This window comes from Talpa europaea, assembly GCF_964194135.1.
Source record: "Talpa europaea genome assembly, chromosome: 8".
Classification (NCBI taxonomy): Eukaryota; Metazoa; Chordata; class Mammalia; order Eulipotyphla; family Talpidae; genus Talpa; species Talpa europaea.
Genome location: NC_140075.1, coordinates 17,969,495 through 18,041,583, shown reverse-complemented (window position 1 = coordinate 18,041,583; position 72,089 = coordinate 17,969,495). Strand labels below are relative to the sequence as shown.

At 47.4% G+C, this 72,089-nt stretch overlaps 1 protein-coding gene across 1 annotated transcript; it reads left to right on the top strand.

Annotated features, from left to right (window-relative positions):
• Window positions 1–35,230: 35,230 nt before the first annotated feature.
• On the top strand, window positions 35,231–36,157 carry LOC311175186 (olfactory receptor 2T27-like; the record flags this gene model as incomplete). The annotated part of the gene is made up of 1 exon (XM_084240101.1): window positions 35,231–36,157. One exon carries the CDS (start codon window positions 35,231–35,233, stop codon window positions 36,155–36,157), a length of 927 nt encoding a protein of 308 aa, XP_084096227.1.
• Between the last annotated feature and the right edge of the window lie 35,932 nt (window positions 36,158–72,089).

Genomic DNA, 72,089 nt, shown 5'->3' with positions numbered 1-72,089 from the left:
GTCTATTCCCCGACCCAGGACATGCACTTTACATAACAGGGCTCTGAGGTGCAAGTGCCAGGACTGACTTGCAGTGAGAGGCGGGCCCTGGTGACAAAGGGCTGATTGGACCATGGAGCACCAATCAGCTCACAGCTCGCACCTGATTGGGCCCCTCCCGAGCCCGGAAGTGCCTGTTCCTTACCAGTCTCTGAGGCGCAAGGGCCGCACAAGCTGGTGGGGGCGCCACACACACGGTGAAAACGCTCTGCCAGGCCGCACCTCCACTGAGTGGGGGGTCCGCCGCCTGCTGCGGAACGAGGGTCCCCAGGAGCCGAGCAGTGGAGGCCCTGACTGGTTGGAAATCATGGCCGGGATATGGGCGGTGACCTCTATCTCAACGCCAAGTTGCCCCGCAGTGAGAGGCCTGCGGGGGACGCCCGAACCCGGAGACCACAGAGAGCAGCACGTTCCCCGCCTCGCCCGCCTTTCCCGGGGTCCTCCGGCCCCACAGCTGCCACTGCACTGGCTCCAGGAGCAAGGGCCGGGCCTGGCTCCTCAGCAGTGTCCTGCCCGGGGCAGCCTGAGCCGCAGCTCCCGCTCGCCAGTGTGTTGTCACCGCAGTACCCTGGACACTCCTCGAGCCAGAGGCACCCCCGGGAGGGACACCCCCTTTTCTCCTGCTCAGCAGGGGGTGCGGCTGCAGGGGCCAGGGCAGGGTCATCACCTCTGGGGAGAGTCTTTCATGGCTCAGGGGAGATCATGAGGCCAAGGGGCAGCTGTGGTGCTGCTCGAGGTGGATGTGGTGGACACGGTGCCCTCACCTCAAGAATCACATCCATAGGTTAATAACACTCATATTTAAGAGATTTTCATGGGCCTCGTGTGTTATAAGCAGTCAGAAGAGCGTGCAGACAAGTGATGGCTCCCAGAGTAAACACTGGAGAGGAGAACCTCACCCACAGCTCATGGTCTCAGGGTGGAGACACAGCCTTGAGGCCCCAGGATCTATAGCACAGAAGCTGCTGGAGATGAAACTTTTAAAATATTGCCGTGCTTAATTTTTATGTAATATACCTTACATAGTGTAAAAAATAACATAGTTCCAAAGTAGAAGAAGAGGATGTAAATATTACAGGAAAGTTGACAAGAAGTCCAGGCGTGAGACATCAAAATACAATTTTGACAGCTAAGGGAGCCTAAACACACAGACAAACCAATGTCTCCGAGCTAAACACTTTCACTGTACATACACAGTTTCAGTAAGAATTCATGGATATTTTGCTTTTATTATAGTACATCAAAGAGAGTAGTCCTGTTAGAAACAAATCCGACATCTGGATTAATATTCACGTCAACTGTCAGTTTCAGTCACAGATTCCTTTCCCAAGAATGCGTTGATACTTCCATCTCTGGCAGATTCAGGAGTAGATGCTCCTTGCCCTTTGAACAGAAATATGAATTTGTCTTAGAGGGAGGTGACCCATTACATTTGTGAAGGTGAGGGATCCACTCAATGGTGCCCCCCTTCCCCCCACTAGCAAGGGGGATCCTCAGTGGAGACACACACAGGAAAGAAGGAACTGAGAGCCCAGAACTGCAGTCTGGTGACCCAAAGTCTCCCAAGGAGCGATCCCTTTTACCAGAGCGTCACTCTACATAACTGTTGGTAATGTGTGAGTTCTAGAACATTCGTTCTACACCAAATACATAGTTAAACAATGAGTGAGAATTCAGTTTATTTGAACGTCACACAGTTATAGGTTTGGTAAATGTTTGCAGTATTTTTTAGGAAACTACAGTTAATGGAAGAATATGAGAATATAACTTTCTGGAAAAGGAGAATTTCTAATGCAAGAGTCTATACTATATAAATGATGACATGTAAGAGTTAGAGCGGAAAAAACAGAATGAATGAGAAGTTTCTTCTAGCTTGTTATATCTCACTTGTTGGTGTATTGCCCATTTATCAGTCTCCCCACAACCATTTTCAAGGCTTGGTTCCTCAGACTGTATACGGTGGGATTAAAGGTGGGGGGCACCATCGTGTAGAACATAGAAATGACCAGATCAGAAAGGGACTGGGTCACTGAGGTTGGCTTCAGATAAGCAAAGCATCCAGTGAAGAGAAACAGCACCACAACCAGCAGGTGGGGAAGGCAGGTGAAATAGACTTTGGATTGACATTCTGTGAATGGGATCTTCCTGACAGCAGAGAAGATGTGGACATAGGAAATGACGATGAGAATAAAGTAGCAGATACTCAACACCACAGTTATGAGAATGGGTGCAAGTTTGTTCATTACATTTCCTGAGCAGGAAATAGCCAATAATTGGGGGATGTCACAGAAGAACTGGTGGACCACGTTGGACCCACAGTAGGACAAGGAGAAGGTACCAGCTATTAGCATGACAGAGATGATGCCCACACCCAACCAGGACACAGCTTTCAGCTGCACACACCTGTCTCTGCTCATGATGACCTCATAATGCAGTGGGTAGCAGATGGCAGCATAGCGGTCAAGGCTCATCACTGTTAGCAGGTGCAAGTCTGTACCTACTGAAAGAATCAGCACAAACACCTGGACAACACAGCCCGGGAAGGAGAGGGAGCTGCTGTGCATCAGAGAGTTGGCAATGGACTTGGGGACTGTGGTTGTGATGAGGCAGAGATCTGTGAAGGACAGACTCCTCAGGAAGAAGTACATGGGGGTGTGGAGGTGCCAGTCCAGGGTGGTGATGAGGATGATGAGCCCATTCCCCAGCAGGGCATACAGGTAGACCAGGGAGAAGAGCAGCAGGTGCAGGAAGCCCATATTCCTCTGGGTGGGGAAACCCAGGTGGATGAATTTTGTCATGATTGTGCGATTGGTCACTCCCGGAGCTATCATCTGTGTAAAAGAAAAAAGTGGGGAAAGCCTCAATCTTCCAATATTGAAAATATAAGGGGTTATCAGTATAAGTTAAAAATTCAATGTATTTTCTACATACTTATTCCTTCTAGGTGCATCTCTGTATACAGTTTTATTCAACCCATTTATTTCCTTCTAATGTGAAAGTGCCATTATTATATTCTCCAAATATGTCCGCCAGATTGGTGAGAGACTCAAATTTCAACTGTCCCCTACAAAACTTGAACACATTAGAATCCCTTATATGTCAACAAACCTCCCCAGCGTCTCCGCCCAGCACACCTCCCAGAGGTTGTCCAGGGCACAGCCCCAGAGGACACGTGACCATGCCCAGCCCCTCCACACCCTGGAAAGCCTGTCCCTGCTCTTAAAGCACAGCCCTGGTCTGGGAAGGCCCCACAGGGACTGTTATGCAGGGAGATGGGGTGTGCGGGTCTCTGTTTTCCTGCCCCCAGGATGCTACACTGTCCTGGAACTGATGATCTGGGCTCGGCGTCCCCGTGTGGCGTGTCCTGATGCCTCCTCTGTCAGATTCCTGCCCCTGTGGCCTCACTGCTGCCTCCTAGTCCGTCCCCTCGTCTCCTCATCTCCCTACCCCTGACTCCCCACATCTGAGGACCCAGAGACCACGTTTCCTGCAGAGTCTCCTCCTGGGTCACACCCACAGGTCCCTCCTGCAGGATGGGCTCATACACCCCGGGTCCCTGCCTGGCCCCTCTGTCCCCCTCAGACTCATGCACATCTGTGCAGGGAGGAGGCTGCTCCGGAGCTGAGACAGACGGTCTGTACGTGTGGCTTTCCCTGCCGGTCCCAGGGCCCTGGGTCCCCCGGGTGCGGGTTTGTTCCTCCCCCCAGGCCCATGCGTGAGTGGGCACATCTGGACACGGGGCAGCCCTGCCCTCTCTCCCGCCCCCAATCTCACCCTCTCCCCACTCTGTGGGGTGACGGAGGGGCAGGCCCTGGTGATGACAGGATTTTTGAGGAGAATACAGGAAATAACTTTGTGGATGTACATTAGTGTAAACAATCCAATATCATTTAATTACAAAATAAATTAGGATACAATTTGGTCTAGTTGTAGAAATCATTTGATTATTTTAAATGTAATGATGAAATGTTTTGCATAGATCTCTTCCTGACTTTAAAAAAAAAAATGTTACTCTTCCTTTTACAATGTCACTAATAATCAGCGAGTGACAGAGTTGGAGAAAAACCCCAAGTCCAGGTCCATAAATAGTCAGATGTCCCTGCCACCCGCACTTCATTGTCAGAGCCGTGAAAATCTCCCCAAAGTTGCTGTAAAAAGTTATTGAATCTCTACTTGACATATAGGTCATAATATTTAAGGACAAAATGACATAAATTTCTGATTTTTAACAATAAGTATTATTTTTAATTTTATATTAAGTTTAACATCCCTCTCATTAATCACATCAAATGTTTTGATTGTATTTGACACTGAACACACATGGACACACTGTGCTGAGTGCCCTACCACAGAGATGACGTGATGTTAGATGTATCGTAAGTCATGATCTAATTTATGATGATGTTATAAAACGTCATAGTACTTGGAACAGTTAAAATAAAAAAGTTATTTTCTCCCATTGATATTCATCCCTGAAGAATATGGAATTGTGAAATCCAGCAACTTGTGCATCTTAAGAATTTATTAGTTTCATTATTTATAAAATAAGATTTTAACTGCTATGCTCTCTCCAATGTAAAAATAAGCTTGAAATCTAAAATCTTTCAAGTGTAAGTGGATTCTCCTCTGCAAATAGCTGGGGGCAGATACCTGACGTCTGGGGGGGAATGTTCCCGTTGCCGTGTCCTGTCTCTCTCCTGAGATTGTGGCCATGGCATGGACAAAGTGTGTCCCAACCACCTACTCCATGGTCTGGGCTCTTAGGGATGCCTCTGAGCACTCACAGGATGTTCCACCCCATCCTGCACTGCCTCGTGGACAGAGCAGGGCCTCAGGGCTGGGCTATTTGAGCTCTGGAGCTGGTGTCTGAGTGTTGGACACTGTCCAGATTCCAGCCCTCAGGGACCCTCCTCTAGAGGGACAAGCGCCCTTTTTCAGGTCACTGTCTTAATTGGGGTCGTCCTGTAGCACATTCAGTGGGTAATTGGTGCACTGAGTGTGCCAGAGGCAGTTTTGTTAGTGGTTTACACCTCAGTGGAAAGGAATGTAATTCATCCCCTTTCAGGCTCCACCACCATCGACTGAGCCTATTATGGGACACCCGGGTGTGGCCACGTCGTCAAAGCCATAGATGAGCCCACTTCACAGGAAGCTGGAAAGTCTCTGCCTCCACCTGTGCACTATCCTGGGGCATGGCAGGTGGGAGGGTGGACGAGGGCCTTGTAGGGGCAGGAGGTGGAGGGAGGTGGAAAACCAGGATGAAATCCCCCAGGAGCGAGAAGGGGAAGCACCTAGATCTTCTAACACGAGAATTTGTTTGTTTGACTCAGAATTTGTTTATTTAAAAATGGCATTTACTCTCAGCACCTATAACTCTGTCATCACATTTGAACTGTTGTCGTGTGTGAGGGAAGCTTGTGTTTATCTTCCACTGGGGGTCAGTCCCAACGTAGAGCTGTCCAGCGTGTCCATGGGGTGGTTTGTGTCTGGGGATCTGACACAGCAGAGTGGGGGACCCTCTGGCAGCTGTGGGTCTCCCCCAGAGTCCTCATAGGGCCCACCAGGTCAGGCACAGACAACGGGGCGGGGGGTACTGACTGAGGAGACAGGGGATGACAGTCCCGGGCCAAAACGCTGTCCTGCCCGTGTCCACAGCTTCCATCAGGCCCATCCCCCAGCTGCTCAGCAAGATGGCGCCTCCCTGAGGGAGGTAGAGCTAGAGACCCAGGATGGACGAGGTTGGGGGTGCATCCAGGCTTGGGTTGTGTGTGGGTGCTGACTCCAGGCCCTGTGGCAGCCCTGGCTCATGGACCCCTGACGGCCGGTCCACCCCCTTCCGGGCCACCCACTCTGAGGCCACGTGCCACCCAGCGGTTCCTGAGGGGTGTGTGCCTGCGCCTGTGGGGGTCATGTGGTTGGGCTGGCCCCACAGACCAGGGTGGGATGCAGCGTCCACCCAGCCCTGTGCCCACTGCAGGCAGCGGGCAGCTCTGCTGTGTCTGTGAACCGAGGCTGGACCCGCCCACCCACAACACAGACCTACCCAGGCCTTCCTCTCCTTTCCCTGAAACCCCAACTGCTGGTGCCAGAGTCCCCAGGACCAGTTCCCAGGGGATGGACTGGGCTGCTCAGCTGGGCCGTGAGCCACTGGGGAACCTGTTGGGGAAGACGTGCCCAGGCCGCCATCACATCTCCAGGTCTGATGATGCCCCCGGGTTTGGGCAAAGGACAGTTAGTGCTTGGCCGGCAAAGGACAGAGAGGACACCTGCTTCCCGGCCTAGCGTCTCCCCCTGAGGGACCCTGAGTCTATGCGGTAACAAGCTGCCCCACTGCTGACCAGAGACAGGCATTTTGGTACAAGGACACACCCCTCATCCGGGACAAAAGCCATGTCACAGGGGCCCACAGGCACTAGAGGGTGTGGAGAAAGGGCCCCGTTGCATGGCTGGGGGGACAGAGAAACTACACAGAGCAACTACCTTGGCTTAAAACTCCAGGATGGATCAAGCAGCGGGTCACACGTGGGCATGGGCAGCAGGACTCTCTCACAGCTCTGCCAACATCACTGCGGCGTCATCCCCAGCAGGCCCATTCGACCCACGGACAAAGGGCCAGATGGTGGCACATCCACACCCGGGTAGGCATGGACAGGGTGAAGGCAGGGCCATGCAAAAGGAGGGAGTTTTAGAAATACACCCAGCAAAGCAAGTCATACATGGACACACAATCTGGGGTTGGCAGAAAACAGGCATTTGGGCAGGGAAACACTTGAAAAGTCTTGGGGAACAACCCCTTGAGGCTCTTAGAGGGAGGGGAGGGCACAGGGACAAAGGAGTGGCTGGTGTCCCTGTGACACAACCACCTGTGAGGGTGGCTGGAGGACCCGGGCATGCACTTGTAGACAGTCTCTGTGACGGAGGGAAAGAAGGGCTAGCTTTACTTGCTGGTGTAACGGCCCTTCATCAGTCTCGCCACAGCCGATTTCATGGCTTCATTCCTCAGACTGTATATGACGGGATTAAAGGTGGGGGGCACCGTTGTGTAGAACATAGAAATGACCAGGTCAGACATGGACGGGGTCTCTGAGGTCGGCTTCAGATAAGCAAAGAGCCCAGTGGAGACAAATAGCAACACAACCAGCAGATGGGGAAGGCAGGTGGAGTAGACTTTGGCCTTCCCTTCTGTAGATGGGATCTTCCTGACAGCAGAGAAGATGTGGACATAGGAAATGATGATGAAAATGAAGCAGGACATATCCAATGTCATACAAATAAAAAGCGGGACAAGTTCACTCATCACATTTTCTGAGGAGGAAATAGCCAATAACTGGGGGACATCACAGAAGAACTGGTGGACCACATTAGAACCACAGTAGGACAAGGAGAAGGTTCCAGCTGTGAGCATCACAGAGATGAAACATCCACCCAGCCAGGACACAGCTGTCAGCTGCACACACCTATCCCGGCTCATGAGGACCTCATAGTGCAGGGGGTGGTAGATGGCAGCATAGCGGTCAACGCTCATCACCGTGAGCAGGTGAAGCCCTGCAGCTGCTGAAATAACCATCATGAAGACCTGGAGGACACAGCCCGGGAAGGAGATGGAGCTGCTGTGCCTCAGAGAGTTGACAATGGACTTGGGGACTGTGGCTGAGATGAGGCAGAGGTCCGAGAAGGACAGACCCCTCAGGAAGAAGTACATGGGGGTGTGGAGGTGCCGGTCCAGGGTGGTGATGAGGACGATGAGCCCGTTCCCCAGCAGGGCACACAGGTAGACCAGGGAGAAGAGCAGCGGGTGCAAGAAGCCCATGGTCCCTGGGTGGGGAACCCCAGGAGGACGAATTCTGTCACGGTCGTGAGATTGTCCACGGTCACTCCTGGAGTCATTTTCTGTATTTTGAAAAAAATAAAGAACAAGAAAATATTTTCATATCTTCAATGTTGTCATAAAATGATTTATCAGCATAAGATAATGATTCAGTTTACTCACCGGTAATTACTCCTTATTGGTCCTACAGAGTCTAGTACCCTCATGTGTGCTGAGGGTGCTGCTGTGTTCAAACTTTAATTTCTATCTCATGTGAGGGGACATGATCACACTGTCCAAACATGTCCTGAAAATTGTTGAAGGCTTGAAGATTTCCACTGACCCAACAGAACTTTAAGAATTACAATCTCAAACCTCTCAACAATCCTGACTGACTTTCCCTCCCAAGTACCCCAGTCCTGCTGCTCCCCCTCCAGCCCAGGCCCCAGCGTCTCCGCCCAGCACACCTCCCAGAGGTTGTCCAGGGCACAGCCCCAGAGGACACGTGACCATGTCCAGCCCCTACCCACCCTGGAGAGCCTGTCCCTCCTCCTCTAGCACAGCCCTGGTCTGGGGAGACCCCACAGGGATGGGTGTGCAGGGAGATGGGGTGTGCGGGTCCCTGTTTTCATGCTCCCCAGGACCCGTCACTGTCCTGTAATTGAATTATCTGGGCTCCGCGTCCCCATGCGGCGTGTCCTGACGCCTCCTCTGTCAGATTCCTGCCCTTGTGGCCTCACTGCAGCCTCTTGGTCTGTCCCCTTGTCTCCTCATCTCCCTGCCCCTGACTCCCCACATCTGAGGACCCAGAGACCACGTTTCCTGCAGAGTCTCCTCCTGGTCACACCCACACGTCCCTCCTGCAGGAATGGCTCGTCCACCCCGGGGCCCTCCCTGGCCCCTCTGTCCCCCTCAGACTCATGCACGTCTGTGCAGGGAGGAGGCTGCTTCAGGGCTGAGCCAGTCAGTCTGTGCGTGTGGCTGTCCCTGCTGGTCCCAGGGCCCAGGTACCCCGTGTGCAGGTTTGTTCCTCCCCCCAGGCCCGAACATGAGTGGGGACGTCTGGACACGGGGCAGCCCTGCCCACTCTCCTCCTCCTCAATCTCATCCTCTCCCCCCTCTGTGGGTGACAGAGGGGCAGGCCCTGGGGAGGGAAATACAGTGGTGGACAGAAATTTAAAAAATCAGTAGAAACTAGAATATAAATGAAAATACCAGGTGGTCATAGGTGGAGACATCTCTTGAATGGTTTAGAATAATATTTGTAATGATGAAATCATTTTTTCCAGTTAAGGTAGGATTTTTAGGAGAATGTGGTGATATGAATGTTTTGTAAGAGATTAGAGAAGCAATTCTAGCTATTATAATGAAAACAAGAAAATATAAGTTTTGAACCTGTTGTATCCTATTAAAAACTTATTCAGTGATTTATAATACATATTTATATTCATGTTGTATAAAATTAGATTTTCTATTTTTCTGTTGCTGTTGAGTTAAAAAAAAATATCACGTCCATAATAGACTGATTTCCAGATGTTCTATCATTATATTGTGCAGGAAATAGAAAGATCAACATAGATCCCGGGAAAAGGTCATGAATTTCTGTCTGACTCACCTACTTTTCATAATAGTTTAGGGATGAACGTGTGTAGCTTTCCCTTCTTATTCTTTTTTTTTTTTTTTTAGTTTATAAAGCATAACATGAAAACAATACACAGACACATACAAATTCTTCCATGGTCTTTATCTGCTCTAACATTCTCAGCCCTGCAGCTGCTGCTTGGCAGATCACAGGCACAAGAGAAACAGGTGGTCACGCTCACGTTTCAAGCTCCAGCTGGTGGACTCAAGACTTTTACTCCTGAAGTTGGGTTTAGCAAAGGGGGTTCCTCAAAGAATTTCTCATTAGTCAAGAAACACTGATATCTCTGCAGTTACAACCTTACCTAGGAGAAGCAGATACTGTAGCTATTAAGTGTTCATCACCTTGAGGAAATGGCCATTGCTCCTCTGTATTATAAGGGTTGGAAAATCTTGGAAATACAGGCAGGTGCAAAGCGACTGAGGAATAGGGTGTGCGGTCTCAGCTCTCAGTGTCGGAAGGCTGTCTGGGGGCATTAGAGACAGATGTTTACAGGAGCTTCCGTGCCCCTGGGACCACATTCCCTGCGAGCCTTATTACAGACAGGTAACAGTAATTTTCCTTCCTGATTCCTGGTCCCTCTGGACCCAACACTGATGACAAACTATATCCTCTTACTTTCGGATCAGAATTGGAGATAAAGCCATCTGGGTGGAGACACAATTCCGGAGAAAATTCCCTGAGACTTCAAATGGCATCACTTTTCTGATTTGGGCTTATATTTATGGATTTAAAAATTCAGTTATTAAAATATTTTTGTTATAGTCATAGCTCATAAACCAGGGTTAATACAATTTTACCTGACTCTCATACCAGGTCACTCACTGTGTCAAGACAGTGAGGCCAGTGTAGAGAGGGACGCTGGGATGGGTGGCATGAGAGTGAAGCACTAGGTATAAAGGATAAGCAGTTTGCCACTGGGGGAGAGATGGATCAGGGAGAGCAGAGCAGGCCATGATTGAGAAACTCCAGACTCCCAGAGCAGACTTCTTTGGGGCTGTCTTCCCAGGTGACAGTGGCTCCCCTTTTATGAAGAACGGTCTCCTCCTCCAGAGAGTCACAGGAGTATGATCTCCAGCAGCCTCAAACTGTTCTCCACCACTTGCTTGCCAGTGCGGATTCACGGTGGGATTAAGGAACCTGACAGGCTAAGGATGTGAGGGTCATTCTCAGCATGACTTCACCCAAAACACAAGTCTAGACGTGGGCTCCCCCGACTGCCTCACCGATGGAGAAGTGACAGTCCACAGAGAAAGGCAACGCGCGGCCCGGAGGCAAGCAGAGCTGGGCTGGAGAAGGGCCGGTGGCCGTTGTCTTCAGTTTTACGACCTTTTCTGATCATCGCTTACATCCTGGCCTCACTCAGTTTTTAGTTGCAAATATGAAGTCTTGGTAGGTTAAGCAGAAAAGCATTTTTTTAAATAAAAACCTTTCAGAAACATGGGGGCGACGCTTCGAAGGTCCCGCTGTGGCAAGACCACCCAGATGGTGCCACCGCGTCAGCCTGCGGAGGGCGTGGTGCAACCGGGCCCCGGCTATCCCGCAGGAGGCACATTCTCTGGCTGACTCCGCCTCGTCCCCCTCCTGCCGGACCCACTGCTGCGTGCTGGAAAACCCTCCTTTCCGCGTCCGACTCCCGCCGCGAGGCCGCCGGCATTCTGTGCCTTCGAATCCCGCTGAGTGCGGGCCGGTGTCCACGTGTGAGAAGCCGGCGCCGGCGGGAGGGAAGGGATCGCGGGGAATAAAGGCCTCTATTTTTGGGCATTTGGGCTGTTTCCAAAGCTTAGCTATTGTAAACAGTGCTGCTATAAACATAGGGGTGCAGGTGTTCTTTGGAATTGATGTTTCTGTGTTCTTTGGGTAAATACCTAGGAGTGGAATTGCTGGATCCTGTGGAAGCTCTATGTTTAGTAGGTCCAGAAATCTCCACACAGCTCTCCATAGTGGTTGGACCAGTTTGCACTCCCACCGGTACATATATACCATGGAATATTACTCAGCATTCAAAAAAGATAAACACATGCAATTTGCAGCAACATGGATGACGCTGGAAGGGATCATGCTCAGTGAAATAAGCCAAAAAGAAAAAGAAAAATACCGGATGGTCTCACTCATAGCAGGGATCTAGAAAACTTAAATAAGGGACCAGGAAAATGAATAACTATAAGAAAGTGAAAATCAGAATCAACAAAAACTATGAACCAGAGACACTTTTTTGGGGGGTGGGGGGCGGGAGGGGAGGGATTGGGGTCAGAATGGGGGGATTGCAATTGTATGGGGAATATAAAAATAAAATTTATTAATTAAAATAAATAAATAAATAAATAAAGGCCTCTGCTGAGACGCGGCTTCTCGAGCACGCAGGGGCTGCCTCGATGGCCTCGCCGTGGGCCCTGGGGCTAGGCCCACTCTGGCTCTCCTCACCGCCCGCCCGGCCGACTCTGCTGCGGCGGCGCGACGGTTTGTTCACAGCTGCCACGTAACCCAAACCCCGAGTCTTGGGACTTGACCCCCTCGGGGCCCTGCCCACGCGCTGCCCGGCTCCCACTGCAGTCCCTGCGCCCTAGGACCTCCCGCCCAGCCCAACCCACCCCGACCCCGCCCCCCCCCGCGCCCAACCGCCCGCCACCCCGTGCCCGACCCCCCCTGTGCCCGACCCCTCCCTCGCCCGACTCCCCACCCTGCCCCAGGGCGGGAAGACGGTTCCTGCCATGGTCAGTCAGACCAGGACTGACGCTCCTTGTCCGGCAGGTCGGGCAGCAGAGAGGGGCCCGGCCCGCGCCGCTGGGTTGAGGCACCGTTACCCCTGGGGAGAAGCCCCGACTCCCCGCAGAACCCCGGCGACCTCAGCCCCCGGGCGTCCGCGCCCCGGCCGGGCCACTGGGGATGCCCCCCGCGCCCGACACCCACCGCCCCAGCGGCCTGCTGTTTCCAGGGAAGCCACTCTGTGGGCCAATCGGCTGTTTTCTCTTGGCCGAGCTCAAGCAATCGGAGGTGAGGCCGCCCGGGGTCTGGGGGGCCCGGGGCCCGCGTTTCTGCCACCCCGGCCACCCACGCCCCAGCCCCCCCACCCCCGCAACGCGTCTCCGCAGTGTCGGCGCCTCGACGCACCCGTGCCGGGCCACTGCCCACCAGAAGGACCCCGGCCCAGGGACCCGAGGGCGCGCCCGGGGCCGAGCAGGGCCCTGGGGGGGCCGCCAGGTCTGGACGCCCCAAGCCAGAGCGTCTCCTCAGCCACTCACCATGAGAGCTGGCTCCGCGTGGGGCCCCCGACCCCCGACCTCTGACCCCCGACACCGATCTCAGCTTTCCCTTTTTAAATAATTAGTATTATTTAAAATTTCCTCTGGAGTCTCTACTACTTCTTAAATAATTCCATTAAATGTGATTTAAAAATCAATTTAATTTTGCTTACAAGAGCTGGGGTGCAGGCCAGAGGTGTGGGGGGTGATAGGACTCACCAGAGACAGAGCGGGGAGCAGAGCAGGCAGACTGACTGAAACCCACTGCTGAGGGGAGGGCAAGGAGACAGGAGAGGTCTGCTGCGCCCTGTGGGTAGCTCCCTGTCAGAGCATCGAACTCTTGCTGCAGAGGCTGCGGATAGTTTCACAGAGCTGAGACTTAATCCCTTGCACCACCAGGGAGGCCCCCATCAAATGTGATTTTATCAAACACTTAAACACTTTCAACCCAGAGTTCTAAATGCTGAAATATCATAGCTTTTTTACAAATCTCAAATACAGCACCTGAAAATAAAAAAAAAAAATGTATTTTCTCTCTTAGAAACTCTCCCAGAACGACATGGCACTCTGGAACAGAACTATGTGTACACCTGAGAATTTATTAACTGTAATTTATAAGATGAATATTTCAACTGCTGTTATTCTGAAATACAGAATGCATTGGGAAGTGACACCGGGTTGTAAAACATGTTACCTCAAAAGAGAACAAATAAAATTCCCTCTGGTAGGACGACAAGAATAGGTTCCGCTGTTCCCAGGGAAAGGCTGACGCTGAGACGCAGCTCAGGGGAACATACATGACCCTCAGCAGAGAACATGGATCACCCGAGAGCGCCCCCGCCTTACCCGACCCGCACGTCCAGGCTGGGGCGTCCGCGGCCAGCAGCGGCACCCACGAAGCTTGCCCTCTGGAGCCGGGAGGAGACGCGAACCCAGGACGGCCGGTCCGGCTGCCCCTGCGGTGCTGCCTCCGCTGTCTGGTCCGGCCTCAGCTCCAGACCCACGTGGGCAGGGCACGCTGTCCCCTCCAAGGCCCCGGGGCCCTGACATGTCCACGCCCTCCGGATTTAAAAATTCAGTTATTGTCCTTGTCCCCGGGGGCTTCTCAGCGGCGCCCGGTAATGAGCCTCCCGGGTCAGCGGCGCCGTCTGGGGTCCTTGGGGACCCCTTGAGCAGGACCTGGTCCCCCCTCAGCCCCGTCAGTGACCCATAACCGCCGCGAGGCCGGTGTGGCCCCCCCAGAGCCACAGATGAGCCCCGTCCACAGGGGGCTGGAAAGTCCCCGCCACCCCCGTGCGTCCCCCTGGGGTCCTGGGGCAGGAGGAAGGAACGGACCAGAGGAGGGAGCACGGGAGGAATGGGGAGAGACAGGAGGGCAGCAGAACCTGAGGGCAGCGGGAAGGAGCTGGGCCAGACCAGGGATGTTCCTGTCCCTGCAGAACCCCGTGTCCCCCGTGCAGAGCCGAGCTGTGCTTGGGTGTGGCTCCCCTTGGCCAGGCGGCCTACGTGCGCCCCTGGGTGGCCGTGGCAGGGCTCTCCTGGGCTGGTGTCACATTGGGGCTGCAGGCATCTGGACGGGGCTTCCTTGTGGCCCCACGGGGGGGTGTGCAGAGGAGCTGTCCGGACTCCGGAGACACTTGCTGGCCTGGTGGGGACAGGCCCCGGGTGGGGTCGTGGCCATCGGTACCGCATCCTTCATGGTCGCCTAGGGACAGCGGACGTAAGAGAGGACCTTGTCGGGGTGGCTCCTGAACCCCAGTTAGCCCTGAGCCACAGTGACCCCTGCAGCCCCAACCTCTGAACCCCAGTGACCCCTGCACTCCAATGACCCATGGATTCCGGTGACCCGTGGACCCCAGTGGCCCCAGACAGCCCAATCAGGCCCTTCTCTCCCCTCCCCCATATCCCCCCCCTCCCGCAGGCTCCTCACCAAGGTCCTCTTGCCAGGTTGAGGTGAAAGGATCAAGGCGGGTCAACAGCAGAACCGGGCCCAGTGCTCTGAGCACAGAGCCTGCACACCAGCCCTGCCCCATCACCCCCTTCTCCAGACTTGTCCTCCGGGATGCCCCTGGGGGGCACCGCAGTGACACAGTTGAGGGTGGCCCCACACCCAGCAAACTGGTGGGAGTTATTTCTCCACATCCTTGCCGACATTTGTTGTTGCTAGTTTCTTTTTAATATGTGCCATTCTCACTGGTGTCAGATGGCCTCTCATGGTAGTTCTGATTTGCATTTCCCTGGTTACAAGTGATTTTGAACATTTTTTCATATGCCTGTTGGCCATTTGCATTTCCTCTTCAGAGAAGTTTCTTTTTAGCTCTTCTGCCCATTTTTTAACTGGATTATTTTCTTTATTTTAGTTGAGTCTCATCAGCTCTTTGCAGATTTTTGTGATCAGTCCTTTGTCATTAGTGTTTTGTGCAAAAATGTTCTCCCAGTGGATGGGGTTTCTCTTTGTTTTGGTTATTGTCTCTTTTGCTGTGCCGAAGCTCTTTAATTTGATGTAGTCCCAGCTGTTTATCTTTGCCTTCACTATCACTGCTTTGGGTGATGAGTCCTTAAAGATTTTGCTGATGTGCATGTCATGTAGTGTTTTGCCTATATCTCCTTCTATGCATTTTATGGTTTCAGGTCTTATGTCTAGTTCTTTAATCCATTTTGAGTTGGTTTTTGTACATGGTGTGATATAGTAGTCAAGCTTCATTCTTTTGCATGGAATGACCCAGTTGTCCCAGCACCATTTATTGAACAAATTTTCTTTGCTCCAGTGCATATTCTTTGCTTCTTTGTCAAATATTTGTTGACCATACATCTGGGTTTTCTATTCAGTTCCATTGATCCATGTGTCTGTTCTGGTTCCAATACCATGCAGCTTTGATTATTATGGCTTTGTAGTATAGTTTGAAATCTGGGCAATTTATGCATCCATTCCCTTTTTATTTTATTTTATAAAGAGAGCTTTTTCTCTTTTTTTTTTCAGGAGAGCTTTAGCTACTCAGGTTTTTTGGTGGTGCCATATGAATTTCATCAGTTTTTTTTTTTATTTCTTTGAAGAATGACATTGAAATTTTTATTGGAATAGCACTGAATCTGGACGGGAACAAACACCTCTGTGCGGGGGTCAGGAAGTGCCAGCAAGTTCAGAGCAGGGTCTGGACCAGAATCCACCTGCCCGCGACTCTGCTGGCACCGGGCAACCTCCTTAGAGACTGTCCGCCTAGGCCTTGGCCCATGTCTCGACTGGGGTGCTGCTCCCTGTTGTGGTGGGGACACACTTGTGTGATGGACACTCGCCCTTGCCAGGGTTGTGGGGTGCACATGGCTTCTCCCTGCACAGGGCCTGTGCACACAGCAGTTTCTGAGGCCCAGGAGCGATCTAGTGTGGCAGGGCCACTTGTTCCTATGTGCTCTTGTTCCCTTCTCCTTAGACTTGTGTCCCTGTAAACTTTCTGGGGTCTGTGTCCACTAGGACATCACCCCATGTTTTCTTTCGGCTATTTTATGGTTTTGGGTCCTATCGTGATTTCAATCCATACAATAATTTTCAACAGCACTAAGGGTGAGAGAACACAAGTTAAAGTGCAGTGATTTGTCACTCTCCCTTGCAAGCAGGGACCAGTCAAGAGACTGTACACAACAGGAGGTGAGGGAGGGAGAGAAAGGGCCTCTCACCTCTTTTGGGAAAATGGCTTGGAGATTTCTTCAGACAACAAAAATGGAACAATCATAGGATGGAGCAATCTCTGCTAGGTATTTGTCCCAGATGCCCAGACACTACAAGGCAGACTACATACACCTGTGTTCACAGGCACGCCTTCCACTGTTGCTGTTCATGGCCCCGACACAAGTGCTGTGCACAGAGGAAGGAATAAATAATGTGGGTCCACACTCAATGGAATACTTTACAGCTATTAAAAACTCATGTATATGGGTCAACATGGATGGACCTTGTGGTGATTTTATAAAGTGAAATAACAGACAGCAAGAGACAGATAGTGGATGCCTCACTCATCTGGGAATAGAAAATACAGAAATCCTATAGTACCAAATGCGGCAAAAGCAAATCTTGGACTAGGGAAAACATGTAGTTACCAGAGGTAACAGGGAGTAGAGGATGGGCATGGAAGTGGATAAGGTAGTAATTGGTGTTTTGTGGAGTGCAGGGGCCCTGTGAACACAGAGTGGGAAACTAACCCCCAAATGAAAGCCACCAAAACCCGTGAATAAAGCGTTTATTTGATGGTGGCAAGTTATAACTTCACATGACTTCATATTATGTCACTCATGAACTCAAATCCCCATCTCAAAAGACAAAGGTTTTGTCCAAGCGAAGAACTGAAAATATTTTAAAAAAACAGAGGAGACTGAAATAAGGATCCCAAGGGGATAGATCTTTGCTCAAGTACATTCATTGAAATGAATGCTTATTTGAGTGATTTCTAGCACATGTTAGTGCTAGAAATCTGAAATCTGAATGGACTTGGTCTGGTGGTTCCCATATATATTTTTAAAAGAAATGCTTTCTGGCCTGAGTATGTAATGATCAGTCAGAAGAGTGTGGAGACACAGTGACCTGCTCCCTGAAAATACTCGAGGGAAGAACATCAACCCAGCTCATGGTCTCAGAAGAAGGAAGACAATAATGAGAAGCTGAGTATTTAGGGTACAAATGATGTACAAGAATAAATATTTACATATAGTGTCATGCGGAACTTTATAAGGGAAGTGAATGTCATCTACTAGAGTCAACAAGAAGTCCTGGCGTAAGACTCAAAATACAATTTCAAAAACTAAGGGGACCCAAAAATAAACCCTTTATTTGATGTGTATAAAAAATGATGTGTATAAAAAAACATATATTTGAAAAGTAAAAATGTAGTTCCTCAATAAATATCATACACTTTTTACGTTTATTGTAGTACCTAAACAGTGTAGTCCTGTTACAATAGAATCAGGCATCATAGAAATTAATATTCACATGACTTGTAGGGTTAAGCATAGACTCCAATTCCCCAAGGATGCTTCCATCCTTCCATTTCTGGCAGAGTCAACTGTGGGTTCCATTTGTCTTTTGAACAGAAACATGAATGTCTCTTAGCAGAAGACACCCCATTATAATTGTAAGGGGTGGGGGACCCCACTCATCTGTCTCCCCTCCCCTCCACAGGATGTGTGAGTTCTAGAGCATTTTCTCTATTCCATTATTTCCATGTTTTCAAACATAAATGGGAATTTATTTTATGAACATCACATAATTGGTGGTTTGACAAATGATAGCAGTAATTAGGAAAACTTTACAGCTTATGGAAGACTATGAGAATATAAATTTCTGGAAAAGGAAAAATCCTAAAGCAAGAAATCTGTACTTTATAATCAATAACATGTAGAGTTAAAGGGAAAAACTGAATAAATGAGGGACTGTAATTTTAGATTGTGATATCTCACATCTTATAGTATTGGACCTTCATCACTCTCCCCACAGCCGGCTTCAAGGCTTGGTTCCTCAGACTATATATGACAGGATTAAAGGTGGGGGGCACCACCGTGTAGAACATAGAAATGACCAGGTCAGACATGGACAGGGTCCCTGATGTCGGCTTCAGATAAGCAAATAATACAGTGGAGAGAAACAGCACCACAACCAGCAGGTGGGGAAGGCAGGCAGAGTAGACTTTGGCCTTCCCTTCTGTGGATGGTATCTTCCTGACAGCAGAGAAGATGTGGACATAGGAAATGATGATGAAAGTAAAACAACCCAAATCCAATGTCACATTAATGAGAATGGGGACAAGTTTGCTCATTAGATTTTCTGAGCAGGAAATAGCCAATAACTGGGGGATGTCACAGAAGAATTGGGGGACAACAGTGGACCCACACCCACAGTAGGACAATGAAAAGGTTCAAGCTATGAGCATCAAAGAGATGACACCCCCACCCAGCCAGAACACAGCTGTCAGCTGCACACACCTGTCCCTGCTCACGATCACCTCATAGTGCAGGGGGTGGCAGATGGCAGCATAGCGGTCAAGGCTCATCACTACAAGGATGTGAAACTCTGCAGCCCTGTCACTAAAGTGAATGTCCCTCACTGAATAATCAGAAACCAGGCGCCCAGAAAGAATCAGCATGAAGACCTGGAGGACACAGCCCAGTAACGAGATGGAGCAGCCCTGCCTCAGAGAGTTGGCAATGGACTTGGGGACCGTGGTTGAGATGAGGCAGAGGTCTGAGAAGGACAGACTCCTCAGGAAGAAGTACATGGGGGTGTGGAGGTGCCAGTCCAGGGTGGTGATGAGGATGATGAGCCCATTCCCCAGCAGGGCGCACAGGTAGACCAGGGAGAAGAGCAGCGGGTACAGGAAGCCCATGGTCCCCTGGGTGGGGAACCTCAGGAGCACAAATTCTGTCAGGGCTGTGATATTTTTCACCCTTGGAGCCATCATCTTCATAAAAATATTGAGCAGAATAAAACATGACACCTGCAAGATCAGTCACAGGCGCGTCCCAGAGGTCACTCTCAGGGTGTGGAGTGGAGCAGCTCCGTGTCTCTCACTCTCTGCTGAGGCTTTTGTGTTCAGCTCCAGAAACGCACCTTTATCACACAGGATTTGGGATTGGGAAATGAGGGATATTTCAGCTGATCTTAGGATTCTGCTCTGGTTGAATCTCATAGTCCACCGACAGGCCCTCCCTGTGGCCCTAGCCCCGCTGCTCCCCCTCTGTGTTAAGGTTTGTTCAGGACCATGTGTGAGTGGGGACATCTGGACACAGGGCAGCCCTGCCTTCTCTCCTTCTCCCCCCAATCTCATCCTCTCCTCCCTCTGTGGGGGTGACAGAGGAGCAGGTCCTGGTGACTGTAAGATTTTTAGGAGAATGTAGTAGTATATAATTACTGTAAGATATAAGAGAAACAATTCCAGCTAATTTAATGAAAACAAGAAAAAAATCAACTCAAGAAATGTTGTAGCCTAGGGAAAAAGCTTTTTCAGTGGTCTGGAATCCATATTTATATTGACAAAATTAGATTTTACATAGCTCTGGTGTTGTGTGGAATTAAAATAAAAACAAGATCACATCCATAATAGATTTCCACTGGTGTCTCTGCTTTAGTGTGAAGGAACTAGCGATATCAACATGACAGGTCAGAGAACCCTGCTACCCTCCCCACCCACAAAGTCAGCACTCTCTGACCAACAGAAAGTAGGAAAAAAGAAAGAAAGAAAATAAAACAAGAACAAACTACAGATCAAGGGGGACACTGCGTAGAAAAGAACTATTTCAGGCATGGCACCCCGTGAATGGGAACTGTGGAGAACTGTGCAGGAATCGCCAGGAAGTGAGCGAACAGCTCCAGGCGCCATTAGAGAAAGACAAGGACTCCACCTAGAGACCTGCAAATAGCCCAAGGCCAGCTGTTAAGCTTGTGCAGAAAAAGGACGCACGCTGGAAAAGCACACGTGTATCTGGCCTCCCCTGGTGGCACAGGTGGTTCAGTGCAGCACTGTGGAGCTGAACACAGCCTCTGCAGCACAGGTTTGATCCTGGCCGGCAGGCGAGGGTCCCACATGGCATGCAAACCTCTCCTGTCACACCTGCTGCTCCCCTCAGCTGTGTATTTTGTCAGTCTGCCTGTTCTGCTCCCCACTCTGTCTCTGGTGAATCCTCTCACCCTCCCATGCATCTGGCCTGTACCCTGGTTCTTATATAAATAAATAAATAAATAAATCTTTTAAAAAAATGCGTGTATCACAACTGCCCAGGTCCCTGTGCCCACAACGTAGGTTTGTGTGGAGATGCAACAGAGCTGTCACTAAAGTGAATGTCCCTCACTGAATAATCAGAAACCAGGCGCCCAGACACGGGAGCGGGGTGCAAAAGGCAGGAAATTTGATGAGCGAACTTGTCCCCATTCTCATTATTGTGGTGTTGAGTATCTGCTCTTTCATTTTTCATCATCATTTCCTACCTCCACATCTTCTCTGCTGTCAGGAAGATCCCATCCACAGAAGGGAAGGCCAAAGTCTACTCCATCTGCCTTCCCCACCTGCTGGTTGTGGTGCTGTTTCTCTCCGCTGGATGCTTTGATTATCTGAAGCCGACCTCAGAGACCCCATCCATGCCTGACCTGGTCATTTCTATGTTCTACATGGTGGTGCCCCCAACTTTAATCCTGTCATATACAGTCTGAGGAACCAAGCCTTGAAGACGGCTGTGGGGAGACTGATGAAGGGGAGACTCACCAAAATGTAATAGAAAAGATGACTTCATGATTCCATTATGAGAGACTTATTTTAAATTTTCACATAATACTGGTCTTTATGTTTTTCTAAGTTCATATAATTTCATTGTAAAATTTAAAAATATGTGCTCATTTTTTTTAAATTACATTTATGATGACTTCATACAGTCTGCTGCTCATATACTCTATTGGCATTGATTGTTCCTCTTTTTAACACTTAGGTGCACTGTGAGATTCCGTGTGTACTGGAGGGAACTTCCAGATACTCTTTGCTGGTCTCCATTTCTGTGCTCCCGGCTGAGTGAGGTGATGGTTGGGTTTCATCTCAGGGGTCAGCAGAAGTTCTCTCACTGGGCAGCATCTCCAGTCTCTAACCTTCACAGAATAAATAAGGCCTTTGGTCCAAGTTGGGATCTGAGTAGTTACAACCTTCTGTGGACAAAGACCCACACATGTGACATGGTGGAGACACTCCTGGAAGCTCTGGTGTGGGTGGGTGCTGCCAGCATTTACCATAAACACACTCAGTGCATGGTGGACATCAGAGATAAGAAAGTTAAGTTCATGTGCACTGTAATTACCAAAAAAAATTACAAAATGCATTGGGTGGGAATTTTTGAGAAGCAATAAGAGAACTTAGCAAGTTATGATGCTCTAAACAAATTACTAGCTAGTAGACAACCTCATATCCAATATTTCCAGAAATGTGTTAGGGATGCCATCCATGACCTCACCCCACACTTTTCAGGAGTGTTATACCCATTTATTTCATCACTAGAGTGGGCAGGAATAGCAGAACAATGCCCTGGCTGGGCAGGTCTTCAAGAGGAATCGGACCTAGAATGTCTGCATTTTTTATGAACACGTTGAAATGAAAAAAAAAAAAAACTCATCAGATTGATGTACACTAAAATAATATTATCATTCAGTGTACACATAAAGACAATAAAGAATTTGAATGAGATTTTAATTTGGGAAGTGAAATGCCCCATGATTGTCACTTGCTGTCTGGCCTCAGCTCCTCTCTGCTGACTGCATCCACCTTTGCTTTCCCGTCTGTGACATCCTACATTTGAAAATTTCACACCAAAATATTTTATGATGAAAATGTAGTTCCAATTGGATGTCAGACATTTAAGTCATTCTCACAGAGTTCACCTTGAGTGGCCGCTAGTCAGGCCTACTTGGCCTCCAGCCCAGGTGAGACCCATGTGGGCACAAAGTAAATAATGAGGCAGCCAGGAACACTTAGAAAATGGCAACATCTCCATCTTTGAAAGTCTGGGATGACAACTTCATACAGTTCTTTTAAGTGATAGGCAATTTTAATTTTTCTGCCAATAAATGACTTTCTTCATATTAATTATTGGTACTATTATACTTTACAGGTATAAAGTTTTGGGATGCAATAAGAATCCAATGTATGTATTGAATTAAGAACCTGAATCAGAGCATTATAAACATTCACTGACTATTCATAGCCATTGTATAGCATAATTAAAATATGTAAGTGAACAAAGCATTAAACATCTCAAGTCAAGTATTTTGGAATTTAGGCATTTAAAATTGTTGGACAACATGTTATTATACATTGAGAACTCTAGAGACTCAAAAAAAAATCAAATTAAATTAAAATATGAAGAAGAGAAGATGAGAAAACAATCGTATATTTAATCAAAAAATTAAGTACCTAGGAGTAAACCTAAAAGATGGAAAATTGTAAGACATTCTTAAAATAAATAGGATAAGCCCAAAAAATGGAAAGATAACCCTTCCTCATGGATTGAAGAATCAGCATTACAAAATATCCATCAGACCCAAAGCAATTTACACATTTAATGCAATCCAAATGAACATTTCGATGGTAGTCTTCAAAGACATGAAACAAATGTGTTTAAATATATTTAAATATATATAGAACCACAAAAGAAGAGAACCAAAATAAACCTGACAAAAATGAGGAAGAATGGAGGCAGCACATTCCAGCCTTAAGTCTATACACTAAAGCTCTAATAGTTAAAGCAGCATGGCACTGGGACAAAAACAGACAGGCTGGCCACTGGAATATAACGAGGGCCCAGGAACCCACCCTCATCAGGAGGTACAGTGACTCTACGACAGAGGACCCAGAGCAGGCACTGGAGCAGGGAAAGTGGGGAAATGGTGCTGGGAAAAGCAGACAGACACATGCAGCAGAGTGAAGCAGGTCCTGCCCCACCACCTACAGAAGAGTAAACTCAAACAGATAAACACCTGTTTCCATGTGTGACATCACCATCATCATGCAGCAAACCTAAGGCTATGACACCATGAGCAGAAACCCTAAAGTACTGTTTCCTAAAGATTAAAAACAAATGATCCCAACAAAAGGACAATTCTATTTTTTTTTATCTTTTTTTTTAATTTTTTTTAATAGAGGCATGTTTTATTTATTTATTTGTTTGTTTGTTTGTTTGTTTGTTTGTTTGTTTACACATGCACTGGGTACAGTCAGAAGCACAGGAGGGTGAGAGAATTCACCAGAGCCAGAGCATGGAGCAGAGCAGGCAGAAGGACCGAAGTACACTGCTGAGGGGAGCAGCGGGCTGCAGGAGAGGTCTGCACGCCATGTGGGACCCTCCTTTGGTGGCTGGGGAGCAGCCGGGGATCGAACCAGCGCCACAGAGGCCGCGGGAAGCTTCGCAACCCAGCGCTCAACCACTGCGCCACTGGGGAGGCCCAAGGACAATTCTAATGTAAGTGAACTGACAGGGGCTGGGGTGGAAAAGAACCACAGGATACACAATTTCAGAGACGAGTAAAGTGTCTCTTCCCGAAGGGCTGGTGACCCCCGTGGTCACTCACTTCTGCTGGACGTCCATGGTCTTTCCACCCACTCCCCCTCCCTGGGCTCCCTCCTGCCTCTCTACATGTCCCTTCCCTCCCACCTCAGATATTTCCGCATCCCCCTCATGCCCAACCCTAGGGCCTCTCCATGAAGGACACACCGGGTGTGACGAGCGACTGTCCAGCTGTCTAGACAGGGACTCAGGGCAATGTTATGCCTGATGGTGCCCACCACGGCGGACACGACAGGTGGGGAATGGAACCTGGACATGAGGATTTCTCTATTCACGTCCATAGAGGCGTGAGCCAGACTCAAAATCACATCTACACACTGAGTGTGATAATTACTCGCTGAGACACACTGCAGGACACTCCAATTAACACAGTCAAGTAAACACACACTTTCCCTCTGGAGGAAGGTCCCTGAGGGCTGGAATCTGGACCATGTCCAACACACGGACACCAGCTCCAGAGCTCAAATAGCCCAGCCCTGAGGCCCTGCTCTGTCCATGAGGCAGCGCAGGATGGGTGGAACATCCTGTGAGTGCTCAGAGACTCCCCACATGCCCCGCCCATGGAGTGAGAGGCCGGGACACCCTCTCTCCTGCCATGGGGACAACCTCAGGAGAGATACAGGACATGGCAGCTGAAACCTCCCGCCAGACTGCAGGTATCTGCACAAGCCGTTTGCAGGTTAGAATCCACTCACACTTGAAAGTTTTAAAATTCAAGCTTAATTCTAGACTTGAGAATGCATCCTAGGTAAACTATTCATTTTTTAAATCATGACAACTAATGCTGAAGGTGCCCATGTTGCTCAATCCCGAGAACAACCCTCCATCTTACTTGTAAGAAAAGAATCAGTGCTGCTTCTAGAGTGTTATCAATGCATTTCTTAGTTCTTCCAGCCTCAGAAGCACTCAGTTCGCCTGAACAAAGGTTAAATATCTTGATGCCATTGCTTCTATAATCCACACCAATTTACTTTTCCACTGTCAGCCCTCAGAGGGACCGCCCCCAACTGCACCCAGTCCCTGAGGCAAAGTGTGCAGCGATTACCTCCCCATCTTCCATAACCCAGAGGAAATGGTTACAGCTATCTCACAAGGACATGCAGGCTCCACCTCAGGGATACTGCTTGTCAAGTAGTTCACCTTCAAATATTTGGGTAAAGACTAATTTTTTCCCACCGCTATTTTTTATTTTTTCATTTAATTCCTTGACCATCCATGTTTTACATAATTATAAACAGAATACAATTCCATGCTTTTCAGTAGCATCATGAGTATGTTCCATGTTTACCTAATTAAAGCTTTTAACTATGTTGTATAACTGTTTTTAAGAGGCAGGCAGTCCTTGAAGTGTTATCATGAAAAAGTGATTCCCCAAGACCTTTCTTCCCTGGTTTTCATTTCCTGTAGTGAAGCTCTGGTGTGGGGTCTACCTCCTCCACAGTAGTAATTAAAATGAGTACCATGCTATTTGTTGTGGTTGTTTATCTTAGAGTTCTGCTATAGATTTTTCTCCTTGCAAATGTTCTGGAACTATTTTGCAGTCCTGACCCATATTTCTTTTTTTTTAATATTTTTAATTAATTTATTTATGCATAAAAGATTGGGCTACAGGCCAGAGGTGTCGAGGGTGAGAGGATTCACCAGAGACAGAGTGGGGAGCAGAACAGGCAGACTGACTGAAGTGTACCGCTGAGGGGAGCAGTGAGCGAATCAGGAAAGGTCTGCTGCGCCATGTGGGTTGCTCCCTGTGGCTGGGGGATCGAACTTGTGCTGCAGTGTCTGCGGACAGCTTCATTGGTTGTGTCTTAACCCCTTGCACCACCAGGGAAGCACCCCTGACCCATCTTTCACATCTTCTTATCCTCCATTCCTTCCAAATAATTGTATAACAATCCAGACTAGGTGAAGAGACATGAGTATTTATAACAAAGTAATCAGTATTCAGAGCTGATTCAAGATGTAAGCCAAGGTGCTTCTCTTCACTTGACACTTTTCATTTTACTTCCCACACATCAGGGGCCCCGGTGTTACTGAGGTCTTCTGTGTCCTCAAACGTGGTGGGATTGTGTGCAGGTTGGTTGCACCAGTCTCCACGTGCCATTCCTTTATTTCTCTTCTCAGGGCACACCTTCATCTCCCTTCCACACTGAACTTCTTGTTTTGACATTTGTGCCTTTGCACCTTCCTTTTTCTAGTCACCCATTTGCTTTGGTGCAGTACATCCTTCAACAACTTCTTGACATGATTGTATATGTTTTCAGGCCATGCATGACTACAAATGCCTTCCTTCTATTCTCAATCCATGAGGGATAGTTGAGCTGGTTACAGAATCTTAGCCAGAAAATCTTCTCTCAAAAGAACACCTCTGTCTTAGGAGGGAGTTTCTGGGGTTGGGGAAAAATCCAGGTCTGTGTCCTGGGTGAAAGAGTGTGTCTGAGTGAATATAAATTTTATATATGTATATTAACTGTGGTCAGTTATTTGGAAAAAAAACATTTGAAAGCAATACTGAAACATTAAAAAAGCACTTTTATTTTATTTCCCACATGGAGAAGTCTTGGGTGTGGTCATCTCAATCTTTAGTAGATAAAAATTGCTGTGTAATGTGCAAATTAGTTTTTTTCTCTAAACTGTAGGAGAATCTGGCTGTCAGGTCAACTCAAAACCTTTATCTGGAGAGACAAATAAGAAGCATTGGAGCAGCCATCCACTTGTGTCAACATGATCCTTTCCTGCTTCATCTATGTTGCTGAAAATGGCATGAGTTTGTCTTTTTTGATTGCTGAGTAACATTCAATTGTGTAAATATACTTCAACTTTTTGATCTATTCCTATATTTTGGAGCATTTGGGTTGTTTCCATATCTGGATATTGTAAATAGTGCTACAATAAACACAGGAGTGCAAGTTTCCTTTGGCATTAGTGTTTTTTATGTCCTTTGGGTAGATTCCTAGGAGACGAATCACTGAATCACATGGTAGATCCATTTTGTAATGTCTGAGGAGCCTCCACCCAGCTTTCCATAGAGACTGTACCATGCTACATTCCCACCAGGGGGTGTGTGAGAGGGTTCCTTTATATCCACATTCTCTCAGCATTTGTTTCCTTTTTTTTTTTTAAATGTGATACATTCTCACTGGTGTTAAGTGGTGTCTCATTGTTGTTTTGATTTGCATTTCCCTGATAACTAGTGATGTTGGAAATTTTTTCATATGCCTGTTGGCCATTTGCCATTCTTTGGAGAAGTGTCTTTTTAAAAAAATATTTTATTTTATTTTATATAATTCTTAAATCATTTTCATTTTTGCATAGTGTGTACATTTTCATTTTGGTTATATTCCCCATACAATTCCCACCCTCCATATTTTGGCCCTTATCCCTCCTCATCTCACAACCCCCCCCCCCCACCCATTAGAGTGTCTCTGGTTTATAGTTGCTTGTTGATTTTGATTTTTCTTTATTATAATTAGTCTTTTACCAGACCACCCCCCTTATTTAGGTTTTCTAAATTCCTGCAATGAGTGAGATAATCCGATATTTTTCCATTTCTTTCAGGCTTATTTTGCTGAACATTATCCCTTCCAGCTCCATCCATGTTGCTGCAAATGGCAAGAATTTATTTTTTTGATTGCAAAGTAATATTCCATTGGGCATATGTACCACATCTTCTTGATCCAGTCATCTATTTTTGGGCATTTGGGTTGTTTCCATAGCTTAGCCATTGTAAACAATGCTGCTATAAATGTAGCGGTGCAGGTGCCCTTTTGAATTAATATTTCTGTGTCCTTTGTGTAAATAGCTAGGAGTGGAATTGCTGGATCATATGGTAGCTCCATCTTTAGTAGGTTGAGGAATCTCCACACAGCTCTCCATAGTGGTGTTAGACCAGTTTGCACTCCCACCAGCAGTGCAGGAGAGTTTCTTTCTCTCCACATCCTCATCAATATTTGTTGTAGCTAGTTTTTTTTTTTTTAATATGTGCCATTCACACTGGTGTGAGATGGTATCTCATTGTAGTTTTGCTTTGCATTTCCCTGATTACAAGTGATGTTGAACATTTTTTTGTACCTGTTGGCCATTTGCATTTCCTCTTTGGAAAAGTTTCTTTTGAGCTCTTCTGCTCATTTTTTGACTGGATTATTTACTTTGTTTTTGTTGAGTATCATCAGCGCTTTGCAGATTTTTGTGATCAGTCCTTTATCATTAGTGTGTGTGCAAAAAGTTTGTCCCAATCTGTGGGGTATCTCTTTGTTTTGGTTATTGTCTCTTGCTGTGTGGAAGCCCTTTGATTTGATGTAGTCCCAGCTGTTTATCTTTGCCTTCGCTATCACTGCTTTCGGTGATGTTGTCTGTATAGATGTCTTTGAGGTACTTGTCATGTAGTTTCACCTATATTTCACCTATATTTTCACCTATATTTCCTTCTATATATTTTATGGTTTCAGGTCTTATGTCTAGTTCTTTAATCCGTTTTGAGTTATTTTTTGTGTAGGGTGTGAGGTAGTAGTCAAGCTTCATTCTTTTGCATGTAGTGACCCAGTTTTCCCAGCACCATTTATTGAACAAACTTTCTTTGCTCCAGTGCATATTCTTTGCCCATTGGTCAAAGATTAGTTGACCATAAATCCGTGGGTTTATTTCTGGATTTTCTATTTGGTTCCATTGATCCTTGTGTCTGTTCTTGTTCCAATACTATGTAGTTTTGATTATTATGGTTTTGTGGTATAGTTTGAAGTCTGGGAGTGTAATGCTTCCATTCCCTTTTTTTTTTTTCCAGGAGAGCTTTGGTATTTGGGGTTTTTGGTGGCTCCATATTAATTTCATCAATATTTGTTATATTTCTTTGAAGAATGTCATTGAAATTTTTATTGGAATAGCATTGAATCTGTAAATTGCTTTTTTGGTAGGATGGCCAAAAGTTAATTCTTCCAATCCATGAGCAGGGGATGTCTTTCCATTTCTTTGTGTCTTTGTCTATTTCTTTTAACAGTGTTTTATAGTTTTCTTACAGTTATTCTTTTGAATCAATCTTTGGGTACTTCCTTAGGAGTGGAATTGCTGGGTCATACAGTAGCTCCATTTTTAGTAGACTGAGGAATCTCCATACAGCTTTCTATAGTGGTTGGACCAGTTTTCACTCCCACACACAATATAGGAGATTTCCTGTTTCACCACATCCTTGCCAAGATATGCTATTGCTAGTTTTTTTGATATGTGCCTCTCTTACTGGTGTAAGGTGGTATCTCATTTTGTTTTTGATTTTCATTTCGATAATTATAAGGGGTGTTGAACATTTTTTCATATGCCTGTTGGCCATGTGCATTTCCTCTTTGGATAAATGTCTTTTAAATTCTTCTGTCCATTTCTTTTTATTTATTTATTTATTTATTTATTTGTTTGTTTGTTTGTTTATTTATTTATTTATACAAGCACTGTGTACAATCAGAAGTGCAGGAGGCTGAGAGAATTCACCAGAGCCAGAGCGGGGAGCAGAACAGGCAGACAGACGAAGTACACTGCTGAGGGGAGCAGCAGGCATGGCAGAGAGGTCTGCCCACCATGTGGGACCCTCACCGGTGGGCGGATGTCGAACTGGTGCTGTAGATGGTGCAGGCAGCTTTGCAGCACAGCGCTCAACTGCTGTGCCACCAGGGGAGGCCCTAAAATTTTATTTTTTGACACTGCTTTCTAACTTAATACTTGTGTTCAGAGAATGGGGTTGGCATGAGGCCAAATCTGCAATTTTTTTAAAGATTTATTTATTTATACAAGCACTGGGTACAGCCAGAAGCGCAGGAGGTGAGAGAATTCACCATAGCCAGAGTGGGGAGCAGAACAGGCAGACAGACGAAGTACACTGCTGAGGGGAGCAGCGGGCGCGGCAGGAGAGGTTTGCATGCCATGTGGGACCCTTGCTGGTGGCCGGGGATCAAACTGGCACTGCAGAGGCTGCGGGCAGCTACATAACCCAGTGCTCAACCACTGCACCACCAGGAGAGGCCCTCTTCTGTCCATTTCTTGACTGGATTGTTTACTTTGTTTTTGTTGATCTGTGCCCGACTCTTTTTTCAGAATGCGACTGTTGTATGGAAACTTTAGTAATCTAGCTCCACACCTCATTTCCCTTTTCACCCCACTTTATCTGGTGCACCTTCTCTTAGAACGCAAGGGTTCTTTTGGAATCCCTGGTGTCCAACTATCTGGTATTTGGTGATTTTGTTCTGATCACTGGTGGCCTCAGAGATCTTTCCTAGAATCCTTCCAGAACTGCTTTTTCCCGTATGTCTCTAGGGAATGGGGGGAGGGGCGGGGGTTGGTAGAGTGGAGTGCCTCAATGGCATGGGGGTACCTTGTCTGCCCTGTGCCCCATTGTTGTGGGGATCCCATGCCTCACCTCCAATTTCGTGCCCAGGTTCTCAGTTCTGAAGCCCTCAGATCTGGAACGTGGGTGATAGCACAGTTCAGTGCCTGCATATATGGTGCCTTTTGCACACCAATCCTGTGCCAGGGCACGTGGTTTTTGATTACCCAGTGAGGGTCATTCACCTCTGTGAGGGCTCCCTTGTGTTTTCCCTCTGTTGCAGGTGCGGGAACCTGGTCAGCCTCCATCTGCATATGCTTTTTGAGCACAAGCTATTTGTGCACATGCTTACCAGCTGGTCTTTGTCTATTTGCAGGTCTCTTCGTGGAGTCCCTATATTCTTCTAATGGCACCGAGTTTTTGATTCCCCAGTGCCGTTTGCTCACCTCTGTGGTGGTTCCTGCACATGTCCCCACATTACCTGCTCACAGGGTGTAGTGTGTGCAGTAGTTCCTTTCCGCTCACTATCCTGCTTGAGCTCTAATTGTTCTTGTTTTTTTCCTCCTTTCTATTTGTCGAAGTGTGCCTGCTTTGTGGGTGGAGGAGGGTAGCAGGGTTCTGATCTCATTGAGATTTTATTGGAATTGAATTGAATCTGTAAATCGGTTTTGGTAGGATGACCATTTTTATGATGTCAATTCTTCCAATTCATGAGGAGAGAGTATCTTTCCATTTCTTTGTGTCTTCTATTTTTTTATCAGTGTTTTGTAGTTTTCCTTGTATAGATCTTTCACCACCTTTGTTAGCTTTATTTCTAGGTATTTAATTTTTGTGGGTACATTGTAAATGGGATGATTTTCTTAATTTCTTCCTCTTGAGATTGATTGTTTGCATACAGGAAGGCTACTAATTTTTGTATATTGATTTTGTAATTTGGTACATTACTAAACACATATATTGTTTTAGTTTTTCTGTGGATTTTTAAAGGACTATCTCTATATAATATCATATTATCTGCATATGATGATAGTTTCATTTCTTTTCCCATTTGGATTCCTTTCATGTCTCTGTCTTGCCTGATTGCCTTTGATATCATCCCATATTTCTTGACTCTTAATTAAATTTCCCCAATCACACCTTTTTTGCTCTGTTTGGGAAATTTTGTATGGACAAATATTAATGGTGGTTGATTATTTTCTCAGTTGTTGAGTTGACTTATTATCCCATCAAAGTCTTCTTTATTTCTATTAATTTTTTTCAAATAAAAATTTTATCTCTCCTTCTCTTCATAGTGTACATTTCATTCCTCTAATTAATGACAATGATTTACTTCATCTTTGTTCAACCGTGTATTATAATATTTTTCACTTGAAGAATTTTTCAAAAGTGGAGCTCATGTTAATTTACATCTTCCATCTGTTTACTTGCAGTGATATCATGGTTTTATTGTGTAATATATCAATTGGATTCATGAGCATAGTATTTGTGGTTGATTTAATTTCTTCTGTGATAAATGCAAATCTGCATACTCTCTGCCTCTGCTTCTATTGCTAATGACCACCTTTGTAATTTTCTGTTAAATGAGAGACATGATTTGTTGGTAATAGAGACTGAGCTAAGACTTTTATTGTGATATATTGTGTAATCTGCAAGACATTCAGCTGGGTTTTAAGTTTCCATAATTCTTGCTGCCCCCAAGTTCAAACACATGTAGTGCCCACACATGTGTCCCTGCTTCTTTTTGTTTTTATAGGAACTTGTCCTTAGGTATCTTCCTTGTTTGGCATATAATACACTGTTATATACTAGAGCTCTATAGCTGTAGTGATGTGGTATGTATGTTGAGGTTAGCCTATGATCTTAGGTATAATGTTAGGCATGCAAAGGGCATGTGTCCCCAAGAGTGACCTTCAAAATTGTATTGTAGCCTTCCCTGTTTCTGAGGTGAATGAGCAAAGTGTGTTGGGTAGTTGTTGGGGAAATACCCGTCTGTCATCTTGGCTAAGGCTCAGGTAAAGACTCTTCTCTCAATGTGTTTGCCTTTGCTTCAATGAGAATGCTCTGGGTTATTTCACACGGCCAGGAGGGAACCTTTCATCCCTCTTCATCTTGAGGACCTGGTGTGGATCCTGATCCTAATCCATATGAATGTGGTTCACACCACCAGCCAAGCACCTTCATCCCAAAGTCTGCCATCACAGGAGTTTTCAATTTCAATTGCCACACCTTCAACTTGCAGCATTTCAAACCTAGCTTGTGTGAATGGCCAAAAATCATAAAAAATATTCCTACAACATAACAAGTTAAGGAGTGATTAAAAGTGATTTTTAATTAGTTAGTGTTGTTTATAAGTAGTTTGTTTTTCACACAACCAGCAAGTAGTTAATATATCTTTGCTTTGAAATTGATATTTGCTCTAAGTTTTGAACACATATCACTTCAGCAAAGTGTATTTCCTGAGGGAGAGACTGCATATACTTGTGAGATAGTTGTAACTATTTCTTCAGGGCCATAAAGGACAGGGAGATAATTGCTACAGGCTTTGCCTGAGGGACCAAGCTGCAGTTGGGGACAGTCAATTTGAGGGATGTTTGTGCAACAGTAAATTGACCCTGGCCTCTTGAAGCAATGGTTTCAAGGTATTTAATCTGTGTGTTCAGGTGGACTGTGTGTCTCTCACTGGAAGAAGCAAGACAAGTATGGGCAGCACTGCATAAGCAGCATTCATTTTGTTCCTATGAGTAAGTAGGAGTGTGTTTCTCTGGAAGAGAAGTTTGTTATGGTTCCTTAAGTTGCCTATTATATGATGCTGTTCCCTAGCATATAATGGAACACCTAAGACAACCCCATCCATTTAAAATTAATGGCACATCTGTCAAATATCAATATTAGCAAGTTTTTTTCCATCTAAGTAAGTAGTTTATTTATGTTGGAACTGACATTTATGTACTAGTACCACATGAAAGGCAATTTATGATTCTGAGTTGATAATCATGTTTCCTTTTATTTTCAAATAGGTGCAATTTGTTACTGTCAGTCTTCAGGGCAGTGGTCAGTTCTATGCAAGAAAGAGAGGTGAAGTGTAGAAATACCAGCTGTCCTGAAAGACTTTTTGAAAACCAGAGGGAATGAATTTGTTGCAAATGTGTAATTAAGTTCTTTTTTAGATATATGAGCAGTCACTTAAGTAAAATTATATGACATTTCCTTGATTTATTCTCAATGGACACCGTTGTTTGATTTCAGTTATTGATGTCCTTTATTCTAAAGCGATGCAATTCTCAGTTTAGAAGTTGACTTCAAATTATTTTTTTTCCTTTGTGTTTATATGTACTTTTGCATATATATGCATAGAATGTTTTCTGGGCTTCTCCAAGAACCACAATTGAAATACAAATAAAAATACTGGTCATGAAATTATCTTTGACCATTTTGCATTGTTGACATTGATGCATGCTACTCAGGAAAGCTTTGAGGAGCACCTGTTATGCAATTTTGGGAGCCATCAAAAAGTATTTAGGAAAAAGTGTAATGTTAAATTCCTTGTAAATATTTATTTTATTTCAATAATCCCATAAAATATTATTTCAAATGGAACCATTGTTTATCTCTCTCTGGGATTGAGAATTAAGTGACAGTTTTGTTTTATTAGAGATAAGGAGCATGTAAAGCCCCATTAATGTCTTCTCTGTGAACCACCAGCTCGCATGGTCCTCCTTGTGAAACACATGGTGTTGTTACATTTACCTTAAAATTTAGGGCTGAGGCACAGGGAATTTTGTATACAGTGCAGTACTGAAGACCCTAGACCTACCGCTTTGTCTGGTACATTGGGTATGAAAACTATACTTGAGTTTTTGAAGCCTCCATGTGCTATTTTACATATAATAATATTGAATCCATGAACTTCAGCACAGGGACTGTTGCATGTTCATGTATGGATTCCCCCATATGCAATATTTGCCCCACACCAGGCCCCACTGTGCTCCGTATCATGTCTCTGTAGTACTGATGTGAGGGCTAGGATTGCAGATCCTTGTCACTGTGTGTCAGAGATGCTAGTGGCAGGCACCTGACAGCAGGATTCAAGTGTTGTCAGCAGAACTATCTGTGCTCAATAGCTGCTCTTGCTATTAGTTAATACAATGACATTTTTATATGAAGAATTTTTATGTCTTATTTTTACTTTAGTTCATGAAAGTTCTTCATTTGCATCCTATCCAAGAGAAAAGTAGCTTACATGAATGTAAAAATATGAACATTTTTCATTCAGCATGGAACTGATGCCCAAAATAATCTCAAAAAGTGTGCATTCTACTGTCTTTGTCACTGCAGATGTTGCTTTAAGTTCATGTTGGAAGAAGAACAAGAAGGAAAGAAAAGAGGAGAAGGGAAATCCCTGGGGATCTTATAGTCCTGAGTTTTCTGCTGCTCCCCCATAGGCAGGGCAGTGAGTCCTCTTTGCTTCCAGCGCAGAAGTGCATTTCCACATGTGTCTGCTCCTGCCAGGAAGGACTCTGTGCCAACTGCTGCCCTTGGACCCTCTTCCTTTCCAGAGTCACTGTGTCCAGGTCTGCACGCTTGAGTATTCCATACTCTCCTCCCCAGGCAGCTTGCTTGATTGACTGGATCCATAGACCCAGTATAACTGTGCAGCTTCCATCAAAAGTCTTGTTTAATTACATGTATATTTAATGAATCCCCAGAGAAAAAATATTTCCTTTTTACAACATGGGAGTTGTGGAGTTAATTGGAAATTATTGTGAAAAGATTTAATTGATGAAAGCTTTATTGTGACCTTGACATTTTATTTGTCTTTTCCACACATGCTTTATCCCCCTGATGACTAAGGAAACAAATCAAATATTGACTTGTGCATTTCAGTGTATATTTAGGGTAGAGGCAGCTTGATTGTAATTTCTTGAGAATTTCAATTTCTAGAAAACTTTTCATAACAAAGATGTCCTTAAACTATCTATTACTAAACTATGAAGAGTAGGGACATAAATGGACATGAGATGTCAGAAAGCTAGGTATGATTTAATTTGGTAAAATTTTTATGGACTGTGAACATAATACTTCTGAAGAAATCTGCAAAGTTACAAATTATGAACACAAGCATGGCATGGCTGAGAAACCAGACGTCAGGCAGTGATTTCATCCTCCTAGATCTGTTCCATAGTACCAAAGTGCCCTGGGTCCTCTTCACACTCACCCTGCTCGATTTCCTGGTGGCCCTGTTTGGCAACACCATAATAATCATCCTCATCTGGGCTGACCCTCTTCTCCACACCCCCATGTACTTTCTGCTCAGCCAACTGTCCCTCTTGGATGTCCTCTGTATCTCCGCATTAGTACCCAAAATGGCACTGGACTTTCTGTCTGGGGATCACCGCATCTCCTTTGTTGGGTGTGGCTTCCAGATGTTCCTCTTCTATTTCCTTGCTGGCTCAGAGTGCCTGCTGCTGGCGGTCATGGCTTATGACTGCTATGTGGCCATTTGCCAGCCTCTGCGCTATCCCATCCTCATGCGCCCCAAGGTCTGTGTGCTCCTCTTGCTTGTGACCTGGCTGGGTGCTCTGATCAACGCCTTGATGCAAGTGGCCTATAGTCTGTCACTTCCTTACTGTGCCTCCAGGGAAATCCATCATTTCTTCTGTGAGATGCCAGCGCTCCTGAAGGTGGCCTGTGCTGACACTTCCCAATATGAAAAGGGTGTTTATGTCACTGCTGTGATTTTTTACATCCCTCCCATAACTGCGATTGTGGGCTGCTATGGAAGGAGACTGTCCACTGTTCTGGGCATGGGATCAGGCCAGGGACTCAGGAAAACTTTGTCTACTTGCTCTTCTCACATGACTGTGGTGTTGCTCTTCTATGGGGCTGCCACTGCCAAGTATATTGTGCCAAAATCCTACCGCTCCCCCGAGCAGGAAGAAGTGGTCTCTGTGTTCTACACCATCATAACGCCCATGCTCAACCCCCTCATCTACAGCCTGCGGAACAAGGACGTGACTAGAGCTTTCAGTAAGGTTTTCAGAGTGTGAGGCATTGGAGTTTGCTTGTGTCTACAGTAAACCCATAATAGCATTACCATTTGCTGTAAATGTGAATATAATATGTATTTATACCTTACTTACATTTAGTATGGAAAACAATTATGTTGAGAAATTGAGTTCAAAAACATACAATGTTTTTTTTAAACATTTTTAAAGGATTTATTTATTTATTTATACATGCACTGGGTACAGTCAGAAGCGCGGGAGGGTGAGAGGATTCACCAGAGCCAGAGCGGGGAGCAGAGCAGGCAGAAGGACCGAAGTACACTGCTGAGGGGAGCAGCGGGCGGCAGGAGATGTCTGCGCGCCATGTGGGACCCTCCCCCAGTGGCTGAGGAGCAGCCAGGAATCAAACCAGCACTGCAGAGGCTGAGGGCAGCTTCACAACCCAGCGCTCAACCGTTGTGTCACCGGGGAGGCCCCCAAAACATATAATTTTGTACTGAATAAAATGTATTATTTGAAAAACATATCATGTAACCTTCTGTAGTCAATGATAACATATATTGGAATCTTGATTACTCATTGGAAGTTGCAATATATTTCTTCGTTGTAATTGTCTTATTTATTGTATTTTCAAAATGCGCATGTTCAGAAACATGAACCGTGATGCCTGCACGCAGTTGCCTGTACTGAGCGTGTAGATGTATCGTCACAGTGATGGATTTTCTAAAGTATTTATTCTTTCTAGATTTATAGACATTTCCCCAATCGATGCTTTCTCTCAAACCTGGCTTGGAAATTTAGAGTGAAACTGTTGCTCTATTATATGTGTTGATGTACATTGTTTAATGTCTGGAATGTTTATTTTCCAGAACTAAACTCTTTGAGCAATAAACTGACACAAAATACCGCATGACTTTAGGATGTGACATGTAGACACTCAACTACATGTTGAAACGACCACAGTGCAGTCACCATCCCACCCATGCAGACTTAACTGTTAGGATGTAGCCTCTTGACTTCACCTATTTCACACTCTTCAACCCCCACTTCCATCTGGTTACCTCCCTTTTTCTCTCTGTCTACTTTTGTTTTCTTTGTCAGTTTCCTTTAAATGAACTCATGGGTATTTGTCTTTTCCTGTTTACCCATTTCACTGGCATTTTTCTTTCCAAGCTCACCCCTGCTGTCACATATGATGACACTCAGTTTTTTTAATAAAATGTTTGAAGGTTTTCCACTATATTGCTACCATCCTGCCTAAACTCACACACAAGCACACACACACACACACACTCACCCCACCCGCTGTCCTTTCATGCATCACTGGAATCTTAGTTTAGTCCCCGTGTGGTGATGGTGTCACTGATTCTGGAACCAGCCACCTCAATGGTGGGAGAGGCAGCAGCTGGGCTGGTCTCTCCTCCTGCTGCTCCAGCACAAGCCAGTCCTGGCCGTGGCTCCTCAGGGCCCAGCAACCGCCCTTTTGTGGGAATTTCCTGGCTTGTGGGGTGGGGCAGTCAGGTGTGAGCTGTGAGCTGACTGGTGCTAAATGGTCCAGTAGCCACAGGATCGAAAAATGGTCCAATCAGACTTGTGGGTGGTGCCCCCTGAGAGGACAGAAGCAGGGTTGGCAGGGGCTGTAGTGTGATGGTTCTAGGCTGAGGAAAGGAGGACCAGAAGCTGCAGAAGAGAGAAGGAAGAATCCTACAGGGACCTCGGAGGAGGGAAGAGAAGCCTAAGAACTTTGCAGAGACAAGGCCTCAGGCCTGGGTATCCATGGCCTGAAAGGAGCACCAAAGGCCCGGCTGGGGCTGGTGTGTCAATGAGCTGTTTGTCGTTGGCGTCATCCAAGCTCTCACAGAGAACTATAGACACTGGGTGTCTCTGACACTGCCTCTGGGACAGTAGTGACCTTCACTACTGGCTAGCGCCGTCCATCCCTCCTGTTGGCCAGTGGTGACCATCCCTGTTGATCAGTGTGGTCCAGCTCTGATTCCATGTACCTGAAACTCTGCCTGTACTTCTGGAAGGTGCCATCTTCAGGAGGAGGCTCCACTATAGACATAACAAGCTCTTTGTCGCCCTGTTTGTAAGATAAACCCTGTGGTGATGGTTCCCAGAGCCTGAGGTCTCTTGGAATCGTGCGTACAGGTGAGATCCCATGGTGGCCCGTGCTCTCATGGGGCACTGCACTTTATCGGCTCTAGCCCACAGGCCTCTGTTGCTGGGTGTGTGTTGCTCTTGCCTTTGGTTTTGGCGTTTTTGGGCTCTTTGGTGGCTCCCTTGTCGGGATGTCGGGCAGGTAGGTGGAGGTTCTGGCCCTTCTGGGCTGTCCTATGCACCTGCCCTGTGTGCCCCTGAGTGTGGGGGGATGGGTGTCCTCATGGCTTTATGAATGGGTGCTTTCTCTCTGCGGGATCAATGCCCGAAGGTGGAACTGCTGATATGTAGTGGGTTTCCTCAGTGTTGAGGGGCCTCTGTAGGCTTGTAGTCTCTGCATTCCCATTCTCAGTGCCGGGCCGGGCCCTTCTATTCTCATCTTGCCAACACGTGTTTCTCATCTGTTTGAATCTGTACCCCCTTATCCACTGTTGTACACCCCAGGATCACCAGTGGGTGCCTGACACGCAGATGGCATGAAATTCTGAAAACATGTTAGTATGATTTATGTGCAGTTGACACTGTGAAGGGAGGAGAGGATGTGATTCAAGAAGAAATGTGCAGCACCTGCCTGCAAGGTGGTCAGAAGTGACATGTGGGTTGGAGGAAAGCAAGGTCAGAGAGCTGGTAGGTGCAGACTGGGGATTCTGAAAAAACAAGAGCAAATGCCTCAGGTGGCTACAGGATGTGGCAGAAAGAAGGACACACAAATATCCCAAAATAGATGACAGGATCAAGAAGATGTGGTGCATATACACAATGGAATATGACTCAGCAATCAAAAGAGATAAACACATGCAATTTGCAGCAACATGGATGAAGTTGGAAGGGATCATGCTCAGGCAAAATAAGCCAGAAAGAAAAAGAAAAATACCGGATGGTCTCACTCATAGCAGGGTTTAGAAAACCTAAATTAGGGACCAGGAAAATACTAAATATAATAAAGTAAAAATCACAATCAACAGCATCTACAAGCCAGAGACACACTACCGTGGGGGGAGTAGGGAGTAGGATCATCAAGGGGGGTGGGGATTGTACGGGAACTATAACCAAGGTGAAAATGCATACATTGGCAAAAATGAAAAAGGATGTAAAAATACATAAAATTAAAAACGAAAAGGAAGGGCAGCTCACCCAGCAGGGCTGGACAGGGAGGGGAGGCGGGTGGGGGCAGGTCTGAGGCCAGCGTGGCAGGGAAGCCTGTGCAAAGGGGTTTGGGGGAAGAGTCACGCCCAGCAGGGCCACGGGAAGGCATGAGGCCAGCGAGCAGATGATCTGATTGATGCTCTCGCTCTTCCCTGGGTGTGGGGGAGGTTGAAGGAAGGGGAGTAACCAGTGCGGGGCCTCAGCCCTGGCCCTTGACGCGCAGCATCCCAGGCTGGTGGGGGCATCATGGGTTCTCAGAGGCGAGCGGGATGCGGAGCCTCCGTGGGGTTGGCAGCCCCTGAGGCTGAGGCGGGTGTGGACACAGGCGGCCACAGAGTGCGGACTCCCCAGAGGCAGCCGTGGAGGTTGGGGAGAAAGACGGGAACGGGCCTGCGAGTCCTCCCCCGACACGGGAGAGGCCGCGACCTCTCTCTTGAGGCAGCTGGGAGCAGCCGCGGTCTAAGGAGGAGCAGCTGGGCCTCTCCCGGCCGCTGCTGGGTCAGGTCCCCGGGGGGCGGAACCAAGAGAACCTGCCCTGGGCGTCCTGTCCCCCGAGAGGATGACACCCTCCGCCCTCCGGGCCTGGGACACGTGGTGCTGGGGCCACTGGGCCCGACCCCCGAGCCCAGGCTCTGAGCCTCGGGGCTCTGGCCGCGCCCCAGGCTGCTCAGGGGAGACCTGGCCTCAGCGGATGCTGTGCGAGAGTGATCAGGGTTGGCCTGGCGGGGGGAACCTGCAGCCTGAGCAGCAACAGACCCCACTGCTTACGCGAACCCACCACTTTCAGAAGCCAGGCCGTTCCCCGCGGGGCGCAGGGCCACAGCGTCTGGACCTGGCCTTTGCCAACCTCTGCTCCCCGACCCCGAGTTCGAGCAAGAAGCAGATTTTTTTTAGTCTTTTATTTTTAAGACATATTTATACAATTACCGGGGTACAGGCCAGAGGTGTGAGGGTGAGAGGATTCACCAGAGACAGAGCTGGGAGCAGAACAGGCAGACTGACGAAATACACTGCTGAGGGCAGCAGCGGGCAGGAAAGGGGAGGTCTGCTCGCCTCCCTGGCGGGCCGGGAATCGAACAGGCACTGCAGAGGTGCGGACAGCTCCACAGCGCTGCGCTCAACCCGCTGCGCCAACAGGAGCTGCAGACGCAGATATTTCCAAGCCAGAAATCTCGGGGGGAGCTGACCAGCCCCAGCTGCCCCCAGCCCCAGCTGAGTCAGGTCAGGGGGTGTCCCCACAGCACTGGGGGCGAGGCGGACACCCCCTCCAGGGCCCACTTTACAGCCTCTGCCACCCTGGGAGCCGCCCCGGCCTCCGGCCTGCGAGGACGCCGAGGGGCACACGCAGCTCGAGGGCCAAACGGGGGGACCATGTCCCAGAGAGTTTTCAGTGTCGGGGTGTGAAGAGCGGACTCTGCAGCGTCTCATGCTCCCAACATGGTGTCGTTTATTATGCCTATGAATGTGTCATGTGAGACGCATCAGGGCTTGAGGGGGACTGTGCGGAGAGACCCTAAAAGCCAAAACCTGGGACAGGTGCTCGCGACAGAGGACACGGCCTTGCCAGCGCCCCGCGGGCTTCTGGAACGGGGTGGACTCCAGTCTCCAGGGCGTCTTTCCACACACCTCTTGGCGGTTGCTGTGCCGTGAAGGCTGAATGGCCCCCGGGGTGCCCTCTGCCGGGGGCATGGCCTCTGCTCTGACGCCACAGAGAGCTCTGTGATGTCACCCGCGGAGCCTGCTTAAGACCCTGCGCAGCCCGTGGTGGTGTAGGTAGAGCGAGGAGTGTTGGGATCGTGACGGTGGACTCTGAGGGAGAGAGAGGCGTGTTGGTGGATTGGATTGCTTTTGCTTTGGTTATTTCTTATTCAGTTATTTATTTTAGCTATTTTAGTTATTTTATTTTTAATTATTTTTTATTTTCCTTTATTGTTTTATTATTGCTTATTTTTTCCTTTTATTATTTTATTTTTTGTTTTTATTTTTAATTTTTTTATTGCCCCCCATTTTGTTTGTCTGTGTTCTTGTTATTTGGAGTTGTTAGTTATTGTTTTTTTATATTTTTAAATATTTATCTTTGTTAATTATTTGGTTGTGTGTTTTCATTTTTGAGTGTGAAGTTAGTTAGTCAGTATTAGTATCCTACTTAGGTTAGCATAGTTAGTGTTTCTGGTAGAGGTAAGTTAGCGTCCTTACTGTTTTGGTAGAGGAGTCAGCGCGGGGAGCATTTAGTTAGTTTCAGGGATCCTTTTCACGTACTACTAGCTCTAGACTTGTAGTGAACTTGTTAATCGGGTAGCGGAGCTAGTGCCGAGGGCTCTAGACAGCCAGGACCTGCAAGTGTAGGAGCGGGTCCGCCCTCACTGCCTCGATGTGCATGTCTGCCCAGGGAATGGCCCTGAGACAGTATGTGATGCTCGGCAAGCTGCGGGAGGGCACCCACGCCAAGGTCAAGCAGGCGCGGCACCTGCCGATGGGCACGGAAGTGGCCATAAAGGTCATCCCCAAGTCTGGCATGCCTCAGAGGTTCCTGGTCTGCGAGGTGGCCTGCATGAAAGTCCTTTGGCACCTGAACATTCTCCAGCTCTTCCAGGTGGTGGACACTGAGGATGAGGTGTTGCTGGTCCTGGAGCGCACTCAGGGGGGCAACCTGCAGGATTACCTGTGCAGGTGCGGGCACCTGGGGGAGATGGAGGTGCGCCACATCTTCCAGCAGATCCTCGCTGCGCTCAGCCACTGCTAAGCCCGGGGCGTGGTGCACTGGGACCTGAAGCCAGAGAACCTGCTCCTGGACCGGCACCGAAACATAAAACTGGCAGACTTCGGGCTCAGCGCCCAGTTCTCTGGGACAGCGCTGCTCAAGACCCCCTGCGGCAGCCCGCAGTATGTGGCGCACGAGATCCTCCGTCAGTAGGAGTACAGTGGCCCCGCGGCATACATCAGGAGCCTGGGGGTGGTCCTCTACGACATGGACACGGAGCTGCCCTTCAAGGGCAACAGCCTCGGGGAGCTGCGGGCCAGGGTGCTGAGCGGTGTCTACAACGAGCCGCATTACCTCTCCCAGCAGTGCCGTGACCTGCTAAGGAAGATGACGACACTCGACCCCCAGAGCCACAGCACCCTGGACAGCATTATCCAGCACCCCTGGGTGGGGCTGCCCAATGGACTCCCGCCCTGCTGCAAGCCGTCCCAGGCCAGCACAAGGCCGCGATAGAAGCCATGGTCTGCCTGGGGTTCTGGAAATAGGTCATCGACAGGGCGCTTTTGGAGGACAGGTATGACCCTGTGATGGGGTCCTACCTCATGCTGCTTTCCAGGCAGTGGGTGGGCGAGGAGGGGCCGGACCCCACCATCTTCCCCAAGATCCTCAGTCCCAATGGGGCCCATGGCACCCCGATACCAGAGGACCACCGGCAGCCTGAGTTCTCGGGACGGGAAATCTTGCGGGTGGGACTGTCCCCGAAGCAGGACACCCAGAAGCCCAACACCACCTCCGGGCTAGGCATCCTGCAGAAGGATGACAGCCTGCAGAGTTCTGTCTCCGGCTCAGGGCCCCTGCTGCCGGACGCCTGAAAGCCCAGCATGGCCTCCAGGTCAGGGCCTGTGCTGCGGGAGGCCTGGGGGCTCAACACCACATCACTGCCAGGCCCCCTACAGGAGGAAGCCCTGCAGCCCAGCACCACCTTGCTAGGCCCCCAGCTGGAGGGGGGGGGGCCAGGAAAGCATTAGGAAGACCTCCATCCCAGCCCCCCCAGCTCTCCAGCACCACTCGAATAACCCCAAGGAGGAGCCCCTGTTCAGCCCACCCCCTGCAGAGACACTGGGCTATTAACACCATTCCCAAACCACCCTTCAGTCCAGGGGAGGCTACAAGGCCAGAGCTCGTTGAATCCTTAATAGGATTTTAAAATGTTGCATTTTCTGTCCACCCTTCGGAAGAAAACACAAGAGCAGAGTTCACCCTGCTGGGGATTAGATGGTCACCAGCACCTCCCTAGAATTCACTTCCCCGCTCCAGGGCAGCCACTCAGTGGCCATAGTGAATGGAGCACACCAGCAGAGGCCAAGCCCTGGAGAGGGCTCAGGGGCTGGGCCCAGCCATAGGGGCTAGAAGCAGCATGAGAACATAGGTGTGGAGCACAGATGTCCGCAAGCACAGCAGTCCTAGGAGCAGAGCAGGTGAAGGGCTGGGAGGGCAATGGGTCTGGTGAAGCACCTGAGGGGAACAGAGCAGAGAAAGCGGGGAGAGGAGGGCTTAGGGCAGCTGAGCAGGTGAAGGGCCCGGGATGGGAGTGGAGCTGTGTGGGCTGAGCCCCCAGAGGCCCCAGGGCCATAGGCTGGGACCCCAGGACCTTGCTTCCCCGTCTTAGGCTCTATCCCGTGTGGGCCCTGCTGGTGGCCCCTGGGCACCCGGATGGCGCAGACGATGCAGAAGCTCTTCAGTATGACTGGCGCTGTCAGGGACTGACATACATGGTAGGAAGTCCCCCTCTACTGAGCCCCTTTTCACAACGGAGATTCCAACTTTGAGAATTGCTTACCCGCCAGTGAGTGGTGCCTCGATAGGGCCTCCTGGTTTCCATCTGTACTTTGTCGCATCTGAGTCCATGCAGCACTTCCCGGGGGGTGTCACTAAGGAAAGAGCCTCCTCCGTGCTTGGGATTCACTGGCTCTGCTCTTCCCACGCAGGTCCCAGAGGGCACGAGGAGGCGGCCGCCGTGGACACACTGGTTCCCACTGCAGGGGCACCTCCAGGTGACCTGTTCTTCCTGCGAGCCCTGGGGTGTGGAGGCATCTGGACGCTCTTTCTACACCTGGAGGAGACAGTCTGAATTGGATTATTTAGTTAAAATGTCGATCCCAGGACACATTAAATTGGTATTTGAAACTGACCATGTTTGCTCCCCGTTTATGACTGCACCCACACTTCCAACAGATCGGACATCAGAGACCTAAAAATCCTTTAACATTCTTGTAATAAGCAGTGAAAAGTTTAGAAAATTCAGAAAATTTTGGAAAGCATTTAGAAAATTTTAGAAAAGTGAGAGGGGTCAAGTGGTGATAAGACAGTGAGACAGGAGTGTGAAGCAGAGCTAGCTGTGAGTATGGAATTAGGTATTTGCACTATTTTCTTTAGATGTATGTGCATGTCTTGCACTGTGTGCAAGTTTGTGCATATGAGTCTACATGAGTGTGGCTTGTGTGTGCATCTATAGGTATGAAGTATTTATGTACCTTCTACCATCAGAAAAACACTCACAGCTGTAGAGAATTGGTACGGTGTCTTCAAAAATAGGGCCTCCCAGAGGGCCCAGCGGATTGAGGCCAGCACTGAGGGAAGTGCTGAATCTCTAAAGTCCCCAGTGTGGCTTGTGTCCCCAAGTCCACATCTATAGGCGGTTTAATTCTGCTCCAGTATAACTGTAGATGCAGGTCAGTTAACTTTTTCCCGGTTTCTTGCCATTGGTCCCTGCTCCTGGTGTGTGACCTGGTCACCCATTTCTCTTTCAGGGGCATCGATGTTGTCCTGCAGTGTTGTGAGTTTATGGCGGCGCTGAGCCCAGTGTCTTCACTCTGCCTTCGTATTGCGCCTCCTGCGTAACACAATTCATTTTTGAGACCATAATTACTTTGTAAACCAAAACAACTAAATATAATAAAAAGATAATAAAACTGAAAAACTAGAGATGTTAAAAAAATCACATCCAGTGACTTGTATTGAAATTATTGAAAAATTATATACATCATGGCTAAGTGTGGTTCATTCCTGTAATACCAGACCAGTTCAACACTTACATTTCAAGTAATATAACGGTTACATTAAGAGTGTATAAGAAAATATATATTACAGTATCAACAGACATAAAAACACTCAATATATTTCAACACATATTCAAAATTAAAAAAAAAGTAAATTCAAAAACCCAGAATTTAAGGGGCTTTTCCTTAAACTAATTAAATGTATAAAAGAAAACATGTAACTAACATTACACTTAAAGATGAGCCACCAAATAGATTTCCTCTTCAGATGGAGAAAAAGGCCACTTTGTCCTCTGCCACTACGCCAATTCAGAACTGTGGGGCTGTCCTAACTAATATGATAAGTAAAAGAAAAGAAAAGCTATAAATGGAATACATATTGATATGAAACAATCAATTTTGTATTCCAGGTAGAAAACCACTAGAAATCTTAAAAAAATCTCAGAAATAATTAGCAATTATAGGAAGGTTGCAGGGTATGTGGTCAATATACAAAAGTTTATTAGTTTCCCCATAAGCAACACAAACAACTGGGATTTAAAATTAAAGAAACATTATCTGTTATAATTATTCTACCCCAAATGAAATATCTAAGCAAGGCCTCCCCTGATGGTGCAGTGGTTGAGCGCTGGGCTGTGAAGCTGCCCGCATTCTCTGCAGCACTGGTTCAATCCCCGGCCACCAACAAGGTTCCCACATAGCACACAGACCTCTCCTTCCGACCGCTGCTCCCCTCAGCAGCGTACTTCTTCAGTCTGCCTGTTCTGTTCCCTGCTCTGTCTCTGGTGAATTCTCTCATCCTCCCATGCTTCTGAATGTAGCCAGTGATTGTATAAATAACAAATAAATAAATAAATATTTAAAAATAAATAAATAATGAAAAATGAAAAAAAAATAAGCATAATCTAACAAAATTTGCAGGAGACCTATACACAGAAATCCAACAACACTCATAAAATGGACCTAGATACAGACCTAAACCTTATTTTCAAATGAACAAATGCAAATTGAATCATAAACATGAAAGTAAAATGCAATACTATAAAACTTCTCGAATATGACATAATAATACAAATAGATGTGACTTTGGATTTGCTAATAACTTTTTAGGTAAAACACTAGAAGCATGACCTATGAAATAATAAACAGACCTTTGCACTTTATTAAAAGTTTATGCTCTGCAAAATTGATGTTAAAACCACAAGTAACTTATTAGGAACATAATAAGATAGCTGCATTTACCAACATGCATTTGTCAAAACCCATAGAACTCACAGCACTAAGAATGACCCTTGGTCTACCTACATTTTAAAGAATCCTTTTGCAAGTTTGGGTACACCAGAATGTGACACAGATGATGACAATATAATGTAACTGTATTATACTGTATGTATGACACATGCTTACAGAAAGAGATTTTGGAAAAGGTGATGTAGACTCAAAAAGAAGGAAAGAATTCTATAGTTTGCTCTGCTGGAAATGTCCTTTCCACACTGGCAAGGCTGCCTGGGCAATAATGTCAGCAAGACAATAACTTTGTTTGCTTTGAAGAGTTCCTCTGGTGAGAAGCAAAGACAATGTCGAGAAAGTCCACAGTCCTATCGTGTTGTTAAGTTGCTAGACGAAGGAACATGAGCTAATGACCTGAGTGACGAGCGTGTCTATAAGGGCACTTGTCAAAATAAGAGATTCCAATAAGCTTTGGTCCTTACATCTTCCCCCTCACAGGTAACTCTGACTGACTCGACTGTAAAATCAAATCTGGACTTGCTATTGGTTTTTAAATTAGGGGTTGGAGTCATAGGCCTGTCAGAACATTCCTGTATGTCCAACATAACCTGTGCAATATGATCCATCCCTGGAAGACATTGAGTTGATTGGTTAAACTGTTAACCCAGCCTACTGGATGTACAAGAACTCTGCTGTCCCCTGCCCTCAAGGTGCTGGTGTCCTAGGCAAGAAGACACATCAAGGATTTATAGACTCTAAAGTTTGTCTTTGACAAACTGTTTGGTTTCTTGATATTCCACAGAAAAGTAACATCATCCAGTATTTATCTTTGCTCTTCTGGCTTATTTTGCTTGACATAATAGATTCCAGTTCCATTCATGTTGCCATCAATGGTGTGAATTTATCATATTTTGTTTGCAGAGTAGTATTCCATTGTGTGTATGTGTATATATACCACATTATCTCTTCCACATGGCCACTGAGAACTCTTTCGTTTGATTCCTCTATTACTTTAAAAAACTCCATTTTGGGGAGGAAGTCCACTCATCTCTGCTAAACAGACAAGTATAGGTTTTTGCACCTGAGGGGGGAAATTCTATACTCCCAAATCACTAACAAAAATGTAAACCAATGATGCCTCTATAATAAAAATTAAAAAGATGACACATCATCAACATCACTAAGCTGGCAGTGTGGTGCATAGCTTGATGATTAACACTATGGAGAAGAAATAAGCAAGGAAGAAGAAAGGCCATATTGTCTTCAATCAAGACTTCAGGGAAAGCCTCTATGAAAGCAAGGAAGGACAAGCAGGGGGACCAGCAGGGGCAAGCCTTGGGTGGTAGTGTGCTTGCAGTCTTTGAGGGGCAGAACTATGGCCTGAAGAGCAATGTTGTCTCAAATCTACAGGCCCTGGTGCGGCTATTTTTGGGATGTGTGAGGGGCCCTAAGTGCTTGAAATGCATTCAGCTTTAAATGAGGACTGCACCAGAGATGGTGATTATATAACCCCACCCAGTCCAGCATCCATTAAGTCAGGGCTAATTAGCACACTTCTTTTTCTAGCTGTGCGCTCAAAATTCCATTAACATCAAGTGCTGGCACCCACTGTCACCTACAGATTCAAGGTAATAGACCTCATCTCTTCTACAACATGATGGGTTTCCTGAAGGAATTGAATCATTTCCCAATGACTGCCTTGGGCAAAGTGGGACACAGAAATGGGGGCTGAATTAGAATGGGGGTGAGGAAGGGGAAGCTGGGCTGCAGGTGAAACATCCAGAACAAGACTTTGATAGACAACTTCATGCTTCCAAGAAGAGCCTGCTCCAGGTGGACTCAGGACACCAAACGCTCAGTAGATAATGAATGTCCCTCCACCAAAACATCTGTGCTCTCTAAGTCTAGACACACCCGTGAGACTCTCACCTTTTTGTGTCTGCATTATGTTCTGTGACTGACACCACATGGTCACCCTGCTTGCAGTTTTATTATATTAAGCAATCACAGCCTTCCATTGCATAACACTGATTTTATTGAAGAACAAATCTGCCCTGTCTGTTTACATTCTGGACACTGATAAAATAGGATAATGATTTCAGTTAGTATCTTGAGTGAGTCAAATTTATAATTTATCCCCACTTGATATGGTCCAAAAATGAAAGAAGTGGAAGACTGTGGACGGTATGAAATGACAGCTTAATTGTTAGGAAAATAAAACCCATAGCCAGAGAGTTAAAGGCTTTCCTACTGATGTTAAAATTGTTTTCAGAGAGGACAGACATGCAGCATTTGATGCCAAGGAACACAAGTAAGAACGCTCTGGTGCATAGGGCAGAGAAATAGCCTTTATATTTACATTTAGAATAACTGAAAAAGTGCCCATTATTTCTGTAAAGGGCTCATACAAGTAGTACAGACTTGAGTGGGGTAGTGCAAATCCAGGAATCAAGGGTCCCTGTAATTTCCTCTGTCACTCACTCCTGATGTTTTTATATGAGGTTCCCCAAAGCACTTTGGATTTCAGATCATCTCTGCCTTGTACTCTGGGGTCAGTATTTCTAACTAAATGATACATGTGTTAGATTGATACTGATCAGTATAGATGAGATGAGTGAATGGGACATAATGCACTTAACAAACATGTATGATTCCTTCTGCAAGCCCAGCACAGCAGGTGCTCAGTACAGGAGACAAAACCTGGAAGACATGCCCTTGCCTTGTACATATTAGAGTCCTGGGAGGGCAAAGAGTAATCTGCCCCTGAGATGCAGACAGCAAGCATAAATGTCACCCAGAGGACAGAGATTGTCTACCAGGACAGGATCTGACCACAAGACAGTATCGTCTGTGGTCTTACAGAGTTGTTTTGTTTTTTTTAAAGATTTATTTATTTATGCGTACAAGAGCTGGGGTACAGGCCAGCGATGCAGGGGTTGTGGGCATTGAGAGGATCCATCAGAGACAGAGTGAGAAACAGAACAGGTGGATTGACTGAAATACACCACTGAGGGCAACAGCTTAGACTGAGACAGGAGAGGTCTGCCACGACATGTGGGTATCTCCCTGGAAGGGATTGAACCTGAGCTGCAGTGGCTGCAGACAGCTTCATAGGTTGCATCTAACCCCTTGTGCCACCAGGGAGGCCCCCTTACAGGGTTTTTAAAATTGAATTTAAATGCCCAAGTAAGCAATCTCTTCGTTTATTTTATTTTCCATTTTTTTTAAGATTTTTTTTTCATTTATTCAAGAGCTGGGATACAGGCGAGATGCACAGGAGGCTGAGAGGATTTACCAGAGACAGAGCGGGAAACAGAACAGGAAGACTGACAAAATACACTGCTGAGGGGAGCAGTGGGGAAACAGGAGAGGTCTGTTGAGTCATGTGGGACCCTTGCCGGCCAGCCAGGATGGAACCCCCACTGCAGAGGCTGCGGACAGATTCACAATGCATCACTCAACTGTCTATGCCACCAGGGAGGCCCTCTTCATCTAATTTAAATATCAACTATATTCATAGACCAAAAATTCCCCTTTTTAAAGTGTACAATTCAGTGGGTTTTAGGAACTCATAGTTGTAGAACTATCACCACAACTTAATGTTAGGACATATTCATGAACTTCTGAGGTAATGAAACTTAACCCAATAACAAATCCTCCCTGTGTCCCTCCCTCTCTAGTACATGAAAAATCGCCCGTTTGTTTTCTATATCTGTGGAGTTATTTCTCTACTACAGACAATTCATGTAAATGCAGTCACACAATAGGTATTGTTTGTGACTGGCTGCTTTCACTTATTCTATTTTCAAGGTTCATGCATGCTGTACAATGTATGTATCAGCACTTCATTCCTTTTCCTTGCTAGATAACATTCCATAGCATAAGTTAGCATATATTTGTTCTGTATACCATTTGTAGCACAGATCTTCCAAAACCCTGGCAGTTTCCCAAGTGATGAGCATGACCTTAAGGCATAAAATACATAAAAGAAAAGAGGCAATGTGCTCACGGATTTCAACCTCAGAGATGCATTCAGGGGCTAGGGGCTCACTCTAATGGCACAGAACAAAAACAAAAATAAACAAGTGGATTAATTCTGGCACAAGGGGTTAAGCACAGCACTGTGAAGCTGGCCGTAGCCTCTGCAGCAGGAGTTTGATTCCTGCCAGCCAGGGAGCTACCCACATGGCACAGCAGACCTCTCCTGCTGCACGCACTGCTCCCCTCAACAATGTGTTATGTCAGTATGCCTGTTCTTTTCCCTGCTCTGTCTCTGGTGAATCCTGTCACCTCCCACACCTCTGGCCTGTACCCCAGTTCTTGTATGCATAAATAAATACATCTTTAAAGATACAAACTGAAAAACCTTTGCACAGATAATTTTCACAGAACAATTAGTGACTGATAGAAAATATTTGCACAGCACATATCCAAAAACAAGTTAATTCCCAAAATATATAAAGATTTCATCCAACTGAACAACTTTCAACAACAGTTAAAAATGGATAAAAGAGCAAAAAATGGTTTCTCCAAAGAACATATGTGGTCCATGTCATATGAAAAAAATGCTCATTACTCTTTAGGGAAATGAAAATCTGAACCACAGTGTGGTATCACTTCACACCTGTGCAAATGAATTCTATTCAAAAGACTGGAACAAAGAGTCAGCATGGTTGTAGAGAAAGAGGTACACTCCCTCAATCCTCCTGGGCATGTGAATTATTACATCCTCTATGAAAAATGAATGTCTTAAGGTTCCTTAAAAATAAAAATAAATACCATAAGATCCAGAAATACCACTTCTATGAATTTTTCCAGAGAATATATAAACACTAATGTGAAAATATTTATGCACTTCTATGTTCATGGCGGCATTACTCACAATAACCAAATCATGGACTCAACCTAAATATCCATTGACAGATAACTAGATAAAGAAACTATGGTTTATATGCACAGTTGAAAACTAATCAGCTATTATAAAAGATGAATCATTGCCTTTTGAGACATGTTAATGGAACTTGAGGTGACTATGCTAAGGGAAATAAGTAAAAAAAGACAATTACTGAATAGTTTCACTCATTTGTGGAATGCAAAGAAACCAAGAAAATAAATGGGCATAAGACACAGAAATAATCTTAGACTATGAAAACTATGGTGGTTACCAGAGGGGAAAGGGCAGGGGAGGGGAGAAGGGTAGATGGCATGAACTGATGTGGCTGTGGCATTGGGGCTGGGGCTGTTCGTGTGCAAATGTGCATATGTCTAGGTATAAAGCTGAATTCCTGAAATTTTATAGTTATGTATTTACATTTATTTACATAAATGGTAGATCAAATTTACAAATAACATAAATTATACAAACTCAATCACAAATACCAAATCTTCTCCATTTATTGTTTTCTACTTTTATTCCAATGTGGTTCTTTTACTTTTATGGACCTTTGTTATATTGCCTATCCTTTGATCTAGTATAGAGAATGCTGTATGTGAACTTGAAAAGAATGCATATTCTATTCTTGTCTGGTGGGGTGGTCTTAGGTTATCTTTTGTGTCTAGTTGGCATACAGTGCTGTAAAATCTTATATTTCCTTGCTCATAATTTTTCTATTTTATCTATTCATTATAGAAATTAATTACTATATTATTGAAGTTGTCAACAGTTGTCGTTAAATTATTAACTTCTGTCAAAATCTGTCAGTTTTTGTTTCATGTTCTTTGAGACACTGTTGTTAGGTATATGATATATTATGCTTTTAATCATTTTGTATCTTTGATACATTGATTCTTTTTTTTTTCTAAAATGTTCTTTGTTGTCTTAGTAAGATTTTTTTGTCTTTAATATATTTTGATAGTGTTAACTTATCCACTAGGGCTCTTTCATTTATTGTTTAGATGATGTGACTGTTGACTTTTACTTGAAACCTCTTTGTGTGTTTGCAACTAAAGTGTGGGTCTTGTAGACAGTATGTAGTTCATCATGTTTTACCCATTTTAAATGTTTGTCTCTTTTCATTGGTGCATTTAACCCATTTTTATTCAATAATATTACTGATAAAGTAGAATTGGCATCTGGCGTTTAAATATTTCTTATATGTCATGTATTTTTTTCTTTCTTCATTTGTCCATTATTGCATGCTTCTATGTTATATTAGCCATCCAGTGTACCATTTTAATTATTTTGTTTTTAATTACATATTTTGGATATTTTTATTGACTGATTTGGGGATTAAATTTAATCTTAATTTATAATTAGTAATTATACATATATAATTGGTAGTAATTTAAGTTGCTACCAACTTAATTTCAATAGTACACAAAAACCTCATTCTAATATAGTTCCCCTCTACCCTTTCATAGAGTCTCACAAAAAGCAACTTTATACAGTTTTGCACCTGTTCACATAAGTCAGTATCATCTGATTTTAAAATGCAAAAATAAGCATTGATAATACCTTTAAGTCTGCTATGTGTATCCCTTTCTGGAGGTCTTTATTTCTTTTTGTAATTAATTTCTATTTTACATACACAATAATATAATAATATATAGTTTACATCACTGTTCATTTTTGTACAGTGTAGGTTTTCTCCTCTCATATGTAGTCACCATCATATTCCCACCATCAGTTCATGTGGACAGAAGGTATTGGCTAGTGTTCTTTCATTTGAACCTAAAAGACTCCCTTCAGTAATTTTTTGAAGATTTATTTATTTATTTATACAAGATTTGGGGTACAGGCCAGATGTGTGGGAGTATGAGAGGATTCACCAGAGACAGAGTAGGGAGCAGAACAGTCAGGTTGACTGAAATACACCGTGGAGGGGAGCAGCGGGCGAGACAGGAGAGGTCGGCTGCACCATGTGGGTAGCCACCTGGCCTGGGATCAAACTCCTGCAGCAGAGGCTGTGGATAGCGTGATAGGTTGCATCTTAACCCCTTGTGATACCAGGGAGGACCCTCCCTTTTGTTATTGTATTCAACTCCAAAATTTCCATTGTATAATTCATGTTTCTTTCTTTATATTTTCTGGTAAGATATAACTTTCACACTTTCCCTTTACTCTAGATATGATTTTTTAGGACTTTTAAATATTTAAAATAGCTAATTTAAAGTATGTGTCTAGTAAGAACAATGTCTGCACTTCCTCACAGAAAATTTCTCTTCATTTCTTTTTTTCATGGCTTTGGGTCATACTTTCTTTTTGTCTATAATATTATTGTTGTAATTCTGTTGTTGTTGAATATTGTACATTTTAGTGCTGAATATTGTACCTTTTCAGTATCTTTATTCCATCTTTGGACTGGGGAATACAACTGACCCTAGGGGAGGCCCCATGTCTCCCAGCCCCATATGCTATCATGCCCAGTTCCCGGCCCCAATGAGACTCAAAGCAAATGCCCATCATCAAACTAAACCCCACAAGGACTCAGCTGCCATGCTCACCAAACAGTAAATGTCATAGCAGTGGGAGACGAAGACCTTCACACAGCAAATGTTCCACTACAGCAGAGCAAATCAAAAGCATATAATGGGAAGAAAGGAAAATACAAATGGCCATGCAAGTCTTCAGGGGAAAATGGCACCACAGAAAGAAAACTAATATCCAGAGCCAAGTCACAGGAGATGGAAGAGTTTTTCTTCCTATCAGACACAGAATTTAAAAGTACAATAAGAAAATTAAATAATTGGAACAATAAAATGGAAATTCAGAAAAACAGTTTAGATATTTAAGAAAATCTAGAAATGCAAATTAATGGCATGAGAAACACAATGAACAGAAGATCAAAATTAAAACTCTAAAAAGAAAATAACAGAAATGTAAAAAGGAGAGAGAGCAATGGGGGAGATAAAAAATTCTGGGGAAACCAAGGAAAAATGACAAACCAAATGGAAGAATGAATCAGTGAGTTCCAAAATGCAAATGGGGAAAGAACAAAATAGATAAAGAGAACTAAAACAGAAAAAAATGAGAATTCAAAGAATAGAAACATCAAAATGATAGGCATAACAGGAGAGAGAGAACAGAGAAATGAAAAACTATTTAAAGAAATAATATAACACTTCTCCAACTTGAAGAGTGAATTGAACATGCAAATACAGGAAGATGAAAGAAAATCAAGCTACTAGAGGAAAGGAAACCTATAGCCAGACAGAGTAGTATAACTTACCAGAGTTCAAGATAAAGAAAAATATAGTTAAGCTGACAAGGGAAAAAAAAAAAAAAACAGATATAAAGGAACCCTGAGTAGACTAACAGCAGACTCTCCAGAAAAACACTGTAGGCAACAAGAGAATGGAGTGACATATTCAAAATACACCCAGATAAAATTTGCCAAGAAGAAAACTCCCTCCTGCAAAGATAGAGAGAGAAATAAAGACCTTCTCAGACAAACACAATCTCAAGGAGTTTGCAGTCTTTACCTCCCCTTCTCCAAGAAGTATTAAAAAGAATTTTTGTATTTTAATTAAAGAGATGGGGCCTCCCCTGTGGCACAGATGGTTGAGTACAGCACTGTGAAGAAGACCACAGCCTCTGCAGTGTGGCTTCAATCCCGTCCTGCCAGGGAGACAAACATGGTGCGGCAGACCTCTCCTGTCTTGCCTGCTCTCCCCTCAGCAGTGTATTTCAGTAGATCTGCCTGTTCTGTTCCCCACTCTGTCTCTGGTGAATCCTCTCACCCTCCCACACATCTGGCCTGTACCCCAGTTCTTGTATGCATGAATAAATAAATCTTAAAAAATAAAAATAAATAAATGAAAGAGAGGAACAAAAACTGAAAAATCAATTAAATAGAATTAAAACAAAACAAACAAAAAATAAGTATGACGGCTATATCAAATGTCAATGCGCTGAACTGGCAAAATAAAAGCTATACAGTATGAAGTTGGAACTGGAAACAGAATCCAACCTTCTGCTGCTAACACACCCAAATCCCAATGATAAATATAGACTGAAACACAAGGGAAAGAAAATATTCTACAAGCAAATGACACCCTAAGTAAAGCTAGGACAGAGATATGAAATCAAATAGGCTTCCAACTTTAAAAGGTAGCAAGAGGCAGAAATGGACAATAATGACTAAAGAAACAATACAACAGGAAGATATAACATTCATCAATATATACTCAACAGAAGAGCACCAAAATACATTAGACAACTAATTTTTAATCAGAAAACAGACACTGGAGAAAATACATATGACCTTGCAGACTCTAATATCTCACACTCACCAATGGACAAAACAATCAGACACAAAATATATAAGGACACAATTATCCTAAACAAAGGAATAGACCACATGGGATTAATAGACATACATAGGGAACTGCACCCTCCCACAGACACACATAGACAAAAGCCAAATACACATTTGTCTCAAGTGTACGAGGATCATTCTTTTTAATTTTTTTTATACAACCACTGGGTACAGTCAGAATTACGGGATGGTGAGAGAATTCATCAGAGCAAAAGCGGGGAACAGAACAGGCAGACCGACAAAATGCACTACTGAGGGGAGCAGCAGGCTTGACAGTAGAGGTATGCTGCACCATGTGGGATTCTCACCGGCCAGCCAGGTTTGAACCCATGCTGCAGAGTCTGCAGACAGCTTCACCGTGCAGCACTCAACCACCTGTGCCCCCAGGGAGGTCCTGTATAAGGATCATTGTTCATGATTGACCACATACTGAGTGGAAGAACAAATGTCAATGAATTTTGGGAGATTCGATCATAGAACAAAAAGAAAGCAAAGTCTCTAATACAAGGAGCTGAAAACACACTACTGAGAAGTCACTGGATTCATGAGAAAATCAAGAAAGAAAACAAAACTTAATTTAAGATAAATAATAATGAGGACACAACCTTCCAGAATACGTGGGACACCTCAAAAGCAGTACCAAGAGGGAATTCTATAGCAATACAGGCCCACATCAAGAAACAAGAAAGAGGCCAAACTAAAGAACTTGTGCCTAATCTCAAGGAACTGGAAAAAGAAGAGCAACAAATTTTAAAAGTCAGTAGAAGGAAAGTAATAATAAAATTCAGAGCAGAAATAAATGAAATAGAAAGGAAAAAGACAGTTTAAAAGACCAATATGAACATTAAATAGTTCTTTGAAAAAAATGTATAAATTCAACAATCTAAATGAGATGGATAGAATTTTAGATATTAGAGAATTATCCATGACTATATAGGGAAGAAATAGAAAAACCCAAACTAATCAATCACAAGCAAGGAAATTGAAAAAGTCACCAAATTGTCCCAGAAAACAAAAGTCCAGGACCAAATGACTTCTCCGGTGAGTTCTACGAAATGTTCAAAGATGAACTAATTCCTGTATTTCTAAAATTCTTCCAAAAATTGAGAAAGAAGGAATATGTCCAGATAGATTTTATGAGGTCCACATGACACTAATACCAAAAGCAAACATGAACACAAAGAAAGAAAAGTAGAGACAATGCACCTAATAAAGGCAGATGCAGAAATTCTCAATAAAAGCTTAATGAACCAAATCCAACAATGCAATGAAAAGATGACACAACATGACCAAGTGGGATTTAAACCAGTACCCGAGAATGGCTCAGGATCTGGAAATCAATCAATGAAACTCACCCAATCGATAAAAAGGAAAGTGAAAACCATGCCGTCCTATCAACCGAGGCTGAGAAAACCTCTGACCCATTCAGCATCCATGTACGATGAAACCCTTGGCAAACTGAGTGTACATGGCACACACTCACTATCATAAGAGCCGTAGAGGAAAAGTCCACAAGGAGGGTTGCACTGGCAGCCTGGGGTTCAGGGACCTGTCACCAGCGAATGCTAGTAAAGCAGAGCCAGAAGCGGAGTCTTTAAACTGTGCTTCAATGAGGCAGCTGCAACCTGGAACTTGGGGAATGAACACCCTAAAAAAACCGCCTTAACATTACATTTCCACCTGCCTTTTTATAGCGGGGGTCCGGGGGCGCAGCGGGGGTTGGGGTTGTGTGCGCGTGGCAGCCTCCGCGTGGCCCCTCCCGTGGTCCTAATCTGTGGTTCCACTTCTGTTTCTCAGCACAGTCCACCCCCGAATCGTGTATCAAGGGTCCAGCTGCTGAGGGCACCGAAACACCGCATTCTGCTGAGCAGGCGTGTTGCTGCTGCTGTGGCCCCACGCCCAGTGCCCTGCGCGGTCCCAGCAGCTCCACTGCGGTTCCCCTAAACCAGGCCCCAGAGGCGCCCCACCCCCCACCGGCCACCACCCAGGCGCCGACGCCTCCCCGACAGGGAGACCCGCCCTGTCCTCTGCACCGCGGGACCGTGGGCTGCGGGGCGCACTGGGGCGCCTGACGGCACGTGATGCTGGAGGCCTGCGGGAGCACCATGGCGTCGCCCGGGGCACATGCCCAGCTGTGGGTTCCGCCCGCGCTGCTGCCACCCTAGGTCGCCGGGGAGGACCTGCCAGGCCGTCAGGAGGGCCAGGGCGCGCCGGGAAGGGCGAGGACGGGGAGTCCCTGCTGTTCGCCCCCAGAATCCAAGAGCTTCTACGTGTCTGGCTGAATAGAGCAGGGATCCCCAGCTCGGCCCCCAGGTGGGGCCTCATCGGTGCACCCCAGCTCAGACTGAGGGGGCCAGAGAGCAAACCTGAAGGTGACACGTCGGGAAATTATGGCCTGGAGGAGGAGCCAGGCCCTCACTGCCCGCGCCCCGCCAGCCCCGGCCGCACCCCATGCCCCTCCTGTACCCCCATGCCCAGCCTGCCCTGGCCGCGCCACACGCCCCTACTGCACCCCCACGCCCCACAAGCCCCAGCCGCACCCACACGCCCCGCCTGCCCTACCTGCACTCTTCCGAAATGCCCAGCGAAAAGCCATGGCTCCTCCCAGCCGCCCGCGGGCCGCCATGGCTCCTCCCAGCCCCCCCACTGGCCGCCGTGGCTCCTCCCAGCCCCCCATGGGCCGCTGTGGCTCCTCCCAGCCCCCCCCCGCGGGCCGCCTTGGCTGAAGTGGCCACCGTGGGGGGGCCGTGAGAGGGTCGCGTGTCACGCGCAGGGGGCCGGGACGGCGCCCACTCACCCCGGGGTCTGCTTGTCTCTCCAGTGCTAGTTCCGCCTGAGCGGCTGGAGGCCAGGGCTCCGTGGGACCGAGGCTCCTGCCGGGGGCGCAGGGACTGTCTGCTCGGCCTGGTCCTGCACGAGTCCACGGGCCAGTCGCCTCCTGCCGCTCCCTGAGGCGCGCCGACCCCCGCGGGTGCGCGTCTCTCTCCACCGAGCCTGGTCCGAGACCCAGGACGCCTTCCTCGGGCGCGGCCGAGCCTGAGCCGCCCCGTCCAGCTGCCAGGTGGCCTCGGCGGGCGGCCGGAGCCGGACAGGACAGGCCCCCGCCGCCTGGGGGGCCGGGAGGGCTCTGTTCAGGCGGGGCCTCCGAGTGCGCGGGGGTCTATGGGGCGGATCCGCCCGGCCCACCCTGTGTCCCCTCGTCCTTCCCCGTGTCCACCCGTGTCCTGCCCGGCTCCCCGCTGCTGGGTTCTTCGCCCCCCCATACCGACGGGCCTCGGGAAGACCCAACGCACAGAAGCCTCGGGTCTTGCTGCTGGGTGACCCCGACTGCAGGACATGGGAGGTTGCTGAGGCGCGAGGCCCGGCCCTTCAAGGGCAGGACAGTCCCCGCCGCGGCGCGAGGGAGGAGGCAGGGAAGAGGGAGGAGTCCAGGCGCTCGTCCGCAGGTTGGGTCAGCTCCGGCCCCAGCCCCGTCGGCTCTGCTTGAGGCCTCGGTGCTGTTACCAAGGCCGCACCTGGAGTGCCTGGCTCCCATCTTATCCCAGGCATCCACTGTGCATCTCCAGGCCCCGCCTCGTCCCTGATGTCCGCCCTGCCCGGCCACCCAGCCGGGGTTCCCGGCTGATTTGTAAGGCCCCTCGGAGTTGGCGCAATAGATTGACCGGCAGCCTGACCTCGTGGACTCAGATGGGTCAGCAGACACACAGGGCATCGCCTTCCTGGAGGGGAGGGACCACCACCGCTGCCCACGGGCAGCGAGCTGGAGAGGCGCCCGTTACATGGTGCTGGGGACGCTGGCCCCAGAGAGGGAGCCCGGCCCCAGAGAGGGAGCCCGACCCCAGCTGCACCCGAGCTCTGGGCCAGAGAAAGATGGCCTGGCCTGGCAGCACAGGGGCCCTGCTGGCAGGAGCCTGGGCAGAGAGACGCACTGGGAAGGCGCCCAGACCTGCCAATAGCATGGCCTAAGGACCCCGGGTGGAAAGGGGACGACACGGGGGGGGGGGGGATGAACACGGGGGACCACGGGCAGGGAGGGGGGACTGCACTCAGAGTGATGAAGACATTGAAGGCCAGAGGCCCCCGAGGACAAGAGAAAACAGGTGCCTGCCGCTCAGGAGTTTGTAGCGGGACCCACATGCCAGAACACAGTTTCAGAAAATGGGTCTGCAGGCCCCAAGGCCCCAAGGCCTAGGTCACAGGCTGGAGGGGGTGAGGTTGGGTGAGGGGTCAGCTGCTGTGGGGTATCCAGGTGCAGACCTGACGGGGAGGAAGGGGATTAAGGAACATACCACTTGTGCTAGTTTTATCACATTTCTCCGTTCAGAATGTCGACAGCCTTTTAGAGGCCAAGACAGGCACGAGGAAAGGCCCTGCAAACACAACATGCATACACAGGCCATTTTCTTAGTTATGCCAGGAGGAATAATTTGCACAACTGCAGTTTTTTCTCCATAGGCTTAGGGGAAAAAAATAATTCAAACTCCAAAAATGTGGAGTGTTGTTGGCAAAAATCACAGGTTCCAGTCATCACCCTACAATCCTGAGACTTTGAAAACAGGGTAAGTTTAGGGAGAGCAATTACAAGGGAGTCACATGGTCCTGTGTATCACTTTAGGTTTGATCGTGGTCAAGCCTTCATGTTTGAAGTCAGTCCTGGGGTGCCCTGGACAGCAGCTCAAACAGCAAATTCTACATCAAAGTACAGATGACCCCTCCCCACACTCAGGAGAAATGGCAACCACAAAGGGGATAAAAACCCAGTAGAGTTACGTGATGCACCGAACCGGTGCTCTGACCACAGCCGCCCCTGAATGCTGATGTTTTCTGGCAGCTATGCGGTCAGCATCAGTCCGTCAATGCATGAAATTCAGAGTGATTTAAGAATAGGTCTCTTCCTCTGACAAGGCTCAGCAAAGTACACTGAGGGTAAAAGAGCATCACGATTTTTAGATTACCTGAACAGAAGCCAGAGAGAATTCACCAGAGCCAGAGCAGAGAGCAGAACAGGCAGACCAACAAAGTACACTGCTGAGGGGAGCAGCGGGCATAGCAAGAGATGTCTGTGCAACATGTGAGACCCTCCCTTGTGGCCGGGGATTGAACCAGTGCTGCAGAGGCTGTGGGCAGCTTTGCAGCCCAGTGCTCAAGTGCCACACCGCCAGGGGAGGTCCTCAGCAAACTTCCAAGAAGCTTCACAGACTCAGGCTTCTCACTATCAGTTTGTCCCATCTGCTCCTCAGGAGCCCCCAGTCCTCCCCACACAGCCGGGCCTCAGGCCTGTGCCTATCAACCTTTGAGGCTTTTTCACCCTTGTATCCCCCACTGTGGGGGCAGGAGCCTGTCCTCCCCTCAGGCCCCTGTTTGTGCACCATTGCCCGAGACTTGCTGGGGGAGCTTGGATGGGGAGAGGACTCTGAGAGAACCGAGAAATAAAGAAATGACAGAATAGGGTTGAAGAGCAGCAGGACCCAGGGGACGCTAGCCTTGGGATCTGGCTCAATTGTCCTGCGTGCCCAGGGCCACTTGTGTTGATTGGGCCTCCATTCCCGGGGGGGGGGTGGCTAAAGCTGCAGGGGGGACACATTCACTGGCTCCTGGGCAGCCACCCCAGCAGGCTGAGAACACCATCCTCACACCTTGCAGAAGAGGGAAGCAGTGTTGGGCTCAGGTCCTCACTTGGCTCCCCCCTCCCCTTATTGGGGGCTGTAGGGTAAGCTCAGGCTTTTCTGCCATCCCAGCATTAGGATTGCCCAGCCTAAAGGGTACCTGCAGTTGTTACATTGTTGTGTTGTTTACTTCTGTGGGCCATGGGAGGAGTAAAGAGATAGTCACCAAGGAAAGCAGAGGCAGGAGGAAGAAGCAGGAGAGAGGCAGGAGAGAAAAAGGGGAGAAAGAACACCAGAGAACCCAGCCAGAGTGAAGACTTGCCGGGGGCTTGGAGGCCTTGGCCTCCTGGCCTCTCCAGCACCCCTGCCTGTCGTGTATCTGGTAGATGCACTACATGTAAATGCTCAATAAAAGCCTGAGTAACCCACTGAGGGCTACAGGGCTCCCCTTTACCTGGTCTGCTTGGATCATAGAAAACCTGTTCTGTGCCTTTCCTTCCCCTATAGGGGGAAAGGATGTCCTGAGCAAACTCCATATGGGCTTTGTGGATGCCAACCCCTCTCTGTCAAGTCACTGGGAACTACAAGTCCCATTATCGCCAAAGGGTGGTGTTAAGCGGCCATATTCCCTGTTTGTAAATAAAACCAGCCCTGTTAGGGGGTCTTGGGGACTGGGCTCGTGCTCTCGTCCAGGCAGGTTTGGTCTCGGAGGGTCATTGGGTTTCCAGGTCGGAGGAAAGGGTAGGACGCATTTAAGACTTTATCTCCCTTTTCTCCCTGAGTCATTCATTTCCTCATTCCCCTTCCCTTGTAAATAAATGTTTGTTAACCTTCTGTGGGTGACTGCAGTGTGAGTCCCCTTGAAGTGGTTGGGTGAGGACCACAGTCCAGCTACCCACTTTAGAGCGGGGCTGCCCTGAGACCCTCAGCCTTCCCCTCCGCCCCCTGTCTCCTACTGGAGCACTGCTCGCAGCAACAAGGGGGCAGTGCTGCCCGCCCAACCCTTTCCTGGCCCAGACATTCCCACCAGGCCCACCAGGCCCTGAGTGGTGATGGGGGTGCAGGGAAGACACCCCCCACATCTTCAGGGAAATTCCTGTGGCCCGACAGGCCAAGGAAAATGGGGAACAGTGTGGATGGAGCCGGCAGGGTGGGGGTGCACTGAGCTGCCCCTGCCCAAGGGCTCGGGACCAAAGTGGACAAAACAGGGCTCCGGGGAGCTGAAATCCACCCTCGCCACCCACCAGGCCCCAGCCCACCACAGCTGTTGGAGGAGAGGACCTGGACCCAAAATGCACAGTGCCCAAGGCCTACCATGAGCAGGGAGCACCCAGAGGCACAGCAGGGAGAGGTGGGAACCAGAGTGAAGGGCTGGACTGGCGGTGGGGGACAGATGGCGCCAAAGCCTTAAGGGTGAGGATAAAGCGGTGCTGGGAAGCACGGATGCAGGGCTCCCCTCACTCCTGAGAGCAGTCCCTGCCATCCTCCCGTGGCACTGGGGCCTGAGAATCAGCCATTGAGAAAGAGCTGTTCAGTGTTTGGGAAAGGACTTTGGAAAAGGAAAAATCTGTACTTGTGGAGATGTCCCTGGCACTTCATTTATCTACAGGAACAAATGCTGGGAAATAACCTCAGTGAAAACCCCAGGAGCAGTCCAAGAGTTCTGTATACATAAACTGCCACTGTGATCCCTGAAGAAATGGGCGTGCACGGTTCATGAGGTGGTGCTATTCCAGCTTGGATAGAAAATATGAATGGAATGATCCAGCGTGCCTGTGCCATAGAAAGGGACACTTACTTGACATTGAGTGGAATACTCTACGCAGTGAAAACACCAGCCTCTGGCCACAGACAAGCCTGTGGATCGCCTCGCCCACGTACTGTTGGGTGAAAGAGCCTAGAGAAGAAAATGAACATAATATGATTTATTTATATTTTAAACACCAGGCAAAATGAAAAGCCTGATTTTATTATACATTTAATACTACATGATTGTGTAGGAACGTGTCATAATGAGCAAAGGAAACAGTGATTGATGGGAAGATCCTAGCTCTGACTAGTTCATTGCCTTTACCAAAACACAAACCAGAAAAATAGGACAGAATAGAATGAAATTCCTGTGTTTCCAATGAACTCGCCCCACGTTGAAAGCCATCCCGGTGTCCTGCCAGATGGCACCCTGTCATTTTCTGTCTCCCCCTAGAGCTCAGATCCTGAGGGCAGAAGAGGGTCCACAGTCAACCACAAAGACGGTGGCAGCAGAACAGACAGCTCCACTTTGCTGAAGTGCAGCCGTGGGCTGACTTCGGGAAGGCTCCACCCTACGAGATCAGAAGTACCATCAGTTATTTGGGTGCTAAGACACCAGTGAGGAACTGAGGAAGGGAAAAAAAAAAAAAACTCTGCAAATGAGCAGATCCATGTCAAAGGACCATAAGTGCACCAACAATATCTAAAGTCTATAAATGTTGCTGGGGAAACTGGATTGCAACATCAAAAAGAATGGAACTAGACCACTACCTCACACTATACATAAACCAACTCAAGTGGATGAAAGACTTGCATGTGGAACCTGGAACCACAGAATACACAGAAGGGAACATAGTAAAACACTCCATGACACAAACCTCAGTGATGTCTTTGAGGATTCTTCTCCAGAAGCAAAGAAAACAAAGGAAAATGTAAACAGTTGGGGCTCCACAAACATAAACATCTTCAGAACAGCAAGAGACAATGATCAAAACAAAGAGACACCCTGCTGAACGAGAGAAAAAAATTGCAAACCATATGACAGATGAGGGACTGATATCAAAGATCTACAAAGAGCTTACACAACTCAAAAAAAAAATAATCCAGTCCAAAAAATGGGCAGAAGTTAAAGACTCTTTTCCAAAGAAGAAATGCAAATGGCCAACAGGCACAGATAAAAGGTTCAGCATCACTCGTATCAAGGAAATGCAAATCAAAAACGCAGAGATGCCACCTCACTCCAGTAAGAATGCTCCACATTAAAAGAAAACAAACACGGAAACAACAAATGCTGGAGGAGTAGTGGAGAAAAGGGAGCATCCTACCCTGCTGGTGGAAAGGTAAACTGGTCCAGCCACTATGGACGTCTGTGTGGAGTTTCCTCAGAACACTGAAAATGGTTCTACACATGATCCAGTGAGTCCACTCCTAGGAATCTACCCAAGGGACAAAAACATCCCAGGAAAACTGAACTCCCTTGTTTACTGCAGAACTATTTTCAACAACTATGACATGGAAACAACTCAAATGCCACAAAAGAGATGAATGGATCAAAATGGTGTGGTGTATATACACAAGGCAATATTACTCAGCAATGAAAACAGACAAATTCATGCCACTGTTGGTGATATGGATGGAGCTGGAAGGGATTATGCTGAGCACAATAAATCAGGAGAAGAAATATCAGATGGGAAGTACAGAGAAACTGAACAAAATGTAAAGAAAAAGACAACCCTAGCAGGCTGACCAAGAGCTAAGTCATCCAGCAGGGAGAGGGAGGGAGGGGGCTAAACAGAGGGGAGGGAAGAGCACAAGGGATTGTGGTGATGGGTCACAGCTGCTGTGCTGGTGGGAGCATTATGGGGACAATCCCTGGGGGAGAAACCAGTAGCTAGACAAAAATGAACAAGGATGTAAGAAAAGAAGAAAAAAAGAGATGATCTTTAAGGACAGGGGAGCCCCTAAAACAACATAAGTAAATAAATGCTCTTAATGGGGAGTTTCATCCTGAAAAATACTGCTGGCACTACAGAGGCATCCCCTCCTCACCATATCTAGAATACATCGACAGGAACATTCTCTGGTAGGTGCAGCAATTAAGCCTGCTGTGTTAGACAAACAGTTAGAGAAAATGCTTTTTTTAAAGATTGATTTATTTTATACAAGAGCTGGGGTGCAAGCCAGAGGCGTTGCAGGGTGAGAAGGTACACCAGAGACAGAGTGGGGAGGAGAACAGGCAGATGGACTGAAAATACTGCTGGGGGGGATTAGCCGGGAGATAGAGGTCTGTCATGCCATGTGGGTAACTCCCTGGCCGGGCAGGAATTGAACTCACACTTCAGAGGCTGTAGACAGCTTCACGGCATTGTGCTCAAACCGCCATGTCACTGTGGAGGCCCGAAAGGGCTATTTTTTTTTTTTTAAGATTTATTTGTTTTTACAAGCACTAGGTACAGTCAGAAGTGTGGGTTCGTGAGAGAATTCACCAGGCAGACTGATGAAGGACACTGCTGAGGGGAGTAGCGGGCGCGGCAGGGGAGATCTGCGCACCCTGTGGGACACTCGCCAGAGACGGGGATGGAACTGGCGCTGTGGAGGCTGCTGGCAGCTTTGCAGGCCAGCACTCAACCGCTGCACCCCCGGGAGGCCCACAGAAATGGCTGTTTTTAACTGCAGTCTCTTATAACTAGCAATCATGTTTGGGATGAGGGGCATTCTAAAACTATTAAGTAATTCATGTTAAATATTAATGACAGAATCCTCACATGCTACGATACCTGAAAGTTTTCCTCTGTCTAGTTTTAGCCCAAGCTCCTTCCTTATGGAGGAGGAAGCCCAGAACCCACAGACCTGTTCCGAGGATGGACGCAAACTCCTTCCTTCCCCCAGCCTCCAAGCAGGTTATAATTTACCATCATTATAAAGCCTCTGTTTCAACAAAATACGAAAATTTGGAAGTCCAAAAATATCTGCCCCTTGTGCTTATTTTTTGATCTCTGAGAAGTTACTCATCCCTTTTGGACCACAGGGTCCACAACTACAGTGTAGGAATAATATCTCTATAGCATCATTAATGGAGATCACAGAACTAAAGCAATGAACTTGTTGCACAGTGTGAGGTAATCTCCATCAGATGCTCAATAATGGCCGATTCCATTCTCCTTTCTATAGAAATTCAACTTCCATCCAAAGCAAGCATAACAGAGGAAGTGGCAACACATTTAAAAGTAAAGTACAGCATTTCCCCCCACCCACCCCACCCCCCGATGGTGGGCTAGGGGTTAAATCCCAGTGCTGTCACCATGACTGGCCTGAGTTCAATCCTCAGCCGGGAGTTGACCCACTAGGTGCAGCAGACCTCTCCTGTCTCATCCACTGCTCCCCTCAGCAGTGTATCTAAGAAGATCCTCCTGTTCTGCTCCCTACTCTGTCTCTGGTGAATCCTCTCACCCTTCCACACATCTGGCCTGCACCCAAGTTTTTCTATGCAAATTTTTTTAAAAAAGCTTTAAAAAAGGGCCTCCCCTAGTGGGACAGCAGTTGAGTGCTGGGCAGCGAAGCTGCCTGCAGCCTCTGAAGTGCCAGTTTGATCCCTGGCTGCTGGCGAGAGTCCCACATGGTGCAACAGACCTCTCATGCCATGCCCGCTGCTCCCCTCAGCAGTGTATTTCATCAGTCTGCCTGTTCTGTTTCCCGTTCTGGCTCTGGTGAATTCTCTCACCCTCCCACACTTTGGACTGTACCCCAGTGCTTGCATAAATATCTTTAAAAAACCTTTAAAAAAGACAGATAAAGGGGGTTTTCTCCAAAATATCCAGTTCCCATGAGTCATTGTGGTTTACTCAATCCCTGAAATAGGAGAGCTATTTTTAGCACCATCTATAGAGAAAAGATCTCAAGAGCTTAGAAAAGAAACCTTCAGTGTCAAAAATGCTCCCGATTTAGAAAATTTCCTTCCCTGTTTGTGACAGCACCCAGCTGACCCTGCTGAAAGGTTTGTTGGGTGTGTCCTTTAGTGATGCAGAGAGGGCCACTGCTTTCACTGCATGGGGTCGGTTAATAATAACCCGTTTTAGAAAACCAAACACTTGTAGCAGCTTGTGGCAGGCTGTGTGGCTCCTGGTCACTCAAGTCTCTGGGAAGCCTGGATTCTCGTCAAGGGAGAGTGTAAAGTCGCCTCCTGAGGCAGTGTCCAGGGGTCCAAGGTCTCTCTGCCAGGCTCTGAATGACAACGTCAGCTGCACAAAAGGGAAGCAGCGCTGCAGCCCTCACATGCGGGCCCAAGACCAGCAGGGGCAGCATCTCAGACCCCTTGTGAGAAATACAGAGCCCCAGGCACCAACAACCCTCTGGGTCAGAACTTGTGCCCCCAGGAGACTGGGACACGACTCTGCCCTCCTGCCTGCTGGACCTGGGGTGGGGAGGCAGTGTCAGCCCCAGAGAAGATTACAACATGTAAACTTATAATTCCCCAAATTATATTCTAAGCACACAGAAATTAAACACACAAATCAGTGGAGCACAGCGGAGAGCCAAGCAAACCCACCCCAGGGGTGACCAGTGCAGCAGGGAGGCACTGGGAGCAAACACGGGGGACGCACTTTCCGTCAGGGGCGCTGGCCACCCACGGGGTCACACTCAGGAACGACCTGACCCCCATGTTCCTCCAGGACCCAAAATGACCAGAGCAGAGCTCTGCACCCCCAGCCCGCCCCGTTCTAGTTCCCCTGACTGGCCCCCTGCACCAGCCACCGGCAGCGACTTGTCCTCACCTCCCTCTTGCTCCGGGTGGCTCCTGAAGAGACTGGGCTCCCGCAGGCAAGAGCTTCACCCCGAGTCCCGGGAAGCGAGTGCCGAGGCGAGCCCGGCAGCTGGGGAGGCAGGAGCGGGCACAGGGGCGCGGCTGCAGGAGAGGCGTGCGGAGGGGCTGCAGGTGGACGGGGGCTGCAGGGGAGGGCAGGGAGGGGAGAGCCCCTGGTGCTCACGGGGCGCCCGCGCCCGTCCTGCTGCGCTGAAGCTCAGAAAACCCAACTAAACGGAGGTGAACACCCCGCGTCTCCGACGACGCCGTTAACGTAGAATTTCCACGCGACTCCACAGCAAGTCGCGCCCCGTGACTGAAAACACGCGAGGATCGTTCACCCGCGACCACACAGGCCCGAACCCGCTGCCCCCCACAGGGAGAGACGGGGCGTCCCGCCCCGCCCCCCATTATTCCCTGCCTCTCCACGCCCCGCCACCAGCCACCAGCCTGCGCGCTGCCCCCGGGGCTGCTCCCTCCTTGGCCCAAGGGCCCATCTGCCTGGGCTGGCGCTCTGGGCCCAGCGTCTCCGCCACTTCCGCTCCCGCGTCAGCGCGCAGGGACGTGATGTCAACACGCAGGGGGCGGGGCGAGGCTGAGGAAGGACAGCCTCGCAGGGGAGCCGGGCGCAGGTACATGGCGCTGGCTGCCTGGTGGCTGGGGGGTGGGGGTGGGGGTGGGGGTGGGGGTGGGGGAGGTGGGGGTGGTGGGGTGGGGGAGGTGGGGGTGGGGGGTGGGGGTGGGGGGTGGGGGAGGTGGGGGGGGTGGGGGAGGTGGGGGGGTGGGGGAGGTGGGGGGGGTGGGGGAGGTGGGGTGGGGGGGGTGGGGGAGGTGGGGTGGGGGGTGGGGGGGAGGTGGGGTGGGGGGTGGGGGTGAGGTGGGGGGTAGGGTGGGTTGTAGGGTGGGGGTGGCGGGGTAGGGTGGGGGTGGGGGCCGCCAAGGCAGGACAATTGTTGGGTAGAGGCCCCAGGCCAGGCCAGGGCCTGCCGGGGGATGGAGCCGGGGCCGAGGGGCGGGTCAGACCAGCCAAGGGGAGATGCAGCCATGGAGAGTCTTGGACAGGGGAGGACCGCGCAGAGAGGGGGCAGGAAGAGGGAGTGTGTGACTTCAGAGCCTTCAAGATGGGCCGACAGAATGACATGGAGGCAAGAACCCGCTGAAATAGGGGTTCTCGCTCATTCAGAAAAAATTTATATCGCCCTTCTGTGGGGAACTTAGACTTCAGCTATTAGAATTTGGAATATTATATATATGCATGTGCATTAAAAGAAATAGTAATGCAGTGTTTGAGAAATGACCTAAGGAAATGCTGTGAACACAAATAAAAATGTATATCCGTAAAGATGCTAAACAGCACTTTCTTGTATTAACAAATACAGGAAACAATCTCCATCAGAACTCCAGGAAACAGTCAAATATGTGACAGTAAATGTAGCAATTAGGTACCATCATTCTGAATAGTTATCAATGACTTGCAAAATACTTAAGTTACAACATTAAGTGAAAGAGAAATGATATAAAATTGCAAATACAGTGTTATTCCAGCATGGAAATAATATACTTTACATGTAGAACAGAAGGGAGAAGTTACTTTGCAGTGAAAATAGAAAGTCTCTAGCAAAATCCAATATGTGGGTCACTTTGCCTGCCTGTTGTTGAGTGAAAGAGTCAAGATATATAATGAACATATTATGAATGATTTAAATTTTAGATACCAGACAAAATTGAAATCATGTGTTAATCATGTGTGTCACATGATTAATCACACCTAAGTGACACACATAGGTGTTGAATTGTCATGAAAGGCAGAGGTTATACTTGTAATGACAGCCACATATTTGTGCTTACTCGGCGGAGAAGATTATGATAGTATGGCCATGTGTTTCTTCACCCAGTTAATGGAATTCATTTGGTCATTCTGAAATTTCATGTTTATACTATCCAGGACCCTTGCACACAGGTGTTTCTACAGTGAGTCTTCCCTTAACCCAGGAAGGCCAGATCACCTCTTCTAATCACTCTCGTTACCTCAACTTTCCCAGTGACTTTCGGCCATCAGTGACATCCTGTTTAATGTGTTTTTTACCCAGTTGCACAAAACAGATACAGCACACAGAGCAAACCTAGAAAATGCGTCCCCTTCTTCGCTGATATCAACCACCTGCCCCAGTTCCATGGAAATCTTGTGATCACCCCATAGGAATAGAGGATATTACCACATGTCACACAGACACCCACAAAAAGGGATGCCACAGAAACACTGAAAGTGACGGATGGCCTGTTACTACCTTAGTGTAATCAGGTTATGTTAAAGTGTGTGATGATTATAGATCCTTTCAGGTGATTTATTTTTCCCTTAACACACTATAAAATATGATTTAACAAAAGGGAGAGCTAGCTGGATTTTGGAGTTTATTTTGTTATAAAAATTATATTTACCCTTTGTGCTAAAATATAATTTATAATCTTTTTAAAAGATTTATTTTATTTATTTGTGCTACAAGAACTGGGATGTAGGCCAGCGTTACAGGGAGTGAGAAAAATTCAGCAGAGACAGAGTGGGGAGCAGAACAGGCAGATCCACTGAAATATATGGCTGAGGGCAGCATTGGGAAGACAGGAGAGAAATGCTGAGCCATGTGGGTCAGGTCCCTGGACAGGGTCAAACTCGTCCTGCAGTGGCTGTGGATAGCTTTATAGTGCTGAGACTTAACACCTGCGTCACCAGAGGGCCCCTATAGTTTGCAATCTTCAGAAATTTGAAGATACATTAATGGCTCTTTTCTTTTTCTGAAATTACCGAAAGGAATAAACAAGGATATATGTGGGGAATAATTGTTTATACACATAGGGTTGATTGATTCCAATATCCACTTGCAGAGCCACTGTCTCCTATCAAAAGGCAAAGAACTTACTTTTTTATTTCTTTAATTCTTATTAATTTGTGCATGCAAGTACTGGGGTACAGGCCAGAGGTGCTGGGCTGAGAGGATTCAACAGAGAGCAGGGAGCAGAATAGGCGACTGAAATTCACTGCTGAGGGGATCAGTGGTGGAGAGGAGAGGTCTGCTCCGCCATGTGGGTCAACTCCCTGGCAGGGGATTGAATCCCTGATGTAGTAGCTACGGATTACATCACAGTGCTGATGCTTAACCCCTTGCACCACCAGGGAGGCCCGAGCCTACATTTTTTAAATTGACTGGGAAACCAAAAAGTAATTTTTTTTTCCAGATCTAGCCTGATGGTTTTGTCACACCACCCAAGGTGTTAGTCCTCAGCCCTGTTCAGTGGTAAGTGGGGAATTCCTGATGTTGCTGGGAGCCTCCACATGGGCACGAGAACTAGGGACGAGGGTCACATGGGCCACATTGGGACAACGGCACAGCAGGGATTGATCTGAACAGAGGACACGCACCGGAGCTGGGATGTCTGCCAGTCGATGGTACAGTAAGATGCAAATCTACTCGGGAGAAAACATAGTTTATTTGTATCGAAGGCACTTGTTTTCCCAAGTTCTGTGATTGACTGTCTGGTTCTTCACTTAGCGCTTAGTGAGCAGTGTCCCAGCTACACTTCCTCATTAGTTTTCACAATCCTGGGGCCCCGGGCGCTCCTGCTCGCTGTCTAGTGTGTACCCCCACCCTGCTGCACAGAGCAGAGGCTCCCGCACAGGAAATCTAAAGCTACTCTCACCTGATTGCTGCCCCTCCCAACCGGAATCCGGTCCGATGCCCCGCGGGGTGTCCCAGGGAGTGCTCCACAGTGAAGGTCATTCACTCTGACCTTCTCAGGCCATGACCTCTCTAGAATGGGGGGAGGGGCTGTATTTCATGAAGAGCGGATAGAGTTTACACACAGACGTGTATTTGCTATTTTTGAAAACCTCAGTGAAAACGCGGACGGGAATAAAAGACCACACGTGACACTGGATGGACCCTGGAGACGCGGACACTATCCACGCACAGGGCAGCCGCCTGCAGAGAGGTGCACAGGGGCAGGGGCTGATTTCTCCTGGCGCCCCCCCAGACGAGCACCCCGATCTTTTACCTCTGACAAGTCTGCCTCCTGCACTCTAGGCGGAGAGAGAATATTCCTGGGATGACACGGGCAAGCCCAGGGCGTCAGGACACGGTCGCGCCCGCGCCCGCTGATCGCGGACTCTTGGCCCCCTGCAGCGGCCCCCGGGGTACCGGCCAGAGACCCCCACGCAGACCCAGCCTCGGGGTGCGGCCCGCTGTGTCCGCGACGGTCCGAGGCGTCCAGGG